The sequence below is a fragment of the Silene latifolia genome, chromosome 9 (genome assembly GCF_048544455.1).
Source record: "Silene latifolia isolate original U9 population chromosome 9, ASM4854445v1, whole genome shotgun sequence".
Classification (NCBI taxonomy): Eukaryota; Viridiplantae; Streptophyta; class Magnoliopsida; order Caryophyllales; family Caryophyllaceae; genus Silene; species Silene latifolia.
The window spans coordinates 47,689,647-47,761,735 of record NC_133534.1 but is presented as its reverse complement, the minus strand read 5'-3'; the positions used below and the strand labels follow the sequence as shown (position 1 = coordinate 47,761,735).

Genomic DNA, 72,089 nt, shown 5'->3' with positions numbered 1-72,089 from the left:
TAGGACCACATACATCCGTGTGTATGAGCCCTAATAGGTCAGCAGCGCGCATTCCAACACCTTTGAAGGAAATCCGAGTCATTTTACCGATGAGACATGATTCACACGTGCCAAATGATTGAAAATCAAAGGCCGAGATAGCTCCATGTTTGATGAGCTGTTTTACGCGTTTCTCATTAATGTGTCCCATACGGCAGTGCCATAGATACGTTTGATCTTGGTCACCAACCTTTAACTTTTTATTCATTACGTGTAATATTTCCGAGGTCTGATCTAAAACATAAATTCCGTTCATGGAGACTGCCTTGCCGTAAATCATATCGTGTAATGAGAAAATGCAAGCATTATTTTCTATTACAAATGAAAAACCAAGTTTATCAAGCGCAGAAACTGAAATAATGTTTTTGGAAAGACTAGGTACATAATAGCAGTCATATAATGACAACTTAAATCCGCTTGGAAGTCGGATCACATATGTCCCCTTGGAGATGGCAAACTACTCTTGCTCCATTCCCAACACGCAGTCCACCTCACCCTTTACGAGGGGTTCGATGTTTCGAGCCCCCGCACATGATTTACACAGATGAGAACCACAACAAGTATCAAGTACCCAAGTTCCGTAACTTGCGTGGTTAATCTCAATCATATGAATAAAAGTAGAAGAGAGAGAAGACATACCAACAGGTTTAACACGACCTGCCTTTAAGTCCTCATGATAAACAGGACATGTGCGTCTCCAATGCCCAGTCTTGTGGCAATGATGGCATTCCATGTTTTCACTCTTGCTCTTTGTCATGCCTGATGAGTTGCTCGACTCACCAGGACCACTCTTACCTGAACCCGACTTCTTGAACTTCGCCTTACCTCTTTGTTAGGTTTGCGGAGCTTTGCCCTTACCTTTCCCTTTGTTTGACACAACGAGAACATCCTGTTTCGAACTCCCACTGAACTTCATGTCCTTCTCGGTGCATGTACGAGAAGGGAGTGCGATTCATGCGGAGTTTTCTTCAAATCATTCATATAGTAATTCGCTCTGAATTGCGAATAACCATCGTGGAGTGAGTGAAGAATACGGTCGATAACAATATTCTCGCTGATGTTACGATTAAAGGTCTCCGGTTTCTCGACATTCTCAATCATGCTGAGAATGTGTGGGCTAACCGGTTGGCCCTTCTCGAGTCTCGCATCAAAGAAGCGAGTGGTATGCTCATAGGTCACGATTCTCGGTGCTTTCGAGAATTCCTTAGTGAGCGTGGTGAAAATCTTGTTTGCACCATGGGCTATGAAGCGTTTCTGCAAATTGGGTTCCATTGCAAAAATGAGTACGTTTTTAATCGCACCCGCTTCCATACAGAAATCGTTAAACTTGGCGATTTCGGTAGCTCTAGCCGTGGGACCTGGGTTTGCCGGGAGGGGCTCTAACAAAATTTGAGCTTCCCGTCGGCGGTGGCGGCATTCCGTAATGCCGCCTCCCGTCCCGCGAAGTTTGATCCATCATTCTTCGATCGAGTAGACGATTCATCCGATTCATGAAGATCCGAAGCCCGGACTCACGGTCCAATGTGGCACTTGGCATTGGGTTATCACTTGAACCAGCCATTTGATGTTTAGCAGTTTAAAATCGTGATCTACACTGAAAAAGAAAGAAAAATAAAACGAAATAAGCAACTCATCGAGGTGATTTAAGTCTATTTTAAAATTCATTTTAAACATGTAGACTCTTGCACTTGCATAATTGATCTCCCTCAAGAATGATACAAGTGATCCCAAGACTCAATTTCTGTAAATTGATAAGCCAACTGTTTAGCTAATTCTTCCGTAAGAACTCTCGGTCGATAGATTTCCGTAAATCCTATCTATAGTCCACCATAGTCACAGGATCGTACGAGTGACCATAGTGTTGAGATAAAATAGGTCAATCGGTTCCAACTTACCCGACGTAGAAGGGGTCATAGTATGCCTAGCGACGAAGAAGGGACTCATTGGAGTTTGACCTATAAAGACCGTTCTCAATTTTTGTTTATACGAGGAAGATCCCATCAACTAAATCATAATTCATTTTAAGTGAACGAATAACTAGCGTCTGTCGTGAATGAATTTATTTGGATGATGGCTTTAAAACGTGTGACATAAGAATGTCAATGAAAACTAACTCGTGACCTCTATATGTGTCAGTTTTCATGCAATAATTAGGTGGTTTGGTTTTTAGGCGGAATATGATGCATATTATCGTTGCGAAAAAATAAATAAAGGAATGCGATACGTAAATAAAAAATTTCCTAGTGTGGCCTATCCTAGTAAAATAAAACATAAAACAACTTTGGAATCCACCGTTGGACCCGAGAAGCTTGTCTTGATGTTCCATCTTGATCCAAGTAGCGGGAGTGAGCATCCGGTCTCCATCTTTGGTCTTCTCAAAAATTACAATTTAAAATTACAAATATAAACCTATTTACATTCTAATTAAAACTGTAATTACAAGTGAAAAATCCAAAACGGAGATACAAGATCTCAAAATACAACCAAGACCGTGTTCCATCATTACGGTAACACGTTCTACTAAGGCCACACTAAGTTACAATCGTTTGTAAAATTAAATACGTAATAAAAAGGCATTCACGGCATTCAAGATAAACGATAAATAAAAATGCATCAACTAAAAACAAATTCATTCGTGACATAATTCCGTAATTATGTTAAATTTATCCAAACCACCTTTTAATGATTAAAATTCATGTGATAAAACCGCTTCTATCATTTAATTTTAATCCATTACAATCCGTTACTTTAAATACGCTTTAAAATAACTTAATGGTACGTGTGTGAACTGTTTCACAATCATAGCGAGTGTACTATATCCGTATAAAGTACATATTGAAGCCAAAAGAAAATTTAAAGCAAAAAGAAAACAAATTTTCACAGCTTTCAAAGACGAAATCCCTCGATCCAGGGACATAAGTGCTCGATCGAGGGACAGGAGGGCTCGATCGACTGAATTACAAGTCGATCGAGGGGTATGCTAATCAGGGAGTACTCGATCGACAACACCGGTGGTCGATCGAGGACTTATATCAAGACAATCTTGTTCGATCGAGTACGAGGACTCCTCGATCGAGCAATGGGGTTTTAAAAGCAGGTCGATCGAGTACGGCAAGGACTCGATCGAGCAAAAGGTTTTGAATGGGTCGATCGAGTCTGTGAGGGACTCGATCGAGCAAAAAATATACAGAAAAGCCACTCGATCGATTAAAAACTTGGTCGATCGAGTGCAAAAGTCTCTGGAAAATTCAAAACCCTCGTGAAAACATATTTCGAGACAAAAACAATTGCAAATTCGATCAAAAAAGCATTAAAACAAATTTGACAATTGACAAAACATGACATATTGTTATAATCTCTGTATAAAACAACAATATGCATAAAAACAAATCGAAAAAGATGAAATTACCGTGTAATACATGACACGGTTTCAAAAAATTTCTGCCGTGTATACTAGGCACGGTTTTCGAGACAAAAGCACAGTCGTTTCAAGATCGTTTTATGAAAAACACATAGAAAAATTTACGTGGCCTCGCTCTGATACCACTTGTGGGTAAATATCCGTATACTACCCTTTAAATTTAGGACTATAACGTAAATTTAAACATGTGATCATTGTCATAAAACATAAATACAAGTGAAACGATAAGGAACAAGAAATAACCTCGGGTCCTTTAAATTGCGGCGTAAAGAACAGAAATCAAAGCAGATTTCCTCCTAATCGTTGCACCCAAGACTTGTCCGAGATATGCCCTTGTGCTAGAACAGTGTTCTCCGATTGCCTTGCAATATTGGGAGAACTGATGTGAGTTTGTGTTGGATGAGAGATCCGGGATTCAGGAGGCACAATTCCCAAAACCCTAATATTTTTAGCAAAAATGAATTAGGTTAGACAAAGAGGAGAAGCTCTCCTTTTGTCCTTGTGTGTCTCGGCCAAACCGAGTGAGAGGAGCCCAAATGGGCTTTTCATTTTCTCTTCACTTAAACTTGCGGTCCGGTCCACAGCTTACTAAATGTATACGACGCGGTTTCATTATAAACTGTTATCGGTTATCGGAAATTAAGGCATCAGCTAATAATACGGGTTAGCTGAATTATTAATACGTGTCCGACAAAACAGTATTGTATAATTTTATTCAATATACATTTAATTAAATATAAAACGTTTATATTCAATTTTACGAATTAACTGGTTAATTCGCCTTAGCCCATGATATTTAATCCGTATTAAATATAAGATCTCAACATCACATTTTGACTAATTTGTTAGTCAAATAACTCAGACTAACTGGTTAGTCAATTTTGGCATCTACATGACTGTATTTTCATACCGTCACATCACTCAAGACGTATCCTATAGGTGTGACTTTTAGGGACCAGTTGATCACCGCCATCTGTATGACAATAACGTCAAACTTATCTAGCAAGCCAACCGTTATTGATAAACGTGGATCAACTGATAATAATACCAAAGTATGCCCTTTGATCCTTTTAGAGGTTTATAAGTCCTTGCACTAGCTGTTAAGGACACCAACCCCAACACTATCGAGATTGGCCGAGCAAGATACCCTTTGCTTTGTGGGGATATCGTACATCTGTTAGGACGCCCACTGGGGCTACCCCTTTCTATCTGACCTACGGCATGAAAGCTGTAGAACCAGTCGAGCTAGAGATACCATCCTTGCGTATTTTACTCGAAAGTCAAATCCCAGAAGTCGATTGGAAGATGCATAGATATAAAGAACTCATCCTCCTAGATGAACGTAGGCTACGCGCCTTGCATAATGTCCAAACATATCAAGCATGTATCAAATGAGCTTTCAACAAAAGGGTTAAGCCAAGAAACATCAAGGAAGGAGACTTAGTACTCAAATCGGTTAGAGCTCTTCTACTTGTCGACCCACGGGGAAAATTCAAACCTAATTGGGCCGGACCATTTCTAGTCAAGTCCATACTTCCAGGGGGTGCGGTTAGAATCACAGACCTAGACGGGAATGAGTTTTCCATCCCAACAAACCTTGACCAACTAAAACGGTACTATGCCTAGAATAAGAACAAAAACGCGCCTCGCGTAACCTCACGTGTCGCTCTTGTGGCACTAAATAAACGGCCCCTGGCCAAGCTGAAATAAGCTAATGTCACTGTGCTCTTGCATTCTGACAATTTGTCATCCTCATATCATCAAATAAACTAAATTGCACCTTCAGAGTAAGCAAAAGCTCATGCTTATTTTCTAAGTTCATTACAAGCTCTTGCTTAGAACAATTATTCTTTTACATTTACTCGAACTACGCGCAAGGGTTTGATTTCATTTTTAATGAATACGTAGGCAATCCTTTACAGGATACAACCCACTATTTTTAAAATGTAAATAGAAGGACATTTGCTTTGCATTTGGAATTCCACAAGAATAATAAATAGAAAATCACAACGGTTTCATAACTATTTAACCTTTTTATTTCATTCAATTTCTAATAGTAATAATATGCTACATAATAAAAATAAAATAGGCTAGGATTCTAAAAACCCCACCTTCTTATTACAACAATAATAATAATAATAAATAATATATAATGACTCGGGCTATTCTTCCATCTTCCCTTTGCCCTTGTCATTCTTGTCATATTTCTTGTCACGACCTCGAGCCGGACGCTCTTGCGCCACTTCGGACCTAATCACCAAAGGTCTTTCTCGAGGCCTAGACTTCCCATTCTTGCCAATCACCATCTCTACGACAGGAGAAGTCTTCGGTTTCTTCGAAGGACGAACAACTCGAAACCCGGCTTCTTCCTCTCCCTCAGTCAAATGCTTTTCTTTCTCTTTTTCCACCTCGCGCACCTTTTAATCAACGGGCTCGCGCTTTCTCAATCTCTCGCGCTCTTCCGGAGTAGTAGCTTTTCTCCATCGCAGATAAGAATCCGACACCCATAAGGCATTAGCAGAAGAGTTCAAGAACCATACATTTCTTTGAGCCCATTTAATGGCCCACTCCCTTCGGCTCTCTGTAGTAAGCGCCACAGCAGTCTGCGAGACAGTATCAAGCTTCGGGATTGTCTGTTTTAGTCCAACTTGTCTCATCAGCCTTTCCGGGAAGATGCACACCATGAATTACAAGCCAGGAATGCGCACGGACCGAGTAGGATCCAAAGAAGACACTCCAGTGACAGATTTGAGGTGCCACCACGACACAATCCACCTAATCAACGGGCCATCATCACTCTTCAGTTTGTTCTCCCAATAATTGCAGGCTCGGGTGAAGTCCACCATGTAAAGCCTGGTCCTCATGGCAATTGAACGAGCATGATAGGAAGGAACGTGAACTGGAGGCTCGATCAATCGAAGCCGTTCCATAAGCCAGACCTACCAAAAGCAGGTATTAGACATCGAAAAAAAAAAGAAAAAAAGAGAAGAAAAAGAAAAAAAAGAGAAGAAAAAGTCTTTTACCTGCAGAATGACGGGACTTCCCAAATACGGTAGGTCGCGATTGGCTTTCCTATTATCCAAGCCCAACAGGATCTCTCCTAAGCATAAACAAGTCAAGCTCTGCGCGACTCCATTTGCTCAACAAGGCCCAGAAGACGGGGATCACCTCTCAAGTCTTCATCAATATGCCCTTGGAAGACATACACATGCAACAAGCAAAACCCAAATGCCCTTCGCCTGGCAACATAAGAAACGGTGGGGTCGGCCCTGTTAATAAATCGATCAATGAAGTCCAACATCCGCACTCCCTTCGAGGTCACTAAACGGTCCACCTCAAGTCTAGTCAACCCAAGCAAGTCTCTAAATTTGCTCTTGTACCCTTGCGAAGTAGAAGGAATGGCAGGCAAGTGTTCAGGGTCCCACCCACCAATCGCAGCAATTTGTTCAGGAAATGGGCAAATATCGCCTCCGGGGAACGCAAAAACATGGTAATTCGGGTCCCAATAATCAAGACAAGCATCCAGGAATGGTTTGACAACCTTGATAAGCTTCAAACTCAGCAATGATCCAAGATTATAGGCGCCCATATCATATTTCTCCATGTTTGAAAATTCGTTGGTCCATTCTTTTACGCGAATCTCCAAAGTATTCATGATGAAGGATTATTTTGAGAGTTTTATGTAATAAGACGAAGAAGAGACGGAAGGATTGTGTGAATAAAAGCTCCAACGACGTCTCTATTTATACAAATTTCTGTTTCCAAAAATCCGCCAGAACGGAACAACCTAGGACCAGGCGCAGCACCTGCTGCGCCTCTTCAAAGGGACGCAGCTCATGTTGCGCCTCTTCCTCAGCTTAACTTCTGTGATTTTCCGCGTTGGATCTTTCCTAATTCCTCGACGAATAATTTCCTATTCCTACGGGTTATTATTTTGGTAAATACGTGGAAATTACCATATTTCGGGTTTCCTAACTTCCGCGGGCACGCATTGCGAGACGACATCGATATTTTCGTCATTTTACCACACTTGTACATATTCATTTTAGGAAATAATTCTCATTTGGATATAATTCATTTTAAGAAATAATTTTCGTTATAATTCATTTCAAAATTTAAATTTATTTCATTTTTTAAATCATCTCATTTCTAACTTATAGATTTCTATTTTTTCCTTTTTTAGGGGTAACCCTCCCTACCGTCCGGTCATTTCCGGCAAAATTTTTGCATTTTTGCATTCTTTTGAGTCATTCGTTTTGCGCTAATTAAGGCCATATGTATGTTTTGCGTGATTTCTATGTAAATTTCGGCGGCATGACGGCGTAAACCGTCATCTACCAAACCTATTCAAAGCTAACCTGCAGGTACAAGCAACGCAACCCAGCAGCGAAGGCACTCAGGCCATCTTATATACAACCAAAAAGGGAAATGTACAACAAACTGGGGGCTCGAGCCCCAAACAAAGTCCGAAAAGATCAAAATGAAGGTCCAAAATGTACAAATACGCAAAATACGGCCAACAAACAAACAAAAACTACACAAAACTACTGTTGGTCGCCCTCCAGCTCCGCAACTCTTGCCGCAAGAGCAGCAATCTCGGCGTCTCGAACCTCGAGCTCCCTCAACAAGCAAGCTGTCTCCTCCCGAGACTGAGCCAACTCTCGCTTCAGCTCGCGGTCCCCCCTGTAAACAACAAAATTGGCTCATGTCAATCATTCCAAGCAATTACAAGAAAAGTTGGAAAATCAAAATTCAAAAATGAAACAGGCACAAGGTTCATACATGACGGCCTCCTCCTCCTCAACAGCCTCGTCCCCAGCAGCCATCACCGCAGCGGTGAAGGCCTGCTCCAAAGCCTCCTCGACAACAGCAGCATCTATCTCCATGGGAGCTCTCCCAGTAGTAGAAGCCTCATCACCTGCAACGTTAAAGCAAATTTAGGCCGCGTCACGTGACGACGAGCCTTGGTTAAGGGATTTTCGAGCCTTTGGAAGCCCTGAAACCGCTCTTTTCTCGCCATCTTTGGCCATATTCTCACAAACCCGATCGCTTATGTGGTAATTTGGGTCAAGTCAAGCCTAATTTGAAGCCTAGTCTTGGGTTCAAGTCGAAATTTCGGCAGCATTTCGTTATAACAGCGATTATGCCCTAGAAAAGTGTCCTGAAAAAGCTGTCACAAACCAAAATTCCGAGATGGTAGGAAGTTTACCCCTCATCCAAGGATCCCAAATATCAAGTTTCATCGCAAATGAGCAATCCTAAGGCTATTTTCGAAACAATTTACGGTTTAGCTATGAAACCGTCTCAAATTCACTCAAAGGCTCAAAACTCAACGAAAATTCGAAACAAATACATGGTTATGTTCCTTATACTACCAATTACCCATTTCTAGTGCCAATTTCACAAGCCAAATGCGTTTGGGGGAAAAGCCCCAAATTTTCGATCAATTGGGTCATTAACCCTAATTTTTTCGATCCAAAATTGAACAAATACAGAAGATTAATGCAAGAAGAAGACACATACCTCGATTATTCATGATTAATGCAAGCTTTTGGATCAAACCTTGGCGGAAATGGTTAATATTTGAGAGAAAAAGAGAGGATTTATGTTTCGAACAAATGAACACAACCCCTCTGTTTATCGCGTTTTTACGCAGAAAATACGCCTTTGGGAATAGACGCAGCAGGCGCTGCGCCTCTTCCAAGAGACGCAGGTCTTGCTGCGCCTCTTCCTGGTGTTCCCTCCATACGAGTTTTCAAAAATTTGTTACGAGTTCGTTATTTGTGGGCCCATCTTTGGTACGCCTCTTCCCCGATGCTATTTTATCCTTTTGGTCCGTTTGACGATTATCTTTCGTTCCGGCCCGCATTTTCCAAGCCAGCAGCAGACTATTGCATATTATTTATTGCTTCCAAGACCCTTGCTTGTCGCAACGAGCATTTATTCCTTCACAGGTGTTTCGACACGCATTCATTATATTTCCCCAACGAGAGTAAGCGGATAGACTTTCCCTCTCGAGACATGGAGATTAATTCCCGATTATGTTCCCCAACGAGAGTAAGCGGATATACTTTCCCTTTCGAGACATGGAGATCAACATCAACCCCTATCTTTTCCGAAGTTTGTTCGAAGCTGAACACGAACAGATTTCTCCCGGCAGTTCCCGCCCGTGTCCTGCCGCTCACAACATTTCTTGTTTCCCCTCGGAGCGCGACGAAGGTGTCATTCTCCATAAGTTCCCAAACCAATGGAGTTCCTGTACTCAAGCCTCATTTACCCTTAAGTTGAACTTATACTCGGGCCTCCTTCCCACCGATGCTTTCCTTTAGGGCCCCAAACCCTAGCACAACCCTTATATATCTTTTGGGTCTTACCCTTAGCTCATACGCTTAACCTTAGCTCCTATGCACCTCCGGAAGCGTCTCGAGAAAGAAGTCTCAGGTATGGTCTCTTCTTATGGCTGGCGAGCCTCCTTACGTAGTCTAATGGACTTTAAACGACCCACCCCGATAGTCGACAGACTCTAAAATGTTCCCGACGACAGGTCCTTGGTTCAGACCCCTTGAACCGCCTCACGTCGCCATAGTCGTCAGGTTGTAATCTTCGATTGACCTGATGGCTAAACTTTAACTTTCGCCTTGTCCAAGCCTCAGTCAAAGTGGGGGCTCAGAGATACCTCATTTCGCACCTCTCGCAAAACCACCGGTGATGATTGGGCCGCATGTTTGCTACGCGGAACGATTTGTGATAGTTCGTAAGTTTATCGTCAAGTGATTGCTCAAATATTAATGTCTACCTCTTAGTTGTCATCTACGTGCCGATACGGTCGTTTTGACAGTAATTAGAGTACATTTGGAGTCCGGGCCTAAAACCGTATTCATTTTCTGATAACCGTTAAATCCCGAGTCAGAATGTTCTGGAATGTTCCGGATATTTCTATTCCATATTTTATAAATATTTTACAATCTTTATTCTTTGGTAACAATTTCCCGTAATATTCACATAAAATATTAAGGAAAACCAAATTATTCTGTTCTACCATAACTTAAACACGGAAATCTTTCTTCCGCAGGAGGAAACCACTTGGGAACAGACGCAGCAGGTGCTGCGCCTCTTCCAAGAGACGCAGTGGCTGTTGCGCCTCTTCTCAGGTCCTTTTCTGCGTGTTTTTCGTATCTTTTTTATATCTTTCCGAGATTCACTTCCAAAGACTCTCCGAAACCCTAATTCCTTCACGTGATTAGTATAAATAGGAGCCTTCGCTCCTCATATTTCTCACGCGAGTGTCCGCCCTTCTCTTCTCCCTTTGCATTCTAAACCTTTGTTCTTACTTTTTGGCGTCTACGTGCTTGAACATTCGACCACGTAAGCTCGGATCCTTCTGAGTACCAGCCTCGTTTGCATGACCGACCAATTTGACCAACTCCACAATCAATCAACATAATTAATCTAATCGTTTTCCTCTTACGAGGGCACTTTCATATTTGCATTATAGTTCAAGTCGAGCATCGCTAATCGATATCTTAGTCCTTCTCGTTTCGTCAAACATGTAAGTCTGAGGGTGTAAATCTCTCTTTTATTATTGTTATTTACTTTTTATATCATTTATTGTAAGGTTTATGTCGAAAACACCAATTAAAACCGATTTCTAAAACCGTGTTTCAAAACCTCTTTTTACGGATTTCCAGAAGACAAACCGTCGAGAAAGGACGCAGCAACTGTTGTGCCTCTTCGAAGGAGCGCAGTTCCTGCTGCGCCTCTTCGTGAGGCTGCCGCAGTTTCTGCTTCCTTTCTTCTTCCTTCGTCTTCTGTGATTCGTTCGTTGTTTATTTGTTTTCATTTGTTTTCTTTAATTCTTCGATACGATCGTCTAATAATTTCATGTATATTGTTCATCATTCATTAACATGTTTTATCCATTATAAATCCGACTTAAATCCCTTATAATCTCATATTTGCGGGTTTTCGTCATTAAAGTCAATCCGGGTTGTAGGAATTAGATTCGTTCATATTGAGTTTCTGGAATTCGATCTTTGACATATTTTCATCTGTCTATTGTCATATTCATCGCATGTTTGTCATTAATTTGTCATCAATTCACCATGTTTAGTCTATTTCATTCACCTATGTCACTAATCAATCATTCTTTCATGTAATTCATCCGTCTTTAATTCGTTTCATCCATGTTTTATTTTTATGACCATTAATCACATGTAATTAACCTGATAATCACTTCCATCCGAGTAAATATCGTAATCAATCATTAAATTAACCCAATTAACATTAAAGATTTACAGTTCCGGCTTCACAGCCAGAACTCACCCTTGGAACAGACACAGCAACTGCTGCACCTCTTCCAAAGGGCGCAGTCCTGCTGCGCCTGTTCCAGGTTGAGTTCTGTCTCTGAACTCCGTTGTTGCTTGACCTAGTTTAATTAGCTTACGTATAATTAACTATTAACCGTATTATCACCTTCTGATTTGTTCGTTAATTCTTTCTTTTATTCTTTTTTCTCAAATTATCCGTTTTAAAGGTATTTTCGACATAAATCACTTAACCCATTGTAATTTTTGTAATTTTCATTATTGTTTGTATTTATCATATTTCTTGTATTATTTGTATGTTTTCACATGTAATTGAACATTAAATCCTACTTCGACCCAATTGTTTGCTAATTAAGTGTCAACCGACTTAGTCTAATTTTCACATGTTAGGATTAAAACTTGGATGTTGCATTACATGCATATAATCGACAATATATCAAGTATAGACGATTTCCCTAATCATTAGTAGAGGCCGCTATCGAGGCGGGCGGGATTAGGTGTTCGATCAAAAGAGCTTCCTAATACGTACCCTCACCCCTTACTCTAGATCTCTGTGAACATCCGTGTTCATTGGCATCCACGAGAGTCATTCTAGACATAGAATGCTAAGGGTAACGATTGCTTAGTGTTCATGTCTTTACTTTGTGTCTAGACATGGCACGAGGTATTCGAACGGTTCTAATTTCCCATAAAAATTGGTGGCGACTCCAACAAAAATGCAAACGCTTGTTCTCTTCCTCCCAAGCGCCCCGGTGGGCCCCCCGCTGTCCACAATTAGGTTTATAAAAAGTGTTTAATAAAGATGACGACATAATATATATACTAATCCGCATTATTAACAAAACCCGTCAAAACATAACCCGTCAACCGAGCTACTCGATCGAGCAACTAACGTACTCGATCGAGTGCCACTTACTCGATCGAGTGCCAAGGCTACTCGGTCGAGTACCCTATAGACAGAATACTGTTTCGTAAATCAAAACACCTCAACTCGACAGAGTAAGGCACATTCGATAGAGTACCCAGAGATTCATAAAACTGTAGTATTACAGTCTTCCCTCCTTAAAAAGAACTTCGTCCCCGAAGTTCAAACCACAACAAAATAACAACATGCTAACATAGTGCCGACGCAACAACAAAAACAAAACTCAATATAAAAACTCCAACACATACTACCAACCCACTCTCAACCTGACTCAAACCACTACTAACTATACTAAAGACAACATAAAAAGATGAAAAAACTCTTCGCGATCATCTCCTACCCCCCGTAAAAGAAATATGGTTACGTCCCCGTAACCATACATACCTGATCAATAAGGTTACGTCCCCGTAACCACTTGTTAGATTTAATCATCTGATTAATAGCCATAAACTTCATACTAAATTATTCGGTATAAACTGTAGAGCGGAAGCATACCTGATTACATGACGAATAGTTGGGATGAACCGCCTGAAGGGACGGTCTTCAGATTAGGTCTTCTAGTAGACACACATACCGTGGTATCTCTCTACTGATGGGATGCGGGGAGATTAGGTAATTGTGTGCTACCAGGGACCATAACCTAGGTGACTTATATATAGTATCCTTAATCTAATGTGCTCATCATGCATTAGTAATCTAATGGTAATGGGTATCTACACAATTAAGAAATCTGGCCCATACTTTATAAGACGTAATTAATATGCCCGTATTCTATTATCCAGATGGATCACTATATTGGGCTAAACTTAAACGATAGCAAACAAATACAATATGTATAATAGTGTGTCCACATAAATAGTATTAGACCCAATATTCTTACAATCTCCCACTTGGGTCAATTACCGATAGTGTGTGACACCTAAAAATTGTATTCATTTTATAACCTTATGCGCTCAACGGTGCTATCAATATCCAACCGTCTTATGCAATTCGGTCCATCAATCATACTAACATAGGATCAAAGCGGCCTTTGCTACAGTTTGTCGTAACAGGACCCTCAATGGTCACGTATGCCAATATAACCAACGACATGAATCGAGCATGGGAGTGCAGCATGAAAATAGCATCCGAATGTGATCCAAATATGCATATTTCCAACTGGTCCACCTTAGTGAGATCAACCAAAATAATACAGAGTGAAACTGAAAACCGAAATCCTTATTTCTGCAGAACTTAAAAACCGTAAACTTTAATGTGTCTAACATGACAAACTCCCACTTAAACTGAAGTTCCTTAAAACTGACACACCCATTTGAGCAATAAGCTGAAGAAAGACCGTGGGTGGGTAATTCCTTATTAAGCGGATCCGCAAAATGGAGTTTGTATCAACATGTATAATTGACACCTTTTCACTCTGAATTGTTCCTTAAACAATACATCCCTTGTATTGTTATTAGAAACTATAACAATTGTCACATTTGTCACAAATTACTTAAGTGGTCTTTCAATACCGTACCGAATTTGCAGCCTCATGACAAATGTTCATAACCAACTAGGAGTCGAAATACCGAATGATCTCAACCTGAATTGACCTCCTATAAATAATGTTTTGTTCCAAATATAAATAACAAACAATATATTTGGCTGCCCTTAGTGGATCCAAGATCCTAATCCGTATTGCCTTAATATCTGTCCAACAAATTTTAGAATGTACGCAATATCCAAACGCATACAAGCTAAATATATACCATAATACTTAAACACATTAAATATTTCCTGAGACACGTGAATTTAAGCATTAATAGAATTTTTCTGAATATTTTCCTTTGGGCATTTTAGACTAATTTGTCTCCTTAACTGAAAGGGTATTAACTAGAAATTTTACTTACTCCCACTAAATCTTGAGTATCTACAATGATCTACCCATTCATCTAAAAAAAATAAGATGACAGCCAGGCAGATTTGTAATCTTTATGACAGAAAACCTTACTTGAGCTTTGTTGGATGAATTTCCTTATTGCAGAAATTATACTTTGAATCTGTTGAATCAAAGTTCTAGTTACAGCACTGAATAGTTTCATCAATGTCACCATTGCAAAACAAACCTTTAACATTCATCCAATATAACCAAAAACCGAATATGCCCAAAAGTCCTTATAGTCAATACCGACACGATGATCCTGATTGTCACATACATTACCTTTTACGCTCTTCTTGGTAACAAATGAATATTTGAAACCAATATATTTCACAACTTTAGGTAATGGAACAAAGTCCAAATATCATCATTCATCAAATAATTTATTTTCTTTATGGCATCAATCCACTTATATGAGTTAGGACCTTCAATGGTTTGGCAAAAGAAGATTAAATCATCTTTACCATTCCATTATCTACTCTTATTACAACTAGTTAATCTGTCATTACATTGTTGTCCATTTTTATCTATATAGGAAAACAATGTAATTAATATAGTTGTATTTACCTTATTATGTGGATCTTCTAATGAATTGGTTATTGAGATATTTGAGTTTGTTTAACCAAATTGATCTTATAATCGTGTATAAGGAGACTTCAAACAATGTCAATTACCTTTTCTCCCACTCAAACTCAATATTCTCAATGAACCCCTTAGTTTCCGTCTTAAATAGCTTTATTGTGGGATCATTACTTTATTACCCTTAAAACTTTAAGTACTATCCAACAAAATAGTCATTGACTATCCTTAAGTCCAACTATTAACTTTATGACTTTTAAACCTCAACCTTAATTAGTTGGACATACCGGATGTGTACATTATTTACACTATCATTAAATAGTCAATGGTATTGTTATAAATGTATCCAAAGATAGTTGCAATCTTAAGAACTTATAACTAGAGTAATATGGAAAATAGTATGAATAATCACACTCCTTACCAGGCCTTAGGATCTTGTTTGCATACATACTACACCATCCATATTAAGAATCCTCATATAGTGTAATAATATCAAATACAAGATCAAACTCCTCTAGAAATTCTTTAAAATAACATTGACGTTCTAATCCTTAATAGTCATTCGCCAAAGTATTAACACTTAGATCAAAGATGACATAATTATTCCTTTACTGAGTAAAATAACTCAGTTAAATATGTACTAAAAACATCAAGAAATTAAAACTTCTGACAAATGAGATTTAGATATTCATGCCTAAACTCCGTCTACAAATTAACATAATAATATAAACCATTAATACTTAAGTATAAAATGGTTCACTTATCCATATATGTTAATAGTAAGACATCTGAAATCACTTCATATCAAATCTCCCTTTACTTTGTCTTTATCCCCTTAAATTTGAATATCTGAACTAAAGGGGCTAACAATTTCATTTTGACACAAAACTTTAATTTTCCTTTTAATGTGTCATACCGAAAAGAATTGTAGTTTCTTTTCTTCTTTATATCCACTGAACTTGAATGCAAGCTTACTTGAAACAGACTAAAATCTAAACTATATAAAGCTATCAACAATGATGGATTCATCATTATTTGAATTTGGAAAACAAAAAATTAATTATTTCTCAATGGACAAAGAACCAAATTTACCCATATGAAAAATATCCGAATTCCACCTAAGGTGGTACCAAAAAGAATTTTCCAAATTCAAATAAATAAACAAGTCATTAATGATAACTAAATTAGTTGACTGTCTCAAATAACTTAGATGATGACATGCCCCAAATAGATGAATCTTTCATCATCAATTGGCTTAACATCTTAATTATACTTGCATCAATATACTTATTTGGGTGGAAAAACCAAATTCACCCGCCAAACATGATTGGATATAAAAATTAACCTTAGACAAACCGAATGAGAAACTTAACTTTACCGACACGCCAAGCGTTAAAACTGGTACTAGATTTTCCTCATGTGTCCAAAATATTAACAAACTAACGACTAAAAAATCTAACCTTATCTTTGTTGTTATTTCTTTGAGTTTGACTTTAGCAGCTTCTTAATTAACTGAATTAACTGAATCAACGCCCTTAAATATTTCCTTAATGTCACCTTAGATAATCATTAAACATGCTTTTGAATGTTCTAGTCCCCAAATCACGTGAGTCCACACGATACTTTAATCCTTATGAGTAGCAATTATACATTCTCAAGCCAATGTTAAGATTATCGCGACTCAGATAACTCAAAGAAAACAGCTGAAGAGAGAGAAAGAGAAAAAAACCCCAAATCAACAACCCTAAAAACCCGCTATTGCAACTGCTGCATCGCCCGTCCGCCCACCGTCCCTCTCGAGTCTCACCATATCGCCGGAGATGGGGCCGTCTTCAAAGCTCTATCTCCGGCGATCGTTCACTCACCTCTAATTTAACTAGATAAACCGATTTGTCATACACCCATTTATTTTGTCTGCATTCCATTGTTCCATTCGTGGTATTATCGGTCTATTCCTGTCTGTGATCGTTAGCTGGTACGGTTCACCCTTTTATTTTGTCTGCCTTCCATGGTTACATTTATTTTGTCTGCCTTCCATTCGTGGTATTACAGGTTTGAACTTTGTGTGGTTTTGTGACAATCAAATTAGCCATCCTCTTTTCATTGCTGACAACAACAATGTTTTTACTCAGTATAAGTATGGTTGCAGCAGCACGAGAACTTTGTTTTATAAATATAACTTCTTGTTTTCACCATCTTTGGAGGATTTGATTGGGACTCATGTTTCTTCTCCATTTTGTCTTGATTTTTATGTGTTTGTCCGAGTGATCTTTGGTCATCGGTTGTGGCTGTCTTGTTTGATGGTGATTTTGTCTGTTTTTTGGATGATGTTCTGGTCTGAGGTTGGTGTTGAGGTTTCAGGGTGTTGCTGCTGGTTTTTGGGTGTTGATAGTCGGTTTTTCTAGAATAGTGGGTTTTAGGTGGACTCGGGATGGGTTTATACGGTGGTGAGGGTCGGGTCAGGTGCAGTGGTTTTTCCGATAACTTTTGTCCGGTACTCTTAATTTATAAGCTTTTCTTTGCTTCTCATTTTTCTCATAATATTATACTCTTAGAAGAGTATTTAGACTAGTAATCAATTCTGTGCTCTTAGTTTTTTCGAGTTGGGGTTGTTTTGTGAAACGTTATGGCTACCATTTCTATTGATAAAATTTTTCTAAAACACTTTGTTATTGCACATGAAAATAGTGAGCTTAAGGATGATGATTGGTCACTGTTTAGTTCTTTCTTACCAATGGATGAAACCCATTTGAATAAGGTTAAACTCCTTAAGGAGAGGGGTAATGACTTCTTTAAGCAAAATCTGTTTGACTCGGCTGGCGGCTGCTATGATATGGCATGTCGGCTCTTATGTTTAGTTTTGGAATCCATGGAGGGCTACGACGTTGAATCTATCTTGCAATTAGCAATTTCTTTAAACTTGAATTTAGCAGCTTGCGCTAATAAGCTCCATGAGTATGAGGCAGCCATAAACTTCTGCTCTTTGGTCTTGTCGTCCTACCCTGAAAATGCTAAGGCTTTATTTCGTAGAGCTGTAGCTTGTATGAAGACTAATATGCTCATAGAAGCGCAAACTGATCTTGAAACTGCGTCAATGATTGAACCTAAGAATAAAGATATCCTTAGAGAACTGAATGTTGTTAAGAGTCTACGGGCTATTAATCATAACGGTAAAAGAAGTATTGATGACCAGTTGTTATGTGAGGTGACTAGGGAGAGTAAAAGACCTATCCTTGATGATAATACCGGGGACATCTCGGTAAACGATAAAGGGGGATCTTCTTGTGGCTCTTGCGTGACTCCACTTTCTGACTCCACTGTCATGGATACATGCATTTCGGAGGATGGCACTCCTATAAATCTCGAAGAAAATTCTGCTCCTAATTTTGATTTGGCACACAATCAAAAAGACTCTCAAATGGGTGATAATGAGCATATCCCTAAAAACTCGATTCTCGAGTTCTCAAGAAAAGGTGGAGGAAATTCAAGACTAAAGATCTCCGGACAAGCTTATCAAAAAATGCTCCAAGGTAGTAAGGTGAGCTTTTATAATAAAAGAGACTTGTCTTCTATGACAATTCGGATCCTTAATAACAAGGTCACCAAGGAGGGAGGAATTACAAGAGATCATTATAAGAGAAAGAAGAGAAGAAGACGGTCTAAAAAGCAAAAAATGAAGACGGTGATGGTAAATGATGACACGGTTTCCTGTTCGGGTGCCATCGGCGGGGTTCATGGTATTATTTCGAGGGAGTCCTCAATTGGGGGCGTTAGCTCGAGGTCATTCTCTTTTTGTGACAACTTATCTGTTTCTGGTACTCAAATTCTCCAAGGAGACCCTACGGTTGTCGCCCCTAATCTCTGCTTACCATTTCTCTTTGGCGAATGACACGACCAATACTTCTGTTTGCTTCCAAGCCCATAATGATTCAACTGATCGTCATCAGCCGTTCCTTTTTTCAGCTGGTCCTAAGAAGTGCAAGAGTCCTTCTTTTGGTAAAATGTCACGTGCCTCGCCTACACGTAGGCTTTGCAGGCACCCCTCACGTGGATTTTGCAGATATCCTTCTAATCGACAAGTGAGTGAGACAAAGAGAATTAATAATTCCAAGAAGAATCAAAGCCAAGAGGATGAATCTCCGAGACACAATGTATCTACTTGTTCTACAAGTAGGTCTTTCTCCCGTAAATCTCTACGTCCTAGGGGCGTAAGTGTGTCTTGTTGCAGGTACTCCTCCGAAGCCCAATTGATGAAGAAGAGAAAAGAAACTTTCACTTATTTGGCTGACTCAGATCGCCCCTTCAAGAAGCTTTTTCTTTTCGATAACCCCACTCTTAGTTTAATTTCCTTTGCCAATAATGTATTAATAAAGTCTGACTCGGAGAGTCGGCTAAGCACTGTGTAAACCTTTCTTTACGGCTGTCAAAAAAAAAAAAAAAAAAAAAAAAAACCATTCATTTGATAAATGGTTTCATCCGAATTGAGAATGTAACCAAATATGACAGATATAATAACCATAAATGTCAAACTGAATGACAAAACAAACATTATATTTTGAATAAATTCAAATAATTAAAATGTCCTTGCAAAATTAATATTTAGTTAGTGAACATAAATATTAACTAGTTAAAGACATCACTCTTTAGTAATTGTAATTAAATATTGACGATAAGCTCACGTCGAATACTATACCTTCCTTTGGGCCAACTTAATATTCACATGAAAAACCAAATAATCGTCACATATTTATTACCCAAGGTGTATATGCAATTCGGTCAAATAATGGTCTCCTTTGGGCCGGCCATTATTCGCATGAATTACACACACTAAACCAAAAATTGAATTTATTCACCCTAACAAACTGTATGGGCATAATCCATATGAGTGTCATAAACATAACGACACTCCCTTAACTTGATTTTCAGATTCAAATATTGGCATCCCCATCAACACAAGAAACCTAGCACAACATTAAGTTTAGTCTTTGGACATAAAATTAACTTGTAAGTGGTCATCTTGGTGTAGTGATCAAGTATTAACAATAAATTCCTGTCAAACATTAAGCCTTCCTTTGGGCCGACTTAATATTCACATGGAAACCTTACAATTGTTACATACTTACCACCACAAGCATGATCATTTCGCCAAATAATAGCCTTCCTTTGGGCTGACCATTATCCGCATGAAACTCAATCACACACTGTAGTCATAATATTCTAAATCATTCAACTTACACAATAGAGGTTACTTTGGCAACTTAATGTGTCAATCAAACAACCTAAAATATCAGACCCGTTATTATAAATCCGATTGGCCAATTATTAAATCTGAAAACACAAATCCTTAATTGACAAGTGACTTAACCTTTAGTGATAATATATAAAACTATATCAAAATAGTTCCTTAAACGTCCAAGTCTTTAAAAAAAATCATCAACCGTGAAAGTACGGACCTTAGATTTCACTTGTCAATACCTTAAACATTAGCTTATCAAAATAGACATGATCTAATCGTTCCCTATTAACATGGATCAATATCAAATAATCACAAAATAGTGCTAATATAAAATCCAACAGAAAAGCAAAGTCTTATTGATAGAAGTCACACTTCAGGGTTACGATTAGCATGCAAAGCTAATGCACCAAATAAACCGGATATTCCACATTTCCTAAGAAAAAAAAAACTGTAGAGCGGAAGGATGCAAAGCTAATGCACCAAATAAATCCGAATAGAGACCATAAACTTCATACTAAATTACTCGGTAAACTGTAGAGCGGAAGCGTACCTGATTACATGACGAAAGGTTGGGATGAACCGCCTGAAGGGACGGTCTTCGGATTAGGTCTTCTAGTAGACACACATACCAATATATAGGAATCTCTATACTGATGGGATGCGGGGAGATTAGGTTATTGTGTGCTACCAGGGACCATAACCCAGGTGACTTATATATAGTCTCCTTAACCTAATGCGTCCATCATGCATTAGTAGCCTAATAGGTATCTACACAATTAAGATATCCGGCCCATACTTTATAAGACGTAATTAATATGCCCGTATTATATTATCCAGATGAATCACTATATTGGGCTAAACTTAAACGATAGCAAACAAATACAATCTGTATAGTAGTGTGTCCACATAAATAGTATTGGACCCAATATTCTTACAATCTCCCACTTGGGTCAAATACAGATAGTGTGTGACACCTGAAAAATTGTATTCATTTTATAACCTTACGCGCTCAACAATGTTATCAACATTCTAACCGTCTTATGCAATTCGGTCCATCAATCATACTAACATAGGATCAAAGCGGCCTTTGCTACAGTTTGTCGTAACAGGACCCTCAATGGTCACGTATGCCAATATAACCAACGACATGAATCTAGTATAAGTGCGTAGCATGGAAAAAACACCCAAATGTGATCCAAAATATGTATATTTCCAACTGGTCCACCTTAGTGAGATCAACCAAAATAACACAGAGTGAAGCCGTAAACCGATAACCTTATTTATGCAGAACTTCATAACCGTAAATTTTAATGTGTCTAACATGATAAACTCCCACTTAAACTGAATTTCCTTAAAACCGAAACACCCATTTGAGCAATTAGCTCAAGAAAGACCATGGGTGGTAATTCCTTAGTAAGCGGATCCGCAAAATGGAGTTTGTATCAACATGTATAATTGACACCTTTTCACTCTGAATTGTTTCTTAAACAATACATCACTTATATTGTTATTATAAACTTTACAATTGTACATTTATCGCAAAATAACTTAAATGGTCTTTCAATACCGTACTGAATTTGCAGCCACATGACAAATGTTCATAACCAACTAGGAGTCGAAATACCAAATGATCTCAGCCTGAATCGATCTCCTATAAATAATGTTTTGTTCCAAATATAAATGACCAGCAATATATTTGGCTGCCATTAGTGGATCCAAGATCCTAATCTGTATTACCTTAATATCTGTCCAACAAACTTTAGAATGTACGCAATTTCCAAACGCATACAAGCTAAATATATACCATAACACTTAAACACATTAAATATTTCCTGAGACACATCAATTTAAGCATTAATGAATTTTTTTGAATATTTTCCTTAGGGCATTTGAGACTAATTTGTCTCCTTTACTGAAAGGGTATAAAATAGAAATATTTAATTACTCCCACTGAATCTTGAGTATCTACAATCATCTATCCATTCATCTAAAACAAATAAGATCATAGCAAGACAGATTTGTACTCTTTATGACGGAAAATCTTACTTGAGCTTTAATAGATGAATTCCCTTATTGCAGAAAATCTACTTTGAATCTATTGAATCAAAGTTCTAGTTACTTCACTGAATAGTTTCATCAATGTCACAATTGCAAAACAAACCTTTAACATTCATCCAATATAACCAAAAAAAAAAAACCGAATATGCCCAAAAGTCCTTATAGTCAATACCTACACGATGATCCTGATTTTCACATTACCTTTTACACCCTTCTTAGTAACAAATGAATATTTGAAACCAATATATTTCATAACTTTAGGTAATGGAACAAAGTCCAAATATCATCATTCATCAAATAACTTATTTTCTTTATGGCATCAATCCACTTATATGAGTTAAGACCTTCAATGGTTTGGCAAAAGTGGATTAAATCATCTTTACCATTCCATTATCTAACTCTTATTACAACTAGTTAGTCCGTCACTATATTGTTGTCCATCTTTATCTATATAGGAAAACAATGTAATTAATGTAGTTGTATACCTTATTATGTGGATCTTCTAATGAATTGGTTATTGAGATAGTTGAGTTTGTCCAACCAAATTGATCTTATAATCCTGTATAAGGAGACTTGAAACAATGTCAATTACCTTTTCCCCCACTCAAACTCTATATTCTCAATGAACTCCTTAATTTCCGTCTAAAATAGCTTTATTGTGGGATCATTACTTTATTACCCTTAAACCTTAAGTACTATTCAACAAAATAGTCATTGACTCTCCTTAAGTCCAACTATTAACCTTATGACTTTAAACCTCAACCTTAATTAGTTGGACATACCGGATGTGTACATTATTTACACTATGATTAAGTAGTCAATGGTATTGTTAGAAATTTATCCAAAGGCTTAAGAACTTATAACTAAAGTAATATGGAAAAGAGTATGAATAATCACACTCCTTACCAGGCCTTAGGATCTTGTTTGTATACATACTACACTATCCATATTAATCCTCATATGGTGTAATAATATCAAATACAAGATCAAACTCCTCTAGAAATTCTTTAAAATAACCTTGAAGTTGTTATCCTTAATATCATTTACCAAAATATTAACACTTATGATCAAAATGACATAATTATTCCTTTACTGAGAAAAATAACTCAGTCAAATATCACTGAAAACATCACGAACTTAAAACTTCTCGCAAATGAGATTTAGATATCCATGCCTAAAATCCGTCTACAAATTAACATAATAATTTAAACCATTAATACTTAGATGTAGAATGGTTCACCTTTCCGTATATATGTTAATAATGAGACATTAAAAAAAAATAATTTTGGTATCTAATCTTCTCCCTTTAACCCTTAAATATGAATATCCGAAGTAAAGGGGTCAACAATTTCATTTTGACACAAAACTTTAATTTCCCTTTTAATGTGTCATACCGAAGAGAAATTGTAGTTTCATAATTCTTCTTTATATCCATTGAATTTTAGTGCAAGTTTACTTAAAAGAGATTCCAATCTAAACTATCTAAAGTTATAAAAAATGATAGGTTCACCCTTATTTGAATTAGGAAAATACAAAATTAATTATTTCTCAATAGACAAGAAACCAAATTTGTCCATACGAAAAATAACCCTTTTCACCTAAAGGCGGTACCGAAAGTATTTTCCACATACAAATAAAAGAATAAGTCGTTAATGATAACTAAATTAGTTGACTATCTCAAACTCATATGATGACTTGCCCCAAATAGATGAATCTTTCATCATCACTTGGTTTGTCATATTTAGTTATATTTGCATCAATATACTTATGTGGGTGGAAAAACCAAATTCACCCACCAAACATGATTGGATATAAAAATTAACCTTAGACATACCGAATGAGAAGTTTAACTTTATCGACACGCCAAGCGTTAAAACTGGTACTAGATTTTCCTTATGTGTCCAAACTCTTAACAAACTAACGACTAAAAAAAAGTCTTAACCTTATGTTTGTTGTTATTTCTTTGAGTTTGACTTTTGCAGCTTCTTAATTAACTAAATTAACTTAACTGAAACTGAATCAATGCCCTTAAATATTTCCCTAAATTCGAATAATCACAAAACTCATGCATTTTGAATGTAATACTTCTCAAAGTTACATACCTTAGTCCTTACGGTAAATTTTACCTTATGAGAAGCAGAATTATACATTCTTAAAGCAAGGTAAGATCACAGCAAAAGAGATAAAATTCACATTCTCTTACCATTCATTTAATAAATAGTTTCATCCGAATTGAGAATGTAACTGAAATGACAGATATAATAACCATAAATGTCAAACTGAATGAACAAAACAACATCCTTATATTTTGAATAAATTCAAATAATTAAAATGTCTTTGCGAAATTAAATATTTAGTCTTTGAACATAAATACTAACTAGTTAAAGACACTACTCTTTAGTAATTATAATCGAATATTGACGATAAATTCATGTCGAACACTAAGCCTTCCTTTGGGCCGACTCAATATTCACATGAAAATCCGAATAATCGTCACATATTTATTACCCAACGTGTATATGCAATTCGGCCAAATAATGACCTTCCTTTGGGCCGACCATTATTTGCATGAACTCCATACACTAAACCAGAAATTGAATTTATTCATCTTAAAACTTATGGGCATAATCCTTATGAATGTCATAAACATAACGACACTCCCTTAACTTGATTTTCATATTCAAATATTGACATCCCCATCAACACAAGATACCTAGCACAACATCTAACCTCATCTTTGGACTATGATTAGACTTGTAAGTGGTACTCTTGGCGTAGTAATCAAATATTAACAATAAAATCATGTCAAATGTCAAGCCTTCCTTTGGGCCGACTTAACACTCACACGAAAAACCGAATAGCTGTTACATATTTTTTTTTTTTGGTGAAAGAATAGCTGTTACATATTTACTACCACAAGTGTGATTGAATTTCGGCCAAGTAATAGTCGCCTTTGGGCTGACCATTACCCGCATGAAATCCAATCACACACAATTGTCTTGATATTTTAAATTATTCAATCTACGCAATAGAGGTCACTTTGGCGACTTATTGTTTCAATCAAATAACACAAAATATTAGACACCTTATATAAAACCAAAAGCCAATATAATTAAATCCGAAAATTAGCCCTTAATTGACAAGTGACTTAACCTTTAGTGATAGATAAAATTATCACCAAAATTGTTCTTGGTCAATTTTCACAAACATATAGCCATTGACTTTATTTTCCACTTGTCTTACTTTAACTCTTCAAGACACGGTTTCTTGTTCTGGAGCCATCAATGGGATTCATGTTGTTAATTCGAGGGAGTCCTTTATTGGGGTGGTTAACTCGAGCTCCTCCTCTATTTGTGACGACTTATCTCCTTTTGGTTCTCAGATCCTCCAAGGAGACCATACGGTTGTCGCCCCTAATTCTTGCTTACCTGTTTCTTTGGTGCATGACACGACCAACACCTCTATTTGTTTCCAAGCCCATAAAGATCCAAGTGATCATGAGTAATTCCTTTTTTCTGGACATAAGAAGTGCAAGATTCCTCTGTTTGGTAAACGGTCACGTGCCTCGCCTACACGCAGGAATACCTTAGGTGATCGTCAAGTGAGTGAGACGAAGAGAATTTTTAACTTCAAGAAGAATCATAGGCTAGGGGATGAATCTCCGAGACACAATGTATCTACTTGCTCTACAAGTAGGTCTTTCTTCCGTAAATCTCTACGCCCTCGAGGCGTAAGTGTGTCTTGTTGCAGGTACTCCTCTGAAGCCCAGCTGACAAAGAAGAGAAAAGAAGAATTCGCTCATTTGGCAAACCCGGATCGTCCCCTCAAGAAGCCTTTTCTTTTTGCTAACCCCATTCTTAGTTTATTTTCTTTTTCAGATAATGTAATAATAAAGGCTGGCTCTGAGAGTCGGCTAAGCACTATGTAAGGAACCTTTCTTTCCCGTTGCCAAAAAAAAAAAAAAAAAAAAAAAAACTTTTTGAGAAAGTTTTTATTCATTCAAGTTCTCATATTCTGATCACAGAAGTCCGTGGACAAGCAAACCATATACTCCCTCCTATCCACTCTTTTCTTCCCTATTTCCTAAAACGGATTATTCAGGTTTTCTTCACCTTTCATTTTTGAGAAAGTTTTTATTAATATTATACTCTTACCTCTTTCCACCCATCAAACCCCACTATATACTTTATTAATATTTAATTTTAATTATTTCTACCTCTCTCCAATAACCAAACCCCACCCATCTCCTTTATTAATATTTAATCATAATTATTCATACCTCTCTCCAATTATCAAACCCCACTCATATCTTTATCAATATTATACTCCCTACCCTTAATCTCCGTGCCCACTTCAAAGGGGAAAAAAAGGGTGGATAGTAGGGAGTAATATATAACCAAGCTTAAACACTGCATATGGCCATCTAAGTCCACGTAAATGAATTATGGACAAAAATTATGCATGACAAAATTGACAGCCAATCAATAAACAACCTTATCACGAAAGATGAACCAAAACCTAATTGTTTAGTTATCCAACTTTGCCAACATTCGATGTCTTACACCCAATTATGCCGCAATGCATCATAAACGCACAGATATGTGGCCAAAAATTTTACCCATAAACCTTAAACAATTGATAAAGAGAACAATCCCTAAATTGTTTCAAATAAGTGCACATGACATGCATGTCTGACATATACCATCAACTTTATTTGTCATAATATATCCTTAGTATGCAATCATCCATGAGTTTATTACAAAATAAAATAAAGCAATGGTTAGCCGGAAGAGGTTCATCAATCTTTCTTTAAATTGTCATGTCTTTAAATTAACCCAAGATCCCAAAATTTGACCTCAACAATTGGCCGAGCACATAATCTACAGGCCAAATATCAATCATGGACAATTCCACAAAGTCAAGCAAATTCACATGACATGCACGAATCCAAATCATTGCATGTGCAACATAATTTATGAAAGAAACACACTGGACGAAGGCTTAACTAGTAATTGACAATTAACCCACATACAACTGACGCCAATCGGACAAACGTAAAACGAAACACTAAGGACCGTATAATTCCAAATTGAAAAAAAAACCTGACTTATAAACCAATAGTACAAAACATAGTAGTAATGAACCATAAGGAAAGTATAACTTTCAATCAAATTAGATTTCATCCCCAATATTCATATTAGCAGCGAGATTATCAAGTTAACGTCATAGCTGATCTGCACAACAATATGAATATCGATCCAAAGTAAAACGTTCCAAATAATTCAATATGAAGGTGGCTCTGATACCACTTGTTAGAATTAATCCGACTAGAGACCATAAACTTCATTCTAAATTATTCGGTAAACTGTAGAGCGGAAGCGTACCCGATTACATGACAAAAGATTGGGATGAACCGCCTGAAGGGACGGTCTTCGGATTAGGTCTTCTAGTAGACACACATACCAATAGGAATCTCTCTACTGATGGGATGCGGGGAGATTAGGTTACCATAACCCAGGTGACTTATATATAGTCTCCTTAACCTAATGCGCCCATCATGCATTAGTAACCTAATGGGTATCTACACAATTAAGATATCCGGCCCATACTTTATAGGACGTAATTAATATGCCCGTATTATATTATCCAGATGAATCACTATATTAGGCTAAACTTAAACGATAGCAAACAAATACAATCTGTATAATAGTGTGTCCACATAAATAGTATTAGACTCAATATTCTTACAATGTAATCATTTTTATAGTAAAGTGTGACCATTTAAACTGGGTCACATTTAATTATAAATGGGTCACATATGACCTGTCTGAAACCCTGAGAGAAAAATGACCAGCTGAAGGGAGACTTTCGAACTACCTTAATACTATCTGTTATTTTTTTGGTGTTGACTAGGAGTATCTCCTACCAAAAGCTGTGGCAATCTCCTTCGGGGTACTGAAATCAATTTAATGGGTTGACTTCTTTTAAGTTTAGCTTTTCATTCGCAAGAGTCAGGAATCGAACCTCGGACCACTTGTTTAAGGGCGTATTTGGATAGAAAAAGTGGAGGGAAAGGAAGAAGAGGGGGAAGGAGACCGGAAGGGAAAGAGAGGGAGGGGAGGTGAGGGGGAATAGGAAGTGGTTGTTTAGATACAATTTCATCCAAATCGTGAATATTGTGAATAAATTTTGATTTACCTTGAGGGAAAATTAAATGGATCCCTCCAAATCTTTCCCCCTTCATTTCCTTCCACTCTTATTTGTTATCCAAACAATGGATTTTAAATCCCCTTACTCTCCTTCCCTTTCTTTTCCCTCAAAATCCCTTAATCCAATCAAGGATGTATTTGGATAACAAAAATTGAGAAAAATGGAGGGGAGGGGGAAGGACAAAAGAGAAAGGGATGTAAGGGAAGGGGATCGGAGGGGAAATGAGATGTAGGTGTTTGGATACAATTTCCTCCAAATCTTGCTTATTGTGGATAGATTTTGATTTGTCTTGGAAGAGAGAAAATAGATCCTTCCAAATCGCACCCCCTCCATTTCCCTCCACCCTTGTTTTTTGCTATCGAAAGAAGGGATTTTAAATCCCCACTCTTCCTCTCTTTTTTTCCCTCCAAATCATTCAATTCAAACACACCATAAGAGATGAATCATTACCACTCACACCAGCCAACTTTGGTACCTTAATACGACTATTTGGGATGTACTTGCTACTTTAATAAACCTCTGCTATTCTTTTAGGGTGTGTTTGGATAGTAGAAGTGGAGAGAAAGGGAATGGAGGAGGAAGGAGGGAAGAGAAAGGGAGGGAATGGGAGGGGAAATGGAGTGTGGGTGTTTGGATACAATTTCTCTCTAAATCTTACGTATTGTAAAAAAAAATTAATTTGCTTTAAACTTTAGAGGAAGAAAAATATATCCCTCTAAATCTTTCCCCCTTCATTTCCCTCATCCCTTATTTACTATCCAAATAAAGAATTTTAAATCCCGTACTCTTTCTCCTTTTCTTTTTCTTCAAATTCCCCAAGCTAAACACACATTTAATGAATCAGTTGGTCTTGCTGAAGACGGGTCGGAGCAAGTGACGGGTAATGCCACTCACAAAACGGATAGGGAGGACAAGGTGGGGGCACCTCCATGTGCTTCCCTCTCTCCTCTATTTGGGTCATTTGTGAGAGGAAATGGTATCCGTCACTCCATAGTGACGGATACGTGCCGTCTTCAATGAGATTTTGTGTTAATGAATATGTGTGATGTGATTTGCGATAGCGAGCACCTCATAACGTGTAAGAATTTGAAATATAGAAATAAAGTCGACTGTTTAGACGGTTTAATCAGGAAACAGGAGTACATAATAATAAATTGATTTAACTACAATCTAACTATGCCATTCTCGTATTCAGACAATGTCCTCTACTCCTCTGCGTTGCCATAACTACAATCTAATATTTGACGTAACTAGAATCTAACTATGCCATTCTCATATTCAGACAATGTCCTCTACTCCTCTGCGTTGCCATAATTACTGAGATGTTGGACCAAAAGAATGTCTCACGTTTTCTTGGTTCACGGTCAAGTACATATAGGACAATCCAAGCTTAACTGTCACTCACCCGAGATAATTAATTTTCGGTAATGATAAATACAGCTGTATTTAAGAACTACCTTATTTTTTAAAATAGAATTAAATTAGAAATTTATGACACAATTACGCGTAAATTGATGTCATTAATGCTTAATTTAAGTTTTTTTTTGCTTTTTAGTTACCTTAAATGCAGCCCTTAGGGCTGTATGTATCATTTTCCTTTAATTTTTGTGCGTTAAAATTTTTTTGGGAAAATGCACATGGTGCCCTTGAGATTTGCCCTTTTCCACGATATACCCAAAATTTTGATCCGAAAAACTTTAAGAGGTCATAACTCGTGTTTAAGAGATCGAAATGTGACGGTTTTTTTTTTCAAATCGATCGTCTTTTTTAGAACTACGATGTGAAAAAAAATCAAGTTTGGAATTCGATACCAAGAGATATGGTTACTCAAAATTTGTTCGGTCAAAAATCTTTGACATACTAAAACTTCTAGCCACGAGATCCAAATACGACAATTTTTTTTCCAAATTGTAGTTCTCGAGGGCCCTTGAGATATATCGTGCAAAATGGCAAACCTCAAGGGCACCATGTGCATTCTCCCTAAATTTTTTGAGTCAACATAGCTTTTGTTAAATTCGCATATAAAAAAAGGAAAGTGAGAACATCTCCAATGGTTGACAAAAAGGACTTGCTTGCAATTTTAAGAAGTTGCAAGCTAGTAGCTCAACCGTTGGAGTTATCCATGTAGACTAGCTTTGCTCAAACAACTTTAAGCTAGTAGCTCCATTAAGCTAGTTGCTCAAATAGACCCATAAAAGAAATGTGACCAATGAGAAAATAGTAATCCAATTAATAAAGATTTAATTTTAATTGAAAATTTGAAAATTGAATAAATAAATAGAGAAATGTGTTAAATGGGTTCAATCAAGCTACTTGTAAATTCGTTAAACCATTGAAGTATATTGTAGCTTGAAATGTTGTATCTTACAAAAATGAGGTGGCAAAGTTAAGTTAGTATCAACTAGCTTTTCATTTGAGATGCTCTGGTACGACGTCATCCGGTAATACTAAGATTCAATTTTTTTTTAAAAAAAAATTGTTAGTCTGAACTTTTGCGCCAAATATCCAAGGCTAAATGCCTAATTTGAGTAATTACCCATAGATATATTTTAAAAAGAAAATAAATGTTATCAACATCTTCATATACTTTTTGCGCCAAATATCCCTCATATTCACCATTTTCTTCCCTATTCCCTTAAACGGATTATTCAGGTTTTCTTTCCCTTTCTTTTTTTGTAAACTTTTACTCTTATTTTATTCATTCCTCTCTCCTATCACCAAACCACCCAACTCACAATTTCTTATTTAATTCCCAATTATTCATCTCTCTCTCCTATCATCAACCCCGCCCAAACTCACAATCCATACTTTATTCCCCTCCTAAAACCTTGTGCCCACAACATAGGGGAACAAAATGGTGAATAAGAGGGAGTACATTTTTCTGCCTTATCTTCTTTGTAGAAGCAATTTCAATTTTGTCCATTGACAAAGAAAAAAAAACATGAATTTAAAGACCCGGATTAAAATTTAATCTTTGAGTTTGTGGTATAATGGGTTTATCGGATGAGTTTATAGTTATATTGGTGAATCTCGTGTTATATTAAAGTTAAAAGGTTATACAAACGTGAAGAAACCCAATTTGATTAAGTTAAGACAAATTAATCTCATTGTTATTTAATTGTGTGCCTCTTAAGTTTTAACCATGTTTTGAGTTTAGAATTGGAAAATATTTTTCAAGGGAATGATGCAGGAACTTATATCTCAAAACATCAGGAATACCTTGAATTCAATAAAGCGGTTGCGATTTACTGGAAGCAAAGATCTAAAATTAATTGTTTAAAAGAAGGGGATGCTTCAACAAAGTTTTTCTTTAACTCTGTTAAGCAAAGATACCAGCATAATTTAATTGCTGGAATCACAATGGAGGATGGTATGTGGAACTATAAGGTGGAAGAATTTCCGGAAATTTTTAATCAGTATTTCAAAAATATTTATGCCTCTCATAATATGGCCATTCCTTTTGATGAATATTCTTTGGAGCACCAACATATTTTTAATCATATTAGTATAAACTGAATTATGATCAAAAGATACCTTATCTAAACCTTTCATGAAAATTGAAGTCCGATCTGCTGTCTTTCAATTAGGACCCCTTAAATCCCCGGGTCCGGATGGTATTCCGGCTTTATTTTATCAGAAGTATTGGTATCATATTAAAGAAGATGTTACACGGGCAATTCTATCCATGCTTAATTCTGGAAGTATATTGTGACACCTCCATACTCCAAGTGCCTTATCAGGACCACTCAGGTATAAGAACGTCACTATCTCGGTTTCCAGAGGCAATGATAATCAAATGACAATAAAGAAACATAATTTAAAAAGCCAAACTGTTTAAAGTGATTACAAATTCAAATCCAAACTGACCAAAAGTACAATACATGTTCTCAAAAACCAAAGGTCTAAACAACTAAAGTATGACAGCGGAAAACTCTAATCAGCTCGTGGTGACACATCCCAGCTAGCCCAAATGCCTCTAGTCAAACCTGCTCAATAACTGCTCACCATCCCCGAATGGATCACCACAGTTTTTAAACAATAAACGGGGTCAGTACTAATTACACAAAACAAGATACAATACAACAATTACCAAACAGCTCAATCGTAACATCAAACCGCGGTCTCCATAATCAATCTCCACGTAACTGACTACACACTAAAGTGTGTAGCCCCGCCAGTACCCATCGCAATGAGATACTCCACACCGCCAAAGTGGGGACCGCAACCGTACCCACAAAATCCCCGCTCATCTCCATCGAGCGATAAACCCAAGTCCATTAATGTGCACATCCCTTCTGTGGCGGGTTCCACAGAAGGCGAATCATGGGCGTGAAGCCACTCCCGCAAGTGACTCCACTCAGCCAGAGACACGCCCCGGAGAACAAAGACAGACAAACAGTATCCATAACACCAAAATCAACAACCGTCTGAACCAAACAACAATCACTAACTACAACACAATTCACCACACATATCATGTAACTAATACCGAGTAGGAAAAACCCTACCTGGAATGCAAACACACACAGCAGACGATCTTAGCAGCTGCCTCAAAACCTTTCCTCTAGGAATCCTCCTCCTATCACATAATCATACAATTACTACTGATACCCGTCGTTGTGAGTACCAAAAATAATATTTATAATACCTATTAAAACTAACAGAAGGTAGTGGTAACAGGGTCGAACCACAGAGAGGCAGATGTAATTATTAGCTGTCTAATTTCAGTCTAAGGTAACGAATGTGGGGGTTGATTGATTCGAGTGATCTATAACTAAGGCAATAAAAGTAAAATAAACTAAACAGTAGATGAAATCAAGAATAAAAAGGGTACTAAGATGGTCTATTCACTGTAGTTTCGGCGGCAGCATACTAGGTAGGTCTAAATCAAACACGTGAGACGGGAAAATAAGAGGTCCTCTCGGTCCACTCTCACAAGTAGCATCTTTCGATCTCGCTACAGGTTCCTAATATCACTAATACTAACTTTCGTCCTGAAAAGTGACTCAAAAGGCTAAACTAGCATATCTTTCGATCTCGCTAATCTAGTCGTCTTAATTAGGTAGGCTATCTCCCTTCCCTATCTTTCGATCTTTATTGGGTCCGTCAAATCCTAAACATTCAACTAGTCGCGTGCACTCGGTTCGTCAAATATAGAAATTAAATTAATTAAAACGAAGGTAACACCTCACGTGGTCAGTCGATCGACCAGGTATGGCGGTCGATCGACCAACACGCGATTTCAGGTCTACATAATTCTATGCCGCCTAACCTACAGATCCCCTACATCGTAGCACGATAAATTTAGCTACTCATACTAGGAACGATAACAACAATAAACTTGACGAATGAAGCAGGAGAATTCATAATTAAAACGACGAAATAAACAATTAACATAAAACGACAAATTGGCTTTCGGGAGACTATTCTAACAATTCCTATACTACGAATGAAATAAGCAATGAAACTGAACAGAAGAATACCGAAAGGGAATTGCAGAGAGAGATCCAGAACCGAAAGCGAAAGGAACTTTATTAACGGAAGAACAATAATCTCGAACCCTAATTGTTTTATATTCTAAAACCTAAATAAAACTGAATGAAAACTGAATATAAAACTTGATGATTATTCTCAAAACCTAAGTTACGTTATATAGAATACAACGTAGTCCTTATTTCCAAAACCTAACTACTATGGGCTTTAAATTCCTCGATCTTTTAATTCACGCTGAATCACGGTCTAGTCGATCGACCATGTTGCTCAGTCGATCGACCAACCTATGCTAAACAGTAACTTCTGATCTTCGTCCCTTGGTCGATCGACCAAAGGACTCAGTCGATCGACCACTGTAGCTGGTACTTTGCTTCTAACTTCTTGGGGATTAGTCTTTCGGGCCTCGAAATGCGCACCAAGCTCGTTCCTTGAGCAAATACTTCATGTCAAATGCAATGCAAGATACTCGGAGACGGATTTAGCTCAATATCTATTTATTTCCGCATAAATCTGCAATATTACATAAAAATACGAAAGTAGACGAAATGGGGCAAATAGTAGCCTTAAACCACATAAATGAGCTCTGAAATGCGTGTAAAATAGGGTGTAAAACATCATATAATTGACACGCATCAAACTTCCCCAAACCAAACCCTTGCTTGTCCCCAAGCAAGAACTAGACTCGATCCTAAAACCTAATGGAACGAATTCAATCTCAGAGCGAAATGCAAACCGAATAGCCTAAACCAATTTAATGCAATAACCAACAATCAATTAGCGTATGAATCATGCAAACGAGTTATGGAGTCGTTAAAAACTGCTGAACCGTCAACTGTAGAGACTTACCAAATTGGACTCTCACGGGTCGCTCAAATCACTCAATTAAGCACAAGGTGAATATATGTAAAGATAGAAAGAAGTAATATTGTAAAGACGCTCACCTAACTACGACCTATAAGAACATGCCTGCAATTTAATATGAAAGTAATCTCTACAACCATACATATGCATTCCAACCAATCAAATGACCATGACCATGCCGAGGTATATATGGATATGTAAGGTAATGGGTAAGAAGAGGCAAATATAATTATGGGAGTGTGGAGGTACAGGTGATCAAGCTAGTACCTAAACAGAACCATATGACAACATCCAACTTCTTGCTCAAAATTCAATAAAACCGGTGTTAATGATTAGCACAAATCTCGCAATCTCCATAAAACTAAATCAATCAACTCCCCATAAGATATAAATGCAACATGGGAGCAAAAATCGCCAATTAAATAAGGACTTAAATCATGCGAATTGATTTTTCTTTTCTTTTCTCGGACTCCAGTCGATCGACCATTGATGCCAGTCGATCGACTGCTTCAAACAGTACAGTACTCGTTTTTTTTTCTTTTTCGAATCATTTTCCTTCTTCTTTTTTTTTTTCCTTTTTCTTTGTTTCTTTCTTTCCTTCCTTTTTCATCTTCCCATTAACATCTCAAAAGAGCATATGCCACCAAAAACAAAGTAACAATCCCAACAACTAAACTACTAGCTTGACAAAGGCAGGCTATGTGTAGGATGTAGTAACGGGACAAAAAGGCTATTTTTGGCAGTGTGGAGCTTATGGGTAAAATGAGAAAAGGAAACCTCTACCACATGTGTCAACAAACCACAAACCGAATGCATACAGGTATTAAGCAGATCAAGTTCATATTTATGCACATTTATGTAACATGTCTCATAAGGAGTAACTACTCACATCCTAAATAAACTGGTCATAGATGACACCAGTTATAAGCTCTAAACCTCAGAAAATGATGTAGTTTACCAAAAATCAAAGTCAAGTCTCAAGTTCAGCAAGATATTTAACGAAAACTCGTAGACTATGCAAACGATTCTACTAATAACATGTTAATTAGCAAGGCTTAGGCATAAAACAGCTGCAAATGCAATGTCATCATTGAAATACTACCGTTCCGACTCGACCTATATGCTAAAATAAACGTGCAATTTTTTGAAATTTTTGAAATTTTTTCATTTTTTTTGGATTTTCTGTATACATAAGAAATGAAATAAACAATGCATACAAAAATATAAACGTGAAACAGAAATGCAGTAAAACATATGCAAATGCGACGCAAAACCCTTCCCCAAACCAAATCACACAATGTCCCCATTGTGCAAAATCATATAATGAAGTAAAAAGGGAAATGGGAATTTGCGTTAAAATAAATAAATATGACATGAGATAGGACTCGGAAACTCACAAGACTTTAAGCGCAGCAAAAGAAAACCTCCCCAAACCAGCGTGAGCTAGGAGGTTTCTGTAGCCAGCAATGCTACCAATAAGTACCTGAAAAGACAAACAATACCACGCATAAAATCGAGAAAGCAAAATTGGAACGGAAAAATTATGTGCAGTTAAGAAAATGGAAGAAATCAGAAATGAGTCGGAAAATAAAGTGGAGAGAAGACTCCCTCAATTCCGCAAAACGACCTAACACAGCAGGGGAAAGGTCGAAAACAGATATAACAGCTCTGGGCGGTCGATCGACCACATCACCCAGTCGATCGACCAGAGTGAACAGGAACAGAAACTCCTGAGATGCGCAGCTCAGTCGATCGACCATACTGACCAGTCGATCGACTGAGAAACCTGTTGTAACTTTCTGATTTCTTCGAATTAGCTCCATAACTTGAGCTAATATGGTCTTTTAACCTGCAAATGCACATAATACCGCGCCAAAATTGCGCAAAACCCAAAGCAATAGTCTAAAGTATATAAAATCCTAAGCAAACTTAAAAGAGCGAAGTCTCGCGCACACAAAAGCAATAAAATAGAAAGTCTAACAAAAAGCAATAAAAACAATGTTTTGAGAGAGCATTTGATCAACTAATAGTTGATCAAGAACGGCCACGGAATGGCCCACTTGGTCGGCTTCTGGCTACTAGAGGTAGCCTCAACAGTGCTCATCTTCTCAGCTGCACTCTTCTCAACTTCAACATCCGCAAAACTCAACTGATCAACAGCTTCAGCATCTCCCCAATCAATGACCTCGTCCGGCTCATCAAAGTCCAAATCGGATTCCCTCACTTTGACTGGCTCATCTTCAAGCTCCTCGTCAGTGCCATAGCTAAGACATCCTAAACCGCCTCTTGAAACGATTGGCTCCTTCACAGCTGGAGCAATATGCGGCTCTTCCTTCCCCAAACCAGCTCCTGCGATATCAGAAATAGACAAATCTTCCTCCAATTTGCTCCCAATCTGGGGCGGAGGGGTTATAACAGGAATAGGTGTAGAGACAGGCATATCAGAAAGCACAAAATAAGATTTCTTTTCAGAAACCGTATTACAGGTTATTGGCCACATGGGGGCTTTCTTCTTAGCTGTCTGAGCAAAGACAATGGAGTGTTTCCCTACTTTGAAGGTCAAAGTCCCTGAACCAACATCTATAATCGCACCGAAGCGGTGTGCGAAAATGGTCTACCCAAAAGATGATGGGAATGTGGGCATCCTCGGGTATATCTAGTACAACGAAGTCAACAGGGAAGAAAAACTTTCCTATTTGAACAGAAATGTCCTCTAAGACTCCTATTGGTGGACCGCAGACGGTCACCATCATCTTTGTCATATCGGTGACTGCAAACCTAGTCAATTTCAATTTCCTAGCTAGACTCAGAGGCATAACGCTAATGCTAGCTCCTAGGTCACACAATGCCTTCTCAATTGAGAAGGTACCAATATTATAAGGAACGAAGAAGCTACCTGGGTCAGCTAATTTATGTGGTGCAGTATGGGTCAAATAAGAGCAAGACTCTTCAATGAGTACGACAGTATGCATAGTATCAAGTGACTTCTTCTTAGACAAAAGTTGTTTCATGAATTTCGTGTAAGCATGCACTTGATTTACTAATTCAAGGAAAGGAACTTGTACATTTAGGCTACGAATAACCTTTTCAAACTTATTAAATGATACATGTTCCTTCGTCGGCACCAATCTCTCTGGATAAGGGGCTGTAAGAAGTAGCCTAGCCCTCTCCTCTAAATCTCTCATTCCGGCATCGGTGGACTTAGGCTGAAAGTCCACAACCTTTTCCTTGTTGTAGCTTGACCCTTCTTCAGACCGTCTCACATGTGAACCATTAATCGACATAGAGTCGTACTTGGGAACCGGAACTGACCCATCAGCATTTGGGTCTTGCCTCAATACTTTCGGGGCGGTCGTACCCCGAAACAAGTGATCCCTCAAGTTATCGGGCATTGGAGGACGAAATTGTGCATTATCAGCAGCGGCCTCAGTCGATCGACCATGTTGCTCAGTCGATCGACTGTGTTCTACAGTTCCAGAAGCTGTTTCTCTGCGTGCTTCAGTCGATCTACCGGGTGTATCAGTCGATCGACTGATATACCTGGTAGACGCCTTTTTCTCGTTATTATTCAACACGGCCTTTTTCTTGCTCGATTCCGCTTCACCTTTTTCAGGTACATCCTCAACCATAGCAGGACCCTCAAGGGTGGACCCACTCCTCAAACTAATGGCATTAAGGGTCTCTTTTTGATCAGTTTGTGTCGGTAAATGCTCCGGAGCTCGAGTTGTATTCTTGCTAGCCAATTGGGCAATTTGGCTCTCCAACATCTTCATCCCGGCTTCTCTAGCTTGAGACTCCTTCAGCAACAAGTTCTTCAATTCAGTGAAATCGGAACCTTGGGATTGTTGCTGCTGCTGAGGAACATATGGAGGCTTTTGGTACTGCTGCTGCTTATGAGGGGGCACATAATTCTGTTGCTGCTGTGGTGGTTGAGTCGGATTCAAGACATTTTGGCTACTCCACCTCGAGTTAGGATGGACATTCGGCTCATAATAAGTGTTTGTCTGCCTGCAATGTTGAAAGGCAGCATAAGACTCAAAGGGACTAGGACAATTGTCTGAAACATGTCCCTCAGCTCCACATCTTTTACAGACGAAAGGACCGTCTGAAACATCATTTACATGGTAAATCCCTCCTTTTGAAGCTCCTCCCAACTCGTACTTATCAAATCTCGCCGTGAGAGCCTCTAGTGCAGCTACAGAAGGAGATTCAGCAGCTCTCCTTTGATTTCCCCTGGAATTCCCATACTCAGCTTTGTGGGTGGCCAAGTCATCAATGATCTTCTACCCCTTAGTCTCTCCCATGTTCTCCTGGAATCTACCACTGGCTGCCGCATCCAGGATACCCTCTGATCGTCATAGAGCCCATTATAAAACTGATTACATAGGCTCCACTTCTCAAACCCATGATGCGGAATGGTTCGCACCAGCTTCTTGAAACGGACCCATGCCTCATGAAAGTTCTCATCCGGACCCTGCTTAAAGCTCGTGATCTGAGCTCTAATGGCATTAGTCTTCGAAGCAGAGAAGTACTTCTTGTAGAATGCCAAGGCCAAAGAATTCCAGTTGGTGATCCCATTGGCAGCTCGATCCAGGTCTGTGTACCACTCCCTTGCAGCATCACGAAGAGAGAATATGAACATGGTTTCCTTCACCTGATCCTGGGTCACTCCGGTCGGCGGGGGTATAGAGCAGCAATAATCAATAAATATCTCCATATGCTTGGCTGCATATTCATTTGCAACTCCCCCGAATAGGTTTCTCTCAACCAAGTTGATATAGGAAGGCTTCGGTTCGAATTTCCTATCAGCTCCTGGTAATTCGAACCCCTTATATAGATTTGCAGCTGTCGGTTCAGGGTGACTTGCTATACTTGCTTCTTCAGCCATGACTGGAAAATCTGGAGAAGTGACGGTCTCGACTGAAGAAGTAGAAGCAGGAGATGCAGGTGGATCTTCTTCGAACAGCTCGTTCTCGTAGTAACTAGATATAGTACTCAGCTCTTCCTCTGTCGGCAATATCCTAGATGATCGTCTCAACTCGCGCAAAGTCTTCTCAATCTCAGGATTGAACGGTACTAATTCACCGCCCTGTGACCTGCGCATAAGAGGAAACTACAAAAAGAATATGAGAATAGTTTAAGGAACAAATGTCCCTTAAACTAAGAAACAGACTAAAATAAAACAACTAAAAATTAGAACAATTGCCTCCCCGGCAACGGCGCCAAAATTTGATACCCGTCGTTGTGAGTACCAAAAATAATATTTATAATACCTATTAAAACTAACAGAAGCTAGTGGTAGCAGGGTCGAACCACAGAGAGGCAGATGTAATTATTAGCTGTCTAATTTCAGTCTAAGGTAACGAATGTGAGGGTTGATTGATTCGAGTGATCTATAGCTAAGGCAATAAAAGTAAAATAAACTAAACAGTAGATGAAATCAAGAATAAAAAGGGTACTAAGATGGTCGGTTCACTGTAGTTTCGGTGGCAGCATACTAGGTAGGTCTAAATCAAACACGTGAGACGGGAAAATAAGAGGTCCTCTCGGTCCACTCTCACAAGTAGCATCTTTCGATCTCGCTACATGTCCCTAATATCACTAATACTAACTTTCGTCCTGAAAAGTGACTCAAAAGGCTAAACTAGCATATCTTTCGATCTCGCTAATCTAGTCGTCTTAATTAGGTAGGCTATCTCCCTTCCCTATCTTTCGATCTTTATTGGGTCCGTCAAATCCTAAACATTCAACTAGTCGCGTGCACTCGGTTCGTCAAATATAGAAATTAAATTAATTAAAACGAAGGTAACACCTCACGTGGTCAGCCGATCGACCAGGTATGGTGGTCGATCGACCAACACGGGATTTCAGGTCTACATAATTCTATGCCGCCTAACCTACAGATCCCCTACATCGTAGCACGATAAATTTAGCTACTCATACTAGGAACGATAACAACAATAAACTTGACGAATGAAGCAGGAGAATTCATAATTAAAACGACGAAATAAACAATTAACATAAAACGACAAATTGGCTTTCGGGAGACTATTCTAACAATTCCTATACTACGAATGAAATAAGCAATGAAACTGAACAGAAGAATACCGAAAGGGAATTGCAGAGAGAGATCCAGAACCGAAAGCGAAAGGAACTTTATTAACGGAAGAACAATAATCTCGAACCCTAATTGTTTTATATTCTAAAACCTAAATAAAACTGAATGAAAACTGAATATAAAACTTGATGATTATTCTCAAAATCTAAGTTACGTGATATAGAATACAACGTAGTCCTTATTTCCAAAACCTAACTACTATGGGCTTTAAATTCCTCGATCTTTTAATTCACGCTGAATCACGGTCTGGTCGATCGACCATGTTGCTCAGTCGATCAACCAACCTATGCTGAACAGTAGCTTCTGATCTTCGTGCCTTGGTCGATCGACCAAAGGACTCAGTCGAACGACCACTGTAGCTGGTACTTTGCTTCTAACTTCTTGTGGATTAGTCTTTCGGGCCTCGAAATGCGCACCAAGCTCGTTCCTTGAGCAAATACTTCATGTCAAATGCAATGCAAGATACTCGGGGACGGATTTAGCTCAATATCTACTCATTTCCGCATAAATCTGCAATATTACATAAAAATACGAAAGTAGACGAAATGGGGCAAATAGTAGCTTTAAACCACATAAATGAGCTCTGAAATGCGTGTAAAATAGGGTGTAAAACATCATATAATTGACACGCATCAACTACATACACAACTAATCATAAAACCCCCAAATTCACAAATTAGGGTTTAAACAATCTTAACCAAACGCTATAAAATTGGTATGTAGGACTTACCCTTGACGCAAGGATCACAAAGACACAAAGAACAATGAAATCCGACCTCTCAAGCTCCGGGATTAGCCAATAATGCGGATGAAGAGAACAACGTAGTTTGAAATCTCCTTTGAGTGAATTAGGTTTATAAAAAGTGTTTAATAAAGATGACGACATAATATATATACTAATCCGCATTATTAACAAAACCCGTCAAAACATAACCCGTCAACCGAGCTACTCGATCGAGCAACTAACGTAGTCGATCGAGTGCCACTTACTCGATCGAGTGCCAAGGCTACTCGATCGAGTACCCTACAGACAGAATACTGTTTCGTAAATCAAAACACCCCTACTCGACAGAGTAAGGCCCACTCGATAGAGTACCCAAAGACTCATAAAACTGTAGTATTACAGTCTTCCCTCCTTTAAAAGAACTTCGTTCCCGAAGTTCAAACCACAACAAAACAACAACATGCTAACATAGTCCCGACGCAACAACAAAAACAAAACACAATATAAAAACTCCAACACATACTACTAACCCACTCTCAACCCGACTCAAACCACTACTAACTATACTAAAGACAACAAAAAACGATGCAAAAACTCTTCGCGATCATCTCCTACCACCCTAAAAGAAATAAGTTTACGTCCCCGTAACCATACATACCTGATAAAAAAGGAACGGATAGCGCTCTCGCATGGCCTCCTCTGCCTCCCTTGTAGCTTCCTCAACGTCATGATTTGACCAAAGAATCTTAAGCAAGACCGTCTCACCATTTCTAGTCTTCCTAACCTTCTGATCAAGAATCTACTTAGGCACCTCAAGATAAGACAAAGACTCATCTTGTAACACCCCAAGTTATTGAGAGTAAGGTTGTCCCACATCGGGGAATTGAGGAGGTTATGATATGTTTATAAGGGATTTCACCCACCACTTAGTAACAAGGCATTCTGCTTTTGGGCTTAAGTGAGGACAATTAATGGGCCCAAAAGTGCACACCCATCTTATTGGGGTTGTGTTACGACGGTGGCGGGTCGGGTTGTTATAAATGGTATCAGAGCGACCCTGCGACCGTGTGGTGAGCCGTGGTCGGGAGTACCCAGGTCACACACCTAGCGGGGGAGGATTCTGGGCTTGGCTGCGGTCAAGTTGGAGGAACAACGAGGACGTTGTGTTCTTTAAGTGGGGGAGATTGTAACACCCCAAGTTATTGAGAGTAAGGTTGTCCCACATCGGGGAATTAAGGAGGTTGTGATATGTTTATAAGGGATTTCACCCACCACTTAGTAACAAGGCCTTGTGATTTTGGGCTTAAGTGAGGACAATTAATGGGCCCAAAAGTCCACACCCATCTTATTGGGGTTGTGTTACGACGGTGGCGGGTCGGGTTGTTATACATCTAGCTCTATGTTCTCCACCTCTAACACATGTGACGGATCACTCACATACTTCCGCGGGTGAAAAACATGAAACACATTATGTACCCTATCCAAAGCAGACGGTAAATCCAAATGATAAGCTACCTCTCCAATCCGATTTAAGATCTCATATAGTCCTATGAACTTCTGACTCAGCTTGCCTTTCTTACCAAATCTCATGACCCCATGCATAGGAGACACTTTCAGAAGAACCTTGTCCCTAACCTGAAACTCTATGTCCCGGCGATGTAGATCTGCATAACTCTTTTGTCTATCCTGAGCCGCTCTCATCCTCTCCCTGATCAGCTTAATCTGCTCAACCATTTCATGTACCATCTCTGGTCCTAAAACCACTGCTTCAGCACTGTCGTCCCAACAAATTGGACTCCTACATCTCCTCCCATATAAAGCCTCAAATGGTGCCATGCCAATACTGGTGGGATGGCTGTTGTTGTAAGAAAACTCAATCAAATCTAACCGATGTTCCCAGCTACCACCAAAATCCATCACACAAGCTCGTAACATATCCTCAAGAGTCTTGATTATTCTCTCAGTCTGACCATCTATCGCAGGATGAAATGCTTTACTCATCTTCAATGTCGTTCCCAAAGACTCCTGCATTTCTTTCCAAAAACTTGAGATAAACCTCGAATCTCTGTCAGATACTATGTCTTTAGGCACTCCATGCAATCTCAACACATTCTTTCGATAAGCCATAGCCAATTGTGCCTTAGTCCATGTATCTTTCATTGGCACAAAGTGAGCTGACTTGGTCAGTCGACCCACTATAACCCATATCATATTGTTACCCTGCTGAATCTTCGGCAAACCCACGATAAAATCCATAGAGATGGACTCCCACTTCCACTCAGGTACCTCTAAAGACTGAATCTTACCTTGTGGTCGTCGTTGCTCCCCTTTAACTCTCTGACATGTCAAACAACGGGACACAAACTCAGCTGTTTCTTTCTTCATTCCAGGCCACCAGAAAGTATTCTTTAAATCCTTATATATCTTGTCACCACTTGGATGTACCGAATATGGTGTACAATGATCCTATGTCATGATTGTCTTTTTCAGCTCCTCATCTTTAGGACACACCACCTCCCATCAAACCTCAAACTACCATCTGTATGAATAGAGAATCTAGACACTGTCCCTTTCTCTACTCCAGCTTTCCACTCCACCATCTTGGGATCCAACTCCTGTTTACCGCGAATATCATCATAAAGATCAGGCTACACCGTCAAATCTCCCATGGCATCCCCTTTCTGGATCATATGTATCCCAAACCTCCTAACCTCATATCTCAATCTCATCAACGATATAGCTGTGCACAAAGAATGTACACTCTTTCTACTCAAAGCATCTGCAACTACATTGGCCTTCCCTTCATGGTAGATAATATCCATGTCATAATCACCAATTAGCTCCATCCACCTCCTCTGTCTCATGTTCAACTCCTTTTGAGTGGATGTACTTGAGACTCTTGTGATCTGAAAATACCTTAAAGGTCGCCCCATATAGGTAATGTCTCCAAATCTTGAGAGCAAACACAACTGCACCCAACTCCAGATCGTGTATATGAAGGCTTCAATTGCCTAGAAGCATAGGCAATAACTTTACCATTTTGCATCAACACACATCCCAAACCATTCTTTGATGCATCCGTATACACTTCAAAGTTCTCACTCCCTTGAGGCAATGTTAAGATTGGAGCTGTGGTCAAACGCTCCTTTAATGTTTGGAACGCCATCTCACAACTCTCATCCCAACGAAACTTGTTCTCTTTCCTCATCAAAGTTGTCATAGGTCTAGAAATCTTGGATAAATCTTTCACGAACCGTCTGTAATATCCAGCTAAACCCAAGAAACTCCTGATCTCAGCTACATTCTTTGGTGCTTCCCACTTGGTAACTGCCTCAATCTTTGCAGGATCCACAACTACCCCTTCCTTTGAAATCACATGCCCCAGAAAGGCAACTTTCTCTAACCAGAAATCACACTTGGACAACTTGGCATACAACTCATACTCCCTCAAGGTCTACAACACAATCCTGAGATGCTCCTCATGTTCCTCCTTAGTCTAGAAACGACTAAGATGTCATCTATGAAAACCACCACAAACTTGTCCAAAAACTGACTGAAGACTCTGTTCATCAAATCCATAAACACAACTGGTGCATTAGATAACCCAAAAGGCATCACTACATACTCATAATGGCCATACCTCGACGTGAAAGCTGTCTTTGGTATGTCCTCCTCCCTAATCTTCACCTGATGGTACCCCGACCTCAAATCAATCTTAGAAAAGACTGCTGCACTACTCAACTGATCAAACAGGTCATCTATCATTGGCAAAGGATACTTGTTCTTCACCGTCACTCTGTTCTGCTCCCTGTAATCTATGCACAACCTCAGGCTCCCATTTTTCTTTTTCACAAACAGAACTGGCGCTCCCCACGGTGATACACTAGGTCTAATGTATGCCCTCTCAATAAAATCATCTAACTGCTTCGTGAGCTCCTCCAACTTCTTAGGACCCATCCGGTACGGTGACTTAGAGATTGGCCCCATCCCCGGTTTCAGCTCAACACTGAAATCTATCTCCCTCTTCGGTGGCAACCTCGGAATCTCCTCTGGAAAGACATCTGGAAACTCCCCCACAACTGGTATCTGCTCAACTGTCGGACTCTCCATCCTATCATCTCTCACATGGCACAAGATCCTCGGGCACCCCTTCCTCAAATAAGACTTCAAGGTCACAGCTGCAATCAACTTAACTTTGGGTTTGACCACAAACGCACGATAAGACACACTAATCCCTTTAGGACCTCTCAGAGAAACTTTCTTTTGATGACAATCTATCTTAGCTTTGTACTTTCCCAACCAATCCATCCCGACTATCATCTCAAAACCGTCTAAAAGAAACTCTAGCAAGTCTACAGGTAGATCAACTTGCACAACTAACATAAATACATCTCTATACAACCTCCCACACGATACAGACTCACCCGAAGGTATAAAAACTTCCTCTCTTACAGACTCATACTCTCTCAGACCCAATTGTTTAACATGACTCGAAGATACAAACGACTGTGATGCCCCCGAATCAAACAAAACGAAGGTATAAACACCATTAACAAGAAAAGTACCAGTGATAACATGAGCGTCGTCCTCAGCTGCTTTCTTCTCCATCATGAACAAACCACATCGGTCTTCTGCCCACCTCCCTGGACAGTACTAGCTGAAGTAGTCGGTTTAGCACCCGACCCCTAGTTGTTGTTGGTGTTCGTAGCTGGTTTCTGATAAGAGTTACCGCCATTGCGGTTGCCCCCACCGTTGTTGCTCTGACCTCCCATGTTGTTCCATGACCCAGCCGGTCTGTTACTCGCATAACTCTATGCAGGACCCTGAGAAAAGCTCCCCTGTCCCGGCCTCTGAAAACCTCCACTCACCGCACTGGTGCACTCATGTCTCTTGTGGCCCATACCGCCACATTTGTAGCAGGTCATACCCCAGCTACCACCACTACTACCACGGCCTCTCCTGTAAGAAGCCCCAGCACTAAACCCCGAACCCGATGAATATGCTCTCGCCTGAGTGTGGTTACCCTTCTTATAGTTGGATTGGCCACCCCCCTCACTCTCAGCCTTTCTTTTCTCAGCACCTCTCTCTCAGGTCATCTCCACTAGCCGCTCAGCCCTCCCAGCTCTCTCATAAGCTTCCTTAACATCCGTAAGGACTCCCACAGGTAGTTTCTCCATGATCTTGGGGGTCAACCCCTTCTCAAATCTCAGAGCTAAGTTCTCATCACTCAACCCCATGTCCTCAGCATACCTAGCCTTCTCATTAAACTGTCGGTAGTACTCAGCCACCGTCATATCATATGCCATCTTAAACCCATCAAACTCCTCTCTCAGCTTACTCCTCAGATGCTCCGGCACGAACTCTCGCCTCATAGCCTTTCTAAACTCTTCCCAAGGAATAGCAGGTAACCCCTGCCTCGCATACATATCTCTAGCATTCACCTTTACCTTATCCCACCACTCTCATGCCACCTCCCTCAGGTAGAACGCAGCTTATTCCACTTTCATCTCATCCGGGCAGTGCACCAAATCCAGGATGTTCTCCAACTCTCTGTGCCAATTATCCAGAAGAATTGGCTCCCCGGTCCCCTTATACTATTTCGGGTTAAACCTCGCTATGTAGAGAATAATATTTGAATGATCAACGTCTTTATCCTTCCCCACTCTCTTCAACGCATCTGTGAGAGCATCTTGGTGCTCTAACATCTTTACTATGTCATCGACTGACATACTCTCAGCTCTAGCATAAAGGGCGTTTCTCTTTGGCGGCATCTTGTAACTATATAAGAAAAGGTAGATATAAACACGCATACTATAACCCAAAACACGTATATAGCCTGCACAGACCCCACTCGATCGAGTACCAGAACCCACTCGATCGAGTTGAAGCTACTCGATCGAGTGCCCAACTTACTCGATCGAGTACCCAACCTACTCGATCGAGTGCCTCGACTCCAGAACCTAATCAGACCTCTGATCATAAACATACTCGACCGAGCTGACCAGCTACTCGATCGAGCGTCCCCTACTCGATCGAGTGCCCCTATGTACTCGATCGAGTACCCAAAAACACGATTCTGACCAGAAAAACATCAAACTACCTACTCGATCGAGTTACACCCACTCGATCGAGCACCTCACCTACTCGATCGAGTGCCCCCCACTCGATCGAGTCATGCAGACTCGCATACACTACCCGCATGTTTATCTCTGTAACACCCCGTAAATTTGAAGACCTTTATTATATTTTAAGAGTAATATTTTAATCTATTTTAATTTAATATTAATTTATTTGAAATAAAATTTATTTGATAAAATATAACTTTATTTTATTTTGAAGAAATGTAATCATTTTTGATAGTTTAGAAATGTTTAAAAGTGATTTAAACTATATTTAAACCTTTTCCTTTGTTAAAATAGATTTCGGATAAAAGTCGTAAAATTGGGATTTTCCCATTTCTTACGGTAGTTGGGTAAACGAGTTTGGATATTGGGCATATGAGTACTTAATCTTTTAGTAAAATCGTGTTTAAGAACTTTACTTTTCTCGGAAATCGCGTTCGACGAATATTTCTAATTTCCGTCGAAACGAACCAAAACGTAAACAAATGACCCATCTCCCCATGTCTTTGGCTGGCCACCTACCCTCCATTTGTCCCCTCTTCCAATTTTCATTTCCTCCTTAACTCAATCTATCTCCTCCTTCTCTCAAACACCAAAAACCCACTAAAAATCCTCCTTACAATCCCTAAATCCACCATAAATCCTTCATTTCTCCACCAATTTGCATAAAAATTATATATTTGGAATCCTCTTTTCATCCTTCATCTACTAGGAAGCTTTATTTTCATTTCCTCCAATTTTTGTTTAAGATACTTTTTTTTAGGGTTTCCAATTTAAGCTTAATAATTGTGTTTTTGTTGTTCTTATAGGTGAAGAATTTGAAGATGAGTTAGGTGACTCATATGTTGTTGAAGATGAAGAGTAATTTTGGGTTTTAGAAGCTTTCTCAAGTTATTACTTGTCTCTTTGCTAGCTTAAGGTAACTATTCCGAGTTACTCGACGAATTAATGTCACATTAGTAGTTGTATTTGTTGTTTGTTGTTGTTTGTTGTTGTTTGAGACGATCTTGTTGATAAATGAATGAATGGAGCAAGATGAGTATGCTTATGTTTAATTTATGTTACCCATTTGTATATTATTGTTTGGAACAAATTTGGATGAGGAATTATGTGTTGTGACAAGTCCGTGTTTTGGCTGGAACGCGTCAGTACCAGACCGAGACGGTTTCCAATGTTTCCAAAAATATGACAGATTGAACGGCGTCGAAAAATTAGGTGGTTTAGCCACTTGAATCACTCAATTCGGAATCCGTATGAGTAAATGGCGTCGTTTTATCGATAAAATTTATAGAAAAGTTTACCCTTGTGTGAGATGGTTATTTATGCTATTTTATTATGCGAGAATTTTGTGGAATTAGTTATTTTGTAAGTTGGAATATATTTTATTATGTTGATAGTCTTTCACATGATAGAAATTGGAATAGTGCATGAAAATGATATTGTAATGAATTTTGTGATTTGGGCTAAAGTAGGTCAAGACTTTGAGCTGGGCCAGATTGACCGAACGAGTTTGGTCAAGCTAGGTTTAAACCGGTCAGGCTCGATTTGACCGATGACCCGTCGCGGGACTCGGGTCGAGGGTTTGTCTTTGACGTGAGATTGGTTGTCATTGGATGTTTTATGTTATGCCTTTATATTTGTAATTATCATTTCACATGTTGGTTGTTGGAAGCTTTGGATGCCTTATGCTTGAGTCTTGTTGCCTCTTTGCCATTTTAGCTTGTTCTCATTGATTATGGTACTGTTGGTTAGCTGGAATTTGGATTATTATTGATATTGGAGATATTGTTGGATTGTCAGCTGAATATACTCTTGCGTAGCCTTTCATATGCTAGGGTGTGTATGATCATTTTTGTGTGCAAGTTTGGACTCTTTGCCCCTCTTATGGTTAAGTGGGTGTCCTACTTGTCTTGTGTGGTGTTGGTATCTTAGACCATCGTCATAGATAGGCCATTATAGTCTTTGACGAGTGTATGTTCACAGCTTAATAGCCTTTGTGTCTTAGCTTGGTGGGTTTATATCCAAGTTAGGGCATGACCTCCTGACGTACTCGTAGAAGTATGTGGTCAGCTTAAGTACTAGCCAACTCTTTGGTGGACTCCTTAGGGGTACTCATGTGTGTGATCATGGGTCTTGGATGTGGTATTTTCCGCATGTCGCTAGGTCTGCGCAGGTTTAGGACTAGGGTGTTTACCTTACCTCGTGGTATAGACTCGAGTTACAGAGTGACTATTGACTGTACTAGGAACTTATGCCTGTCTCTAGATATATTGTCCTTTCTTGTTTGATGATTCTATGAATCATAGAAGGTGAGATGCAAGCCGGCTATGGTTGATAGAGTTTGGATTCCTGGATGTTATGTGATTCACATGATAGTGTAGTATGAGTCGATCTAGTATTCACATGCTAGGACTATGTGTTGTTTTATTGATTGTTCACATGATAAGCACAATTGTCTAGCATCTATATGCTAAGGCTATGTGTTATTCATATTCATATTCTTATGTTTACATGTTATATTAATTATGACATTTCGTGGCCGGGAGAACTCGAGTTACTCCCCACCGACCGTGGCTTTCGTATTTGTATAAAATGTGATTGACAGTGGGTGATGCATATATGGGGTACATGGACGAGCTAGCGAGCAAAGTAACCTTGGGACCTAGATTGGCTTTATCTTATTGTGACCCTTAAACACTTTTTATGACATGTACTTTTGAGGGACATATGTCTCCCTTTTTCATATTTGGGTTGTATAACTTTGTTTCGCGACTTTAGCGATGTTTTATTTATGAGATTTATTTTAGACCTTGCATGTTTGACACCTTCCCGTTTGGATATTTTTATAACAGGTCCAGGTTTTAAAATTTACAGGTTTTTACCCAAATGAACCTATTACAAACATATCCATGCAGTTTTTATCTAGAATTATGTGTTTACTTTTCCGCAATAAATGAGGGTGTCACAGTTGGTATCAGAGCATATTTGCTCCCGACGCACGTTTGTGCACCCCCGATAAAAATAACTTGACCTTAAAATAATAAACTTGAGAGATGGGTAGGATGGGTAGACTTAGGACCTTATGTTGCAGTCTCTTTGTGATTGCTATTTATTAGGTGCTAATTAGTGTTATCTTTTGCAAGATGGCTCCTACAAGAAACGTTGATAATGCAATCTTACAAGCTCTTACTCAGATTTTCCAGAACCAGCAAGACATACAATAAAACCTACAAAACCAACCTCCTCCTCCTCCCCCTCCTCAGTTTCTAGAAGGTGAAAGGCCCGGTTCTTACACTTGGGTAGCAAGTCAATTGACTCGAAACAAGACTCAAACTTATGGTGGTGAAGTAGACCCGGTAGCACTCACCGAATCGTTTCGTGAATTGGAGAAAAGCTTTGCCTTGTATGATGTTCGTGAAGAAGACAAACGGAAATTGGCTTCTCATTTCCTTGTGAAAGAAGCTGATAGATGGTGGTCCATGACTAGTCCTACTTCCACTCTTGAGACTGGTTTTGGTTGGGATCGCTTTAAGGATCTAGTTGAGGCTAGGTTCTATCCAAAAGAGCTAAAACAACAAAGGCTTAAAGAGTTTATGAATTTGAAGCAAGGAAGTCTTTCTGTCCAAGCCTTTACCGACAAGTTCAATGAACTTGCTCATTATGCTTCTAGACTTGTCAAAAATGAAGAAGAAAAGGCTTTCTTTTACCTTGACAAGCTTACTCCAAAGCTTAAGAGCTTGATCCGTAGAGATTCTACTTCCTTTGTCTCAATCTATGATGATGCATTATGGGCCGAGAGCTCTATTCGGGCTATTGATGAAGAGGATCGTGCTTCTCGTACTTCCCTTGGCAAGAGGCCACTCTACTCCACTTCTAGGCCTTATGTTGCTCCTTCTAGACCCTTTGTGCCTACTTCTTCCCCCTCTTATCCTAACAATAAGAGGTTTGTTCCGAGTGGACAAGCAAATCAAGGTGCTCGTGTTCTATCTCCTAGCAACGACAAAAATCCTAAGGGTCGTATGTGCTATCATTGTAAGAAGCCTTTGCATCCCGGAATTCGTTGCTTTGATAAGCAAATTGTGCGTTTCTCTTACAACAAGCCTGGACACAAGGCTAATGAGTGTCCTGAGAAGAAGACTACTACTACTCCTGCTGTTCCTGAGAGGCCGAGAGGTCGCATCTTTGTGATGAGCCGTGCTGAGGCTGAGGCACACCCAGATATAGTCACTGGTACGTTCTTAATATTTGATGTCCCTTGTTTGGTTTTATTTGATACCGGTGCTTCTTTGTCATTTATATCGATGAAATTCTCCGACAAGTTACCTCTTGAACTTTCACTTGGAGATAGTACATCAATATCTTTACCCTCCGGCGACATCTTCTCTTGTTCTTATTTTTATTCGGATGTCCCTATATCGATAGCGGGATCTATTTTCCCGGCTAATCTCCTTCGATTTCCACTTGAGAAGTTTGATGTTATTTTGGGCATGGATTGGTTATCTACCTATCATGCTCGATTTGAATGTCGAGAGCAAAAGATTGTTCTTAAAAGCCCTTTGGGTACTCGCGTATCTTATCAAGGGGTTAGAAAGCAAACAGGTGTGAAGTTGATCTCAGCTATGAAGATGGTGAATGCTTTGAAGAAGGGTCATCAAGCATTCCTATGTGTAGTGACTACTAATTCTCCTTCTCTTCCTCCCTTGAAGGATGTTCCCGTTGTTTGTGAATTTCCGGATGTATTTCCCGATGAATTACCCGGGATTCCTCTTGAAAGATATGTTGAATTTTCTATTGACCTAGTTCCTGGAACCGGTCCTATTGCTAAAGCTCCTTATTATCGTATGGCACCTTCCGAATTGAAAGAGTTGAGAGTTCAACTTGATGACTTGATTGAAAAAGGCTTTATTAGGCCTAGTGCTTCTCCTTGGGGTTCCCCCGTCCTCTTTCTAAAGAAAAAGGATGGATCTATGCGACTTTGCATTGATTATCGTGAACTCAATCGTGTGACAATCAAGAACAAGTATCCGCTTCCACGAATTGATGATCTCTTTGACCAATTGCGTGGTGCTTCTACTATTTCCAAGATTGACCTCCGATCGGGTTATCATCAAATTCCGGTTCGTGAGTCCGATATTCCTAAGACTGCTTTCAGCACGAGATATGGTCATTTCGAATTTAAAGTGATGCCTTTCGGATTGACTAATACTCCTGCTATCTTCATGGATCAAATGAATCGTACCTTTAGTGAGTACCTCGATAAGTGTGTGGTGGTGTTCATTGATGATATCTTGATTTTCTCAAAGAATGATGAAGAACATGCCCTACACCTCCGTATCATCTTAGACATTCTACGTCGTCAAAAGTGGTATGCTAAGTTCTCGAAATGTGAATTTTGGCTGCATCAAGTCACTTTTCTTGGACATGTCATATCCAAAGATGGTGTTATGGTAGATCCTTCTAAGATTGAGGCCGTTGTTGATTGGAAGAGTCCGAAAAATGTGACTGAGATTCGAAGCTTTCTCGGTTTGGCGGGTTATTACCGTCGATTCGTGAAAGATTTCTGTAAGTTAGCTAGACCGATGACTCAATTGTTGAAGAAGGAGTCTAAGTATGTGTGGACCGATGAGTATGAGAATGCCTTCTTAGAGTTGAAGACTAGGTTGACTACCCCTCCGGTGTTAACCTTACCTGAGGATGGTGTGGACTACGATGTTTATTGTGATGCTTCAAAGCATGGCCTAGGTTGTGTCTTGATGCAAAACCGAAGGGTTATTGCTTATGCTTCTCGACAGCTGAGAGTTCACGAGGTGAACTATCCGACTCATAATCTTGAATTAGCCGCCGTGGTACATGCCTTGAAGACATGGAGGCATTACCTTATTGGAGTTCATTGCCGCATTTATACCGATCATAAGAGTTTGAGGTGTATCTTTACCCAGAAAGAATTGAATATGAGGCAAAGAAGATGGCTAGAGTTGGTGAATGATTATGATGCCGAGTTGATTTATCATGAAGGGAAAACAAATGTGGTGGCCGATGCTTTGAGTAGGAAGACTAGTCACTCTTTGAGCACTATCCGTGTGTTACCTGATGAACTTACCACAGAATTTCAAAAGTTAGGGATAAGCCTTGTTGGGAAGGGCTTTGACTATCTTAGTGCCTTGAGTGCAGAACCCGACTTTTACCGTGAGATCCGTACTTGCCTACCTGAGGATGCTACTTTCAAGTCCATTCAAGCAAAAATCCAACTTGGGCAAGCTAAGGATTGTGTGGTGGATAGTGATGGATACCTTCGTTACCAAGGTAGGATGTATGTTCCGAGAGTAGCCGAGTTGAGGAAGAAGATCCTTGATGAAGCTCACCTTTCTCCCTACTCTATTCATCCGGGTGGTGACAAGATGTATAAAGACTTGAAATTACAGTTTTGGTGGCCTAGGATGAAGATTGATGTCCTAGAGTATGTTAGCAAGTGTCTTACCTGTCAGAAAGTGAAGATTGAGCATCAGAAACCCGGAGGTTTGCTACAACCTTTGGATGTTCCCCTTTGGAAATGGGAGTCCATCTCCATGGACTTTGTGATGGCTTTACCTAAGACTGCTAGCGGAAAAGATGCGGTTTGGGTGGTTGTAGATCGATTGACCAAATGTGCTAGGTTTATACCTATCAAGGAGACATGGAAATTAGATGTCCTAGCTGGTGCCTACGTGAAAGAGATAGTATGCTACCATGGAGTGCCTAAGGATATAGTTTCAGATCGTGACCCTAGATTCTGTTCCCGTTTCTGGACTGCTTTGCAAAAAGCCATGGGTAGTAAGCTACTGATGAGTACCGCTTTTCATGCCGCTACGAGATGGGCGGGATGAGAGGACTATCCAGACTTTAGAGGACCTCCTCCGTGCTTGTGCTTTAGACTTCCACACTTCTTGGGAGAAATGTTTACCTCTTGTCGAATTCTCCTACAACAATAGCTATCATTCCTCTATCAAGATGTCACCTTATGAGGCTTTGTACGGTAGGAAGTGTCGTAGTCCTGTTTGTTGGGATCAAGTCCAAGATGCTCATGTGTTGGGACCCGATTTGGTGACTGAGACCATCAATCGAGTTCGAGATCATTCGAGAGCGTATGAAAACCGCTCAAGACCGACATAAATCTTATGCCGATGTCCGTCGTCGACCACTTGCCTTTGAGGTTGATGATCGAGTGTTCCTTAAGGTATCACCTATGAAAGGGGTGAAACGGTTTGGTATGAAAGGAAAGCTGAGTCCCAAATACATTGGACCTTTACGTGTGCTTGAGAAGATTGGCCCGGTCTCTTACCGTTTGGAGTTGCCCCCGAATTTGAGCAAGGTTCATGATGTCTTCCATGTATCTCAGTTGAGGAAGTACATTAGTGACCCGAGCCATGTCATTCAAGAAGAAATCCCAGATTTGGAGCCTAACTTGACTTTGGAAGAAAGGCCAATCCGAATCCTCGAAAGAGCAAACAAGCAACTTAGAAACAAAGTTGTGCCCCTAGTTCGTATCCTTTGGCGTTGTGAAAATGTCGAAGAAGAAACTTGGGAGCCTGAATCTTCTATGTTAGCTAAATATCCCGAACTTTTCTCGTGAGGTAATTCTCTTTCCTTTATCTAATTCTTGTGAGTTTAGCTATCCTTTTGAGTGTTCCCTCTCCTTCTCTTAAATACTCTCCGCGTTAGTAGTCCTTGCTTAGTTGTTTAAAAGTCGTAGTTAGAGTTTGGTCATAGCTAGTGGAGTTATTATCCTTATTATAGAGTTTCGAACTAAAGATTTTTGGAAATGTTTTAATGTTTTCCACTGGTTTTAACGTCAATGAGTGGTAAAGCTCATTATTGGAGACGTCCGATAATTGGTTTTCTCATTTGTTGGTGTAAAAATATATATTTTTATGTCTTTGATTTGGAATGTTGATGTTCTTGAACGGCCGACGAGGATATTCCGTTCCATTGAAAAGACACTTATATTTCATATATACATTCATATTCTGAAGATTTTGTTTACTTGATTTTAAAGAGATAGACCTACATATATACAATGTTCCTTCTTCTAAGTTTCGGGGACGAAACTTCTTAAAAGGAGGGATGATTGTAACACCCCGTAAATTTGAAGACCTTTATTATATTTTAAGAGTAATATTTTAATCTATTTTAATTTAATATTAATTTATTTGAAATAAAATTTATTTGATAAAATATAACTTTATTTTATTTTGAAGAAATGTAATCATTTTTGATAGTTTAGAAATGTTTAAAAGTGATTTAAACTATATTTAAACCTTTTCCTTTGTTAAAATAGATTTCGGATAAAAGTCGTAAAATTGGGATTTTCCCATTTCTTACGGTCGTTGGGTAAACGAGTTTGGATATTGGGCATATGAGTACTTAATCTTTTAGTAAAATCGTGTTGAAGAACTTTACTTTTCTCGGAAATCGCGTTCGACGAATATTTCTAGTTTCCGTCGAAACGAACCAAAACGTAAACAAATGACCCATCTCCCCATGTCTTTGGCTGGCCACCTACCCTCCATTTGTCCCCTCTTCCAATTTTCATTTCCTCCATAACTCAATCTATCTCCTCCTTCTCTCAAACACCAAAAACCCACTAAAAATCCTCCTTTCAATCCCTAAATTCACCATAAATCCTTCATTTCTCCACCAATTTGCATAAAAATTATATATTTGGAATCCTCTTTTCATCCTTCATCTACTAGTATGCTTTATTTTCATTTCCCCCAATTTTTGTTTAAGACACTTTTTTTAGGGTTTCGAATTTAAGCTTAATAATTGTGTTTTTGTTGTTCTTATAGGTGAAGAATTTGAAGATGAGTTAGGTGACTCATATGTTGTTGAAGATGAAGAGTAATTTTGGGTTTTAGAAGCTTTCTCAAGTTATTACTTGTCTCTTTGCTAGCTTAAGGTAACTATTCCGAGTTACTCGACGAATTAATGTCACATTAGTAGTTGTATTTGTTGTTTGTTGTTGTTTGAGACGATCTTGTTGATAAATGAATGAATGGAGCAAGATGAGTATGCTTATGTTTAATTTATGTTACTCATTTGTATATTATTGTTTGGAACAAATTTGGATGAGGAATTATGTGTTGTGACAAGTCCGTGTTTTGGCTGGAACGCGTCAGTACCAGACCGAGACGGTTTCCAATGTTTCCAAAAATATGACAGATAGAATGGCGTCGAAAAATTAGGTGGTTTAGCCACTTGAATCACTCAATTCGGAGTCCGTATGAGTAAATGGCGTCGTTTTATCGATAAAATTTATAGAAAAGTTTACCCTTGTGTGAGACGGTTATTTATGTTATTTTATTATGCGAGAATTTTGTGGAATTAGTTATTTTGTAAGTTGGAATATATTTTCTTATGTTGATAGTCTTTCACATGATAGAAATTGGAATAGTGCATGAATATGATATTGTAATGAATTTTGTGATTTGGGCCAAAGTAGGTCAAGACTCTGAGCTGGGCCAGATTGACCGAACGACTTTGGTCAAGCTAGGTTTAAACCGGTCAGCCTCGATTTGACCGATGACCCGTCGCGGGACTCGGGTCGAGGGTTTGTCTTTGACGTGAGATTGGTTGTCATTGGATGTTTTATGTTATGCCTTGATATTTGTAATTATCATTTCACATGTTGGTTGTTGGATGCTTTGGATGCCTTATGCTTGAGTCTTGTTGCCTCTTTGCCATTTTAGCTTGTTCTCATGGATTATGGTACTGTTGGTTAGCTGGAATTTGGATTATTATTGATATTGGAGATATTGTTGGATTGTCAGCTGAATATGCTCTTGCGTAGCCTTTCATATGCTAGGGTGTGTATGATCATTTTTGTGTGCAAGTTTAGACTCTTTGCCCCTCTTATGGTTAAGTGGGTGTCCTACTTGTCTTGTGTGGTGTTGGTATCTTAGACCATCGTCATAGATAGGCCATTATAGTCTTTGACGAGTGTATGTTCACAGCTTAATAGCCTTTGTGTCTTAGCTTGGTGGGTTTATATCCAAGTTAGGGCATGACCTCCTGACGTACTCGTAGAAGTATGTGGTCAGCTTAAGTACTAGCCAACTCTTTGGTGGACTCCTTAGGGGTACTCATGTGTGTGATCATGGGTCTTGGATGCGGTATTTTCCGCATGTCGCTAGGTCTGCGCAGGTTTAGGACTAGGGTGTTTACCTTACCTCGTGGTATAGACTCGAGTTACAGAGTGACTATTGACTGTACTAGGAACTTATGCCTGTCTCTAGATATATTGTCCTTTCTTGTTTGATGATTCTATGAATCATAGAAGGTGAGATGCAAGCCGGCTATGGTTGATAGAGTTTGGATTCCTGGATGTTATGTGATTCACATGATAGTGTAGTATGAGTCGATCTAGTATTCACATGCTAGGACTATGTGTTGTTTTATTGATTGTTCACATGATAAGCACAATTGTCTAGCATCTATATGCTAAGGCTATGTGTTATTCATATTCATATTTTTATGTTTACATGTTATATTAATTATGACATTTCGTGGCTGGGAGAACTCGGAGTTACTCCCCACTGACTGTGGCTTTTGTATTTGTATAAAATGCGATTGACAGGTAGGTGATGCATATATGGGGTACATGGACGAGCTAGCGAGCAAAGTAACCTTGGGACCTAGATTGGCTTTATCTTATTGTGACCCTTAAACACTTTTTATGACATGTACTTTTGAGGGACATATGTCTCCCTTTTTCATATTTGGGTTGTATAACTTTATTTCGCGACTTTAGCGATGTTTTATTTATGAGATTTATTTTAGACCTTGCATGTTTGACACCTTCCCGTTTGGATATTTTTATAACAGATCCAGGTTTTAAAATTTACAGGTTTTTACCCAAATGAACCTATTACAAACATATCCATGCAGTTTTTATCTAGAATTATGTGTTTACTTTTCCGCAATAAATGAGGGTGTCACAATCTCACTTTCCCAACATAATATACAAGTATTATAATTTCAACAAAATAATCATAACTACACATAAATTTCTACACAACTCTTTATAAAATCAACAAACCAATTTGTTTCATATTTTCAAAATGCCATATTAAAACATAAATCATACTTTTCATCCATTTCAACATGCGAATCACACATCTTTCATCTGCTACTCCATATTCCAATTTTCCACATTCAACATCCAACGATTCATTACACATGCCACTATGTACACATACAAACCAAAAGACAACACATACGACCCTGACACATACCCCATGTGACCGGTTCAAAATTGTAAGGCGAGTTCGCGACTTTAGGACGTCTCCCAAGCCTTTGCATTAGCTTCTACAACTTCCACCCCAGGTTCATTTTAATTGACACCCTATGTTCATTAGATTCATTAGTTACAGGTTTCAGGACCGTCACTCTGATACCACTTTGTGACACTCCCATACTCCAAGTGCCTTACCAGGACCACTCAGGTATAAGAACGTCACTATCTCGGTTTCCCAAGGCAATGATAATCAAATGACAATAAAGAAACATAATTTAAATAGCCAGCATGTTTAAAGTGATTACAAATACAAATCCAAACTGACAAAAGGTACAATATATGTTCTCAAAAACAAAAGGTCTAAACAACTAAAGTATGACAGCGGAAGACTCTAATCAGCTCGTGGTGACACATCCCAGCTAGCCTAAATGCCTCTTGTCAAACCTGCTCAATAACTGCTCACCATCCCCGAATGGATCACCACAGTTTTTAAAACAATAAACGGGGTCAGTACTAATTACACAAAACAAGATACAATACAATAATTACCAAACAGCTCAATCATCACATCAAACCCCGGTCTCCATAATCAATCTCCACGTAACTGACTACACACTAAAGTGTGTAGCCCTGCCAGAGTATCCATCGCAACAGATACTCCACATCGCCAGTGGGGGACCGCAGCCGTACCCACCAAATCCCCGCTCATCTCCATCGAGCGATAAACCCAAGTCCATTAATGTGCACATCCCTTCTGTGGCGGGTTCCACAGAAGGCGAATCATGGGTGTGAAGCCACTCCCGCAAGTGACTCCACTCAGCCAGGGACACGCCCCGAAGAACACAGACAGACAAACAGTATCCATAACACCAAAATCAACTACCGTCTGAACCAAACAACAATCACTAACTACAACACAATTCACCACACATATTATGTAACTAATACTGAGTAGGGAAAACCCTACCTAGAATGCAAAAACACACAGCAGACGATCTTAGCAGCTGTCTCAAAACCTTTCTTCTACGAATCCTCCTCCTATAACATAATCATACAATTACTACATACACAACTAATCATAAAACCCCCAAATCCACAAATTAGGGTTTAAACAATCTTAACCAAACGCTATAAAATTGGTATGTAGAACTTACCCTTGACGCAAGGATCACAAAGACACAAAGAACAATGAAATCCGACCTCTCAAGCTCCGGGATTTGCCAATAATGCGGATGAAGAGAACAACGTAGTTTGAAATCTCCTTTGAGTGAATTAGGTTTATAAAAAGTGTTTAATAAAGATGACGACATAATATATATACTAATCCGCATTATTAACAAAACCCGTCAACCGAGCTACTCGATCGAGCAACTAACGTACTCGATCGAGTGCCACTTACTCGATCGAGTGCCAAGGCTACTCGATCGAGTACCCTCCAGACAGAATACTGTTTCGTAAATCAAAACACCCCTACTCGACAGAGTAAGGCCCACTCGATAGAATACCCAGAGACTCATAAAACCGTAGTATTACATATATTCTTCTATTTTAATCGTACAAATATTGCCCTAGTTCCAAAGTTAATTAATCCGGAAAGAGTGGATCAATATCAGCCTATAAGTTTGTGCAATGTCATCATGAAGATTGTTACTAAATGTATCTCCAGTAGACTGAAAAAGGTTATGTCCTTTCTTGTTGGGGACTTTCAAAATGGTTTTATTCCGGGGAGGAATATTAGTGATAACATCTTGATCTCTCATGAGTTATTTCATCACATTGGAAAGAAAACTAGGGGAAATGATGGTCTTCTGACTTTTAAAGTGGATATGAGTAAAGCGTATGATCGTCTTGATTGGAATTTTTTAAGACAGACTTTTACGTCTATGCAGTTTCCTCACAGTTTCATCAACTTGATTATGAACTGTGTTTCATCTGTTTCTTATCAAGTAATGGTTAATGGTTGTGCTGGGAGGACTTTTCACCCGAATTCCGGTATCAGACAAGGCGACCCAATGTCACCTTACCTCTTTGCTCTTTGTACGGAAGTTCTCTCTCAATTATTATTTCATGCGGAGGAGAAAAAGCTTTGAAAGGTATCAAAATCTGTAATGGAAGTCCGCGGATTTCTCATCTCCTTTTTGCGGATGACTCAATTTTTTTCACATATGCAAAATCAAAGTTTTGTATAACTTTGAAAAGAATTATTGATAATTACTGTTGATACGTGCATTTTAAATAGTCTTTTTAGCCTATTTTATGCACGTATTTCCATGCTTTTATCGTAGTTTATGCTACGAAATGCCCCGAATATGCTACTTTGGGTTATTTTGTCTTATTTGCAGGAATGAACCCAAAAGGTAGTGAAATCAAGCCATTTATCGTCCGTTTTGCATGCGTTTGGAGGAAGAGTAAATTCGGAGCGGAATTATAGCTGTCTTGGGAAGCGTGATGCTATTTCGGGAGCTAAAAGGACAAGTCACAGTCAAACTAACGAGATTTTGTAGCTGCTGAAGTCAAGAAACACTCGATCGAGTACTTAACTGGTCGATCGAGTGGTTTTAGGGTGAGTAATAAGTCGATCGAGAAGATATTATGGTCGATCGACCAGTTTCATATATGGGATTAGTCGATCGAGCACTTTGTTTGGTCGATCGAATGTTTTAAGTCCTAAGTTGCTCGATCGAGTAGTTTAAAACCACTCGATCGAGTGGTTTATCCTACGGGCTTGGGCTTTCTAGTTTATTTCCGTCAATTAGGTTAAATAATTCCTATTTTCTTATAAATAGGAAGGTAGGACGTCATTGTAAACTCTCTCTCTTTGACCTGGCACTTCGGTTACGTTACTTTTACTGCTGCTCTTTTGTTCATATATCAATTCCGGATCTATTTCAGTAATTCTTTCTCTCCCTTTTCTCTTCTTATTCAATGTTTATTACTTCTTCTTTATTTCTTGTTCTTGCTTATTTAATTATGTCTAGCTAATTCCCTTAATATGTTAGGACTAGGGAAACCGTGGTAGCAATATGTTAGGATCGACTTGATTAGATTAGTTTTGCAACAAGAATTGTATTAAGAAATATAATTGTGATTAGGTTGAATGAATGCATGCAGGAGACCATTTATTTAGTTACCTCCGACCTGGATCGAAAGATTGGAAGGGAAGGCTTGCTTAATTACAATAGGTGATACCTAATTAGGGCGAAGGCTAAGTTAGGGAGACCCTAGGGCGATTAGAGACCGAAAGGGTATAATCGTAGGTTTAAGGACCGAAAGGTGACGACCTCGCTCTTCTTATCAATAATTTAATCGACTCAGTTGACCCGATAGTGTAGCTGCCACGGTAGACCTACTCCTAGCATATTTCCCTTCTCTTACTGTTAATTTCTCTCACCTTTGTTGCTCTTGCCTTAGTCTCTTAGTTTAGTTCAATCAAATCAAAACCCCCAACTGTGATATTAGACAGATAGAATAGACAAGTAGATAGTAAACCGCCTCCCTGTGGAGATCGACCCTTACCGCTGACTTCTGTTAGTAGTACTTAGGTATTTTATTTTTGGTACAGAAACGACCGTATCAAACTTTGGCGCCGTTGCCGGGGAGGCAACTATTTATTTATTTGTTTAATTCTGTCTGTTTTTAGCCTCAGGGGATTTTTCCCTTGAGGCCGTTCTAATCTTTTTCCTTAGTGCTGTTTTGATAGGCCTTACAAGTTCTACCTAGACAGTTCTAGGTAAAGATCGTCAAAGGGAAGGCTTGAGTACCTTTGACCCGTCACCTATGTCCCATTATATGGCGCAACAGGTGATTTACTGCGGGAGATGTGGTGCTGCTGAGCACAATGCAGCTTTTTGTATGGCAGAAAATGACGCGGTCTACGAGTTCAAGCTTTGGGAACGTGTTAGCCATTCCCCTGTAGTTGTGCCGCCACATCCACCCTATCAATGGCCACCGCAACAAGATCCTCCTGATATACAGAAAGAAGAGATTGCGGAGCTGGAATATTTGATGAAGGTGTTTGCACTCCAAGTGCAAGAAGGTGATAGAGACACTTGTTCGCGATTTGATAAGTTGGAGTCTCAAATAGCTCAGCTAGCTGCTGAGTCGGATAATAGGCAACCAGAAGAGGTGTACTTTACTAAGAGCGGTTTTTCCCATGAAGAAACCGTGTTGCCCAATGCTGAGGATGATTTTTATGACTTAGATTACGAGTTTCTATCATATTTCACTGCCTTAGACGAGGATTTTAGCACTGTAGAGGAAGAATCACTCGATCGAGTGACTTATATTAGTCGATCGAGTGAATTGCCGAAAAACCGTTCGATCGAGCAGTTAAAAGCACTCGATCAAGTGAAAATCAGGAAGGAAGTGGTCGATCGAGTAACAATTCTACTCGATCGACTGAATTGGCCAGTGAGAGCATTGATTCGTCATGTGGGTTTGTTCTGGATGACGATTTTAATGATGATAATGGTTACGGTGAATCTCCCCTATTCAAAGCCGAGTTGGATGCACTTGAGGCTGCGATTCACGGGTTGAAATCCACTGAGGGGGGTGACGAGGAGGCAGCTGAGTCGGTAATTGCTCCTAGCACGGAAGAGGTAATGTTTTTCTTTGTCAATGATTCCGTCATTGAGAGCGACCAACCCGAGGTAGTAAACGATAATTCTATTATTGTTTGTTTGAACAGTACAATGCCTCATATTACTCATGCTTCGTATTTCAATAATATACCCTCTCCCAGATGGTTAATTAATTTAACTGTTTTTCACTGTACTTGTCATCTTGAAATTGTTAATCTGAAACGGGGCCCTAATTTATTGTCAATTGCTCCGGCGCTCCTCTATTTTGTGGACAAATTTAGGAGCTCTCATAGGAAATTTGTTAGACTTAAATGTTTATATACTTTTATTTCCTATGCTTGTATTCCACTGTGGTGCTACTTACATTTTTGTGTAGCATATGCGCAGATGTACGATCTCATGCTGCGCGCTTTGAGCTGTTTTGATTGTAACTAATTAGAGAGCCTCGAAGAAAAAGAAGGTCGAGCTGGGACCTGACTGAAGCTAGCGCTACCCGGAAGGCAATCCGGAGATTTATTTTTATTTGTTTTGCATTTTATTTCAATTTTAGTTGTAATAAATGGTCTTCGTACCATAGACTATTCAGTTATGCTTGTTTTTGTTAGTTTTGCGGGCTGTTTTCATTGCATTTTGCAGGAACACACTGAGGATCACTCGATCGAGTACTTTTTGTACTCGATCGAGCACTTTTGCTGCTAAATCCTCTCGATCGAGCATTTATTTTACTCGATCGAGCACCTGCAAGAAGAGAAACCGTTCGATCGACCCAAATTCCTTTCGATCGAGCAGTTTTTGGATGCCCATTCACTCGTTTGACTTGGATTAGCTTCCTGTGACGGTTTTCCGGACCTTTAGCAACCTCCCATGTTCATGGTAGGTTTGGGGAGGTCCCTCCTTCACGCATTTTTGTAAGCTTCCCGCATTTACTCTCTTCCTCTTCTAGTTTGCATTTCCTTTCCATGTTTTGGTACAATGGGGGCATTGTACGGTTTGGTTTGGGGAGGTTATGCATCCATATCTGTGTCTGCATCTTTTTTTTTGTTGCATTTCTATTATCATATTTAATTTACGTTTGCATTGTTATTTATTTCAAAAATTTAAAAATTCCATAAAAATTCAAAAAATTGATAAAATTCAAAAAATTTCATGTTCATTTTTGCATATAGGTTGAGTCGGAACGGTAGATTTCAATGATGAAATTGCACTACTTTTGTCTTTTTGCTTAAGCCTTGCATTGAACTATTATTCTTATTAGCTTTGTCTTATTGCATAATCTACGTGTTAATGTTAAATTTAGCTGAACGAATAGACTTGACCTGAAATTTTGGCAACCTACTTATAAATTCTAAGAATTAGAGCCTTATAAACTGGTGTCATTTATGACCAGTTTCATGTAGGATTGTGAGTAGTTACTCCTTGCATAACATGTATCATAAATTTGCACATATATGAAATTCAATTGCTTTTTGCCGTCATACATTCGGGTTAGTGGTTGGTGTCACATGCAGGGAGGTGCTTACAATTTCCCTTTCTTTCATTTTTACCCATTTAACTCCACATTAGCCAAATTTGCATGTTGACCCTTAGCTACATCCAAATTTAGCCTGCCTTGTCAAGCTAGTTAGTGTATGTTTTGGGGTATATTATTTATTGTGTCGAGTTTGGCTTGTACCTGATGATTCGGAGTTAGTAATCTATGAAGAAAGGGAGGTTGATGGAAAAAAGGACGTGAAAAAGAAAAAAAAAAGAATGAAAAATGAAAAATTCGGAAAAAGAAAAGAAAAGAAGAAACCGAAGAAAAAAAAAGGATTTCGAAAAAAAGATGTTGTTTGATGAGACGGTTTCTGCTCCTATGATTTATTTACATTTATTGAGGAGTATTTTCAGTTCGGTTTGGTGAGTTTTGTGCCAAATGAAGGGCATATGTGCTTAATTCATAATTGAGTTGGAAATGGATGTTGTTATATGGTTTGTTTAGGTGCTAGCTTGATCACCTATACCTCCACATTCCCATAAATGTTTTGCCTTTTCTTACCCAATGCCTCACTTTACCATACTTTTGTAAGCCCTCGGCTGTGACAGGACCTTGTTTGGTTGGAATGTGTGTACGGTAGTTAGAATTGTCTATCATATTAGTTGCATGCATGTTTATGTGGGTCGTAGTTTAGGTGAGCGACTATTTTTCTTTCTCTCTTACATATATATGTTCACCCTTTGCTTCATGAGAGAAGAGTGACCCGTGAGAGTCCATTATTAAAGGTCTTGCAAGGTCGACGGTTCAGCTTTATTATAAACATCTTACAACTCGTTTGCATTTGACTGTTTGCTATAAGAGTTAGTTTGCTTGCATTAAATTGGTTTAAGTGGGCATTTGTAGCTAGCTCTGAGTTATCTTTTCCGTTTTATTAGTTTGCATTTAGTTTACTCGAGGACGAGTAAAGGTTTGGTTTGGGGAGATTTGATACGTGCATTTTATATAGTCTTTTTAGCCTATTTTATGCAAGTATTTCCACGCTTTTATCGTAGTTTATGCAACGAAATGCCCCGAATATGCTACTTTGGGTTATTTTGTCTTATTTGCAGGAATGAACCCAAAAGGTAGTGAAATCAAGCCATTTATCGTCCGTTTTGCATGCATTTGGAGGAAGAGTAAATTTGGAGCGGAATCATAGCTGTCTTGGGATGCGTGATGCTGTTTCGGGAGCTAAAAGGACAAGTCAAAGTCAAACTAACGAGATTTTGTAGCTGCTGAAGTCAAGAAACACTCGATCGAGTAATTAACTGGTCGATCGAGTGGTTTTAGGTTGAGTAATAAGTCGATCGAGTAGATATTATGGTCGATAGACCAGTTTCATATATGGGATTAGTCGATCGAGCACTTTGTTTGGTCGATCGAATGGTTTAAGTCCTAAGTTGCTCGATCGAGTAGTTTAAAACCACTCGATCGAGTGGTTTATCATACGGGCTTGGGCTTTCTAGTTTATTTCCGTCAATTAGGTTAAATAATTCCTATTTTCTTATAAATAGGAAGGTAGGACGTCATTGTAAACTCTCTCTCTTTGACCTGACACTTCGGTTACGTTACTTTTACTGCTGTTCTTTTGTTCGTATATCAATTCCGGATCTATTTCAGTAATTCTTTCTCTCCCTTTTCTCTTCTTATTCAATGTTTATTACTTCTTCTTTATTTCTTGTTCTTGCTTATTTAATTATGTCTAGCTAATTCCCTTAATATGTTAGGACTAGGGAAACCGTGGTAGCAATATGTTAGGATCGACTTGATTAGATTAGTTTTGCGACAAGAATTGTATTAAGCAATATAATTGTGATTAGGTTGAATGAATGCATGCAGGAGACCATTTATTTAGTTACCCACGACCTGGATCGAAAGATTGGAAGGGAAGGCTTGCTTAATTACAATAGGTGATACCTAATTAGGGCGAAAGCTAAGTTAGGGAGACCCTAGGGCGATTAGAGACCCAAAGGGTATAATCGTAGGTTTAAGGACTGAAAGGTGACGACCTCGCTCTTCTTATCAATAATTTAATCGACTCAGTTGACCCGATAGTGTAGCTGCCACGGTAGACCTACTCCTAGCATATTTCCCTTCTCTTACTGTTAATTTCTCTCACCTTTGTTGCTCTTGCCTTAGTCTCTTAGTTTAGTTCAATCAAATCAAAACCCCCAACTGTGACATTAGACAGATAGAATAGACAAGTAGATAGTAAACCGCCTCCCTGTGGAGATCGACCCTACTGACCGCTGACTTCTGTTAGTAGTACTTAGGTATTTTATTTTGGTACAGAAACGACCGTATCAACTGTGAGGCTTCCGGTCAAAGAATTAATCAAGATAAATCTGCTATTATTTTTAGTCCTAATACCACTCTCTGAAATACTTCTTCCTGTCTCAAGATTTTAATGGTTCCTAAGAATAATGGTATATGGGTAAGTATCTAGGCTTACCAACTAATTTCGGCATGAGTAAACGGGAGATATTTGCTTTTCTTATTGATAAGGTCCGCAAAAGGATTATGAGTTGGAATAATAACTACTTATCACCAGCTGGGAGATTAACACTTATTTCCTCTGTTTTTTCTTCACTATCTCATTTCTCTCTATCGGTATTTCAAATGTCGGTAAGTGTGAACGTAAAGATTGACTCTTTACTTTCGCAATTTTGGTGGAAAGGTTCACGAAATGGTTGTAGTCTTCATTGGTGTAGTAGCTTATTTCTCGGTGCTCCGAAATCGTTGGGAGGTTTGGGAATTCGGAAAATGGGTTGTCTTAATCAAAGCCTATTAGCTAAAGTTGGATGGCGAATTATTCAATATCCGACTAGTTTATTAGGTCGCCTGTTGGGTCCCAAGTATAAGATAACCATTAAAAATGTTCTCTCTGCAACAAACCTCAGCAAGGGATCGGTTTCGTGGGGATGTCGTGGAATTCTTTAGGGCATTGATTTACTACGTCCTCACCTCTCTTGGCAAGTGGGTTTTCCGTCGCTCTTGGATATTTGGCATGATAAATGGGTGCAAGGACGTACTCTAGCAGCTTTGCTGTCTGTTATGCCCGATGACTTGAATAATAAACCAACTTTACGTGTTTGTCAATTGCAAACTGAAGCTGGAAATTGGAATTCTCAATTAATTAGTCATCTTTGTGGTGAAGCTGCATTGCCCTATATCCTGTCTACTCCTATCCCTTTAAAGGATTCAAATGATTGTATTTATTGGAATCCCTCTCCGACGGGTAGTTACTCAATTAAGTATGGATATGCTTTGGCCTATGAAGAATTATGGAATCAAAAGGCAACCGTGACTGATAAAACCCGGTTAGATACATCCATTTCTCTTTTCTGCAAAAAACGATTGTGGAATTTGCCTATTTCGGGGAAATGGCGTATGTTTTTATGGAAGATTTTGACAAATACTTTGCCAGTTGGTAAGGAAGCTCAGAAGCGTGGTCTTGATTGGGATTTTTCTTGCTTATTCTGCACATCTTCTACTCACGTTGAAACTTTGGAACATCTCTTCCGTGACTGTCAATTTGCTTCCCGACTATGGATGGGATCTCAACTTGGTATTAGGTGCTCTCTGGGTAGTAATATCTCAATCCAGGCTTGGATTGTCAACTGGCTTTCACTCTTTATGAAAGATAATGAACCAAACTTTCCTATTTTCTTCTTCTTAAGTGTTCTTCGGTGGATTTGGTTATCACGAAATTTTTTGCGTTTTCAAAAGAAGAAGTTGGAAATACATTTAGTCATGAATAGTTTGACAAATGATGCTCTTATCAATTTTCATGTGGAAAGGCAGCGAAACTTTGGGTGCTCAAACACCTTCTCTTTGGATGATGAAATGATTTCTGAAGGTGTGCGAATTCAACATTTTTATCCGCACTTTCTTGTGGGATCTGAATGTTGTTCGGGAGCTTTTAGACTCAAATGTGATGCTTCTTGGAAGTCAGATTTCCGCGCTGCAGCAGGTTGGGTTTTCCAAAATTCTGATGGTGCGTGTTTCTATTCTAATTAAGCTTGTTTTTGGGCAGTGTCTGCCTTTCAAGCTGAAGTTATGGCCCTCAAACTTGCTATTATGGATGCTGTTAATCGAGGATATGTTCATCTTGAAGTTAAGACTGACTGCTTAAACTTGGCTCTTCAGCTCATGGATGCTCAAGTTGTTATGCAAGCTGTTAAATATATTATAGGGTGTATTCGTAGTTTATTTCCTACTTTTCAATGCTTATCTATTAGTCATTGTCCTAGGACTCTTAATATGATTGCTCACTCTATAGCTAGGGCAGCTATGGTTTAGTGTGATCCTTTTCACTCTGACAAAAAAAAAAGTTTTAACCATTGTAGATACCCAGTATCTGCTGAGACTCCAACAAACACCCGATGATTATCGGACTATAACATGCTTTGGAATCGCGACGTTTGATCGACAGTTTGTGTACAACTTTACGTCAGAAAACTTAAAACGATTTCAAAAATAAAACATTTCAAAAATACCTGGAATGTTTAATGCACGACGACGGGGTCGCGATGACACTAACTAGAGTCAAAATCGACACCGGACCAAAACCAACTCAAAAATTCAAATCCCGACTCCAACAACGAGTCAAACCGAGTCAACCACCAAAAACAAAATATTCAAAGCCTTCTATGTTAAGGTTTCCCGGAATCTTACATAGTCAAATATCAAACATGTTCATCCAAAACCTAGGATAGAACAAATCATGATTGCTCTTGTGTGAAAGTGACAAGACATCTCGAAGAACCACGACGTGGCTCGCACCTCTTTGAGCAGCCCAGATGGCCACGTCGCTCAAAACTCACACAACCACTCATTTCCCTTTAAATACCCCTCAAATGCCCCCATTTGAGAACTTACGCGAGTGTCCGCCCTCTCTTTTCTCCCTTAAAATTCTCGACTCGACTTCTTAAGTCACAATCCGACGTGTATTTACGACCTACCGATCGTAAATACAAGCCTTACACATTGTTTGGTACCGTCATCGTGCATTAAATCACTTGATCGACCACTTCGACCACTACACCGTCACTAATCTTAAAACACTCTTTTTACTTACCAAAACGGTTTTAAACTGAGTTTTTTTCGACCAAACGAGTTGTTACACTTACGTCGGTCACTCGCCATAACCAAACATGTAAGTATGAGGGTGTAAAAATCCTTCTTTTATCATGTTTTTATTTGTTTCATGACTACAACATGCTAAAACATGCATAACATGAACCAAAACATGGAATAAACGAGCCAAAATCTGATTTTTGGCCTGAGACAGAAGCCCTTGGTTCGCCGGCTTGCCCGCGCCTCAATGGGGTGTCCAGGTCAGAACTCAACCGTGTTTGTTCTCGTCATTTCCCTTTAATTCATTTTCATATTTACAATCGGTTTTTACCATTTCAAATATTTTTAAACCCTTTTTTATTTTATTTCATTTGTTTTAACCATAAAACATTTTTCACCCTTGGTTCCTCATACCATGACGGTTAAATCCGTGTTTCGGTGATAATATTTGGTTAATAACATTTAAAAGGTATTTTAAAGTCTTTTATTTCATTTTTGGGAGGTATTTTAAAGCCTTTCATCATTTATTTACATTTCCAAAACAAGCATATTAGTCACCAACACAAAGTCATCCTTGGTTCTACATACCATGCCGGATTTTAACCCGGGTACGATGATGAGTATCAACTAATGATATTCAAATGAACTTAAAACAATTAGTTCTTAATTATTTTCAAAACTATTCATGTCAAGCTTGTCAAGTCGAACCCGACACCGAATATTATAAAAATAATGATGATTATTCGAGTCTCGTTCCTCAAATCAACAAATGCGGTCTAAACGACTCTTTCAAACCAAATCGGGTCAAATACCCATTTTTCAATACGTTTTCTAAACGTTTTTTTAAAGGTCAGAACACGGCATATCACCGTAGGTTGACCCGCGCCTAAAACAGGCCTTTCAATTCTCATTTTCAAAACCAGGGGAAGCCCCTTACACCGCCGGCTGGCTCGCGCCTCATGTAGCCGTCTGGTACAGGGCCTGTTCCCTTTCCAGCATTAGTCTAGGAGGATCCCGACTCCGGTTAGCTCGGATATAGGACGGATCAGATGACTATTTGCTTATTCAAAATCATATTTGTAAAATGCTTTACTAAGACAAATGGATCACGTTATGCACCATAAACCTAATACGGTAAATGGATGTTTAATTCCCGTCTTGCATGCAAATCAACCTTTAATCCAACTCGACATCTTATAATTGATACTTGGATTAAACCAACCGACTTAGAAATCTCTCACATGTTAGGTTTAAATTATTGGATGCGCATTCATGCATTTAAACCGTTTTATCAACTTTTGCATTAAACCAACCAAGATCGATCAGTAGAGGCCGCTACCGCGGGCGGGATTGGGTGTCTGATTAAAGGGCTTCCCAATACGTACCTTCATCTCTTACTCAGAAACTTTGGATAGTGGACGACCTTATCCAGGGCGTACGAGAGTCATTCTAGAGATAGGATGCTAAAGAGGGACGATTTCCTTATCTTTAGTACCTATGTCAAACGCTGCTTTGTGCTTTGATTTGACCGAGGTATAAAGTGGATTTCGAACGGGTTTCAAGCATCCCACAAATGCTTGGTGACGACTCCGAACATCTCTAATCGTTTCGAGACCC

At 39.0% G+C, this 72,089-nt stretch overlaps 1 protein-coding gene across 1 annotated transcript; it reads left to right on the top strand.

The window, feature by feature from the left end:
- The first annotated feature begins 60,937 nt into the window (after window positions 1-60,937).
- On the top strand, window positions 60,938-61,390 carry LOC141601002 (secreted RxLR effector protein 78-like). The gene has a single exon (XM_074421263.1). It carries the CDS (start codon window positions 60,938-60,940, stop codon window positions 61,388-61,390), a length of 453 nt encoding a protein of 150 aa, XP_074277364.1.
- The last annotated feature ends 10,699 nt before the right edge of the window (window positions 61,391-72,089 follow it).

What these genes read in the sequence shown, in the direction of transcription:
- LOC141601002 (XM_074421263.1), top strand. Translation starts at nt 60,938, where the DNA reads ATGAAGATTGTTACTAAATGTATCTCCAGTAGACTGAAAAAGGTTATG.